We start from the raw sequence: 72,089 nt of genomic DNA on the forward strand, positions 1-72,089 counted from the left end.
TCACCAACCCCCAGAGTTCACTCAAACTCACGTCCATCGAGTCGATGATGCCATCCAGCCATCTCATCCGTTGTCGTCCCCTTCTCCTCCTGCCCCTAATCCCTCTCAGCATCAGAGTCTTTTCCAGTGAGTCAACTCTTCACATGAGGTGGCCAAAGTACTGGAGTTTCAGCTTTAGCATCAGTCTTTCCAATGAACACCCAGGACTGATCTCCTTTAGGGTGGACTGGTTGGATCTCCTTGCAGTCCAAGGGACTCTCAAGAGTCTTCTCCAACACCACAGTTCAAAAGCATCAATTCTTTGGCACTCAGCTTTCTTCACAGTCCAACTCTCACATCCATACATGACTACTTACTGATCCCAAAATCTATCTCTATCATATATCTCATTTACCTCTGTGTTTGTGTCTAGGTGTGGACAATACAATTGAGTTGGAACACATCCTGGAGAAGGAAATGGCAACCCACTCCAGTACTCTTGCCTGGAGAATTTTGTGGACAGAGGAGCCTGGTGAGCTATATATAGTCCATGGGATAGCAGTTGGACACGATTAAGCTACTAACTTGAACACATGGGGAGATTAGGGGCACCAACCCTCCAACACAGTGGAACTTACCAATTATATAATACTGTAGTATTTATTATTGGAAAAAAATCTGCATATGCACAGTTCAAACCCTTGTTATCCAAGGGTCAACTGTAGTTTTGTTTCATTTTGCTGTCTCATTCTTCCTGCTCTGCGTCCTTACTCTCTGATATCTGTAATTTGTGGAATAAATAGTGCATGAAGACAAACACCACTATGTCACATGGCTGAGTCACATGTGAAAAGTATGATTTAGTGGAAAAACTTATAAGTAAACATTTAGCAAAGTTTCTTCTTTTCTCATCATCTCATGGGGAAGCTGGGTTATTGCTGCATGTAGACTTATAACGTGTCCTAGGCAAGTTATCTTACCCACTGCCTGGTCTACTTTATAATCAGGCAAACCTGAGAACAAACTGGAAGAAAATGTTAAAATATCAAATCTTTAAAGTTAAGCAATATTAATTTTGAAGCCAAATTTTTAGAAGGAATATGATTAAGCCAACTACTGGCATTTATTGATAATGTGGAATTCTGGCATTAGAAAGGTCCTCTTTCCCAAAACAGAGCCACCAGCACCAGCTACTTATTACATACTGGCTCATCAGTAAAGAGTTATGTTTGTTTCTCCACAAATGTGCTTTACTATGTTATAGGTCGCTGTCATTTCTGATATTTCATTGGTTTCTTTTTTTTTTTTTAAAGCAACACAAATTTATTTATTTTTATTTTTTTATTTTTTCCAGCTACAATTTTATTTTATTTTTAAACTTTACAAAATTGTATTAGTTTTGCCAAATATCAAAATGAATCCACCACAGGTATACATGTGTTCCCCATCCTGAACCCTCCTCCCTCCTCCCTCCCCATACCATCCCTCTGGGTCATCCCAGTGCACTAGCCCCAAGCATCCAGTATCGTGCATCGAACCTGGACTGGCAACTCGTTTCATACATGACATTTCACATGTTTCAATGCCATTCTCCCAAATCTTCCCACCCTCTCCCTCTCCCACAGAGTCCATAAGCCTGTTCTATACATCAGTGTCTCTTTTGCTGTCTCGTATACAGGGTTATCGTTACCATCTTTCTAAATTCCATATATATGCGTTAGTATACTGTATTGGTATTTTTCTTTCTGGCTTACTTCACTCTGTATAATAGGCTCCAGTTTCATCCACCTCATTAGAACTGATTCAAATGTATTCTTTTTAAATGGCTGAGTAATACTCCATTGTGTATATGTACCACTGCTTTCTTATCCATTCATCTGCTGATGGACATCTAGGTTGCTTCCATGTCTTGGCTATTATAAACAGTGCTGTGATGAAAACTGGAGTACACGAATCTCTTTCCCTTCTGGTTTCCTGAGTGTGTATGCCCAGCAGTGGGATTGCTGGATCATAAGGCAGTTCTATTTCCAGTTTTTTAAGGAATCTCCACACTGTTCTCCATAGTGGCTGTACTAGTTTGCATCCCCACCAACAGTGTAAGAGAGTTCCCCTTTCTCCACACCCTCTCCAGCATTTATTACTTGTAGACTTTTGGATCGCAGCCATTCTGACTGGCGTGGAATGGTACCTCATTGTGGTTTTGATTTGCATTTCTCTGATAATGAGTGATGTTGAGCATCTTTTCATGTGTTTGTTAGCCCTCTGTATGTCTTCTTTGGAGAAATGTCTATTTAGTTCTTTGGCCCATTTTTTTGATTGGGTCATTTATTTTTCTGGGGTTGAACTGTAGGAGTTGCTTGTATATTTTTGAGATTAGTTGTTTGTCAGTTGCTTCATTTGCTATTATTTTCTCCCATTTTGAAGGCTGTCTTTTCACCTTTCTAATAGTTTCCTTTGATGTGCAGAAGCTTTTAAGGTTAATTAGGTCCCATTTGTTTATTTTTGTTTTTATTTCCAATATTCTGGGAGGTGGGTCATAGAGGATCCTGCTGTGATGTATGTCAGAGAGTGTTTTGCCTATGTTCTCCTCTAGGAGTTTTATAGTTTCTGGTCTTAGGTTGAGATATTTAATCCATTTTGAGTTTATTTTTGTGTATGGTGTTAGAAAGTGTTCTAGTTTCATTCTTTTACAAGTGGTTGACCAGCTATCCCAGCACCACTTGTTAAAGAGATTGTCTTTAATCCATTGTATATTCTTGCCTCCTTTGTCAAAGATAAGGTGTCCATATGTGTGTGGATTTATCTCTGGGCTTTCTATTTTGTTCCATTGATCTATATTTCTGTCTTTGTGCCAGTACCATACTGTCTTGATAACTGTGGCTTTGTAGTAGAGCCTGAAGTCAGGTAGGTTGATTCCTCCAGTTCCATTCTTCTTTCTCAAGATTGCTTTGGCTATTCGAGGTTTTTTGTATTTCCATACAAATTGTGAAATTATTTGTTCTAGCTCTGTGAAGAATACTGTTGGTAGCTTGATACGGATTGCATTGAATCTATAAATTGCTTTGGGTAGTATACTCATTTTCACTCTATTGATTCTCCCAATCCATGAACATGGTATATTTCTCCATCTATTAGTGTCCTCTTTGATTTCTTTCACCAGTGTTTTATAGTTTCTATAAAACTATAGTTTTCTATAAAACTAGGTCATTTGTTTCTTTAGGTAGATATATTCCTTAGTATTTTCTTCTTTCCGTTGCAATGGTGAATGGAATTGTTTCCTTAATTTCTCTTTCTGTTTTCTCATTATTAGTGTATAGGAATGCAAGGGATTTCTGTGTGTTGATTTTATATCCTGCAACTTTACTGTAGTCATTGATTAGTTCTAGTAATTTTCTGGTGGAGTCTTTAGGGTTTTCTATGTAGAGGATCATGTCATCTGCAAATAGTGAGAGTTTTACTTCTTTTCCAATTTGGATTCCTTTTATTTCTTTTTCTGCTCTGATTGCTGTGGCCAAAACTATGTTGAATAGTAATGGTGAAAGTGGGCACCCTTGTCTTGTTCCTGACTTTAGAGGAAATGCTTTCAATTTTTCACCATTGAGGATAATGTTTGCTGTGGGTTTGTCATATATAGCTTTTATTATGTTGAGGTATGTTCCTTCTATTCCTGCTTTCTGGAGAGTTTTTATCATAAATGGATGTTGAATTTTGTCAAAGGCTTTCTCTGCTTCTATTGAGATAATCATATGGTTTTTGTTTTTCAATTTGTTAATGCGGTGTATTACATTGATTGATTTGCGGATATTGAAGAATCCTTGCATCCCTGGGATAAAGCCCACTTGGTCATGGTGTATGATCTTTTTAATGTGTTGTTGGATTCTGATTGCTAGAATTTTGTTAAGGATTTTTGCATCTATGTTCATCAGTGATATTGGCCTGTAGTTTTCTTTTTTGGTGGCATCTTTGTCAGGTTTTGGTATTAGGGTGATGGTGGCCTCATAGAATGAGTTTGGAAGTTTACCTTCCTCTGCAATTTTCTGGAAGAGTTTGAGCAGGATAGGTGTTAGCTCTTCTCTAAATTTTTGGTAGAATTCAGCTGTGAAGCCATCTGGACCTGGGCTTTTGTTTGCTGGAAGGTTTTTGATTACAGTTTCAATTTCCGTGCTTGTGATGGGTCCGTTAAGATTTTCTATTTCTTCCTGGTCGAGTTTTAGAAAGTTGTACTTTTCTAAAAATTTGTCCATTTCTTCCACGTTATCCATTTTATTGGCATATAATTGTTGATAGTAGTCTCTTATGACCCTTTGTATTTCTGTGTTGTCTGTTGTGATCTCTCCATTTTCATTTCTAATTTTATTGATTTGATTTTTCTCCCTTTGTTTCTTGATGAGTCTGGCTAATGGTTTGTCAATTTTATTTATCCTTTCAAAGAACCAGCTTTTGGCTTTGTCGATTTTTGCTATGGTCTCTTTTGTTTCTTTTGCATTTATTTCTGCTCTAATTTTTAAGATTTCTTTCCTTCTACTAGCCCTGGGGTTCTTCATTTCTTCCTTTTCTAGTTGCTTTAGGTGTAGAGTTAGGTTATTTATTTGACTTTTTTCTTGTTTCTTGAGGTATCCCTGTATTGCTATGAACTTTCTCCTTAGGACTGCTTTTACTGTGCCCCACAGGTTTTGGGTTGTTGTGTTTTCATTTTCATTCATTTCTATGCAAATTTTGATTTCTTTTTTGATTTCTTCTGTGATTTGTTTGGTTTATTCTTGTATCCTTGAGCCAAAATTAAACTGTCTTATATGGCTTTATAAGTAGGTCTTGGCAGTATAAATCTTCTAGCTTTATTCTTCAAAACAGCCTTGGCTCATCTTGATCTTTTGTAAATCAATATACCTTTTAGAATTAACGTGTCAATTTTCCAAAAACTCCTACTTGAATTCAGATTGGGAGTACATGAATATATATATGAACTTAAAGACAAATGGCATATTTTACAATTCATGAATCTAATATTTATTAGATGCTTATTTTGTCATTACTTGTAAATTGTTCCTTGCCTAACTTTTTAATTTTGTTAATTATATAAAGTGACTTTCTAGTATTGAACCATTTTTGCATTCCTACAATAAAATCAGGTGGTCAGAATGAGAGCTAAAAAAATACCAATATTTGTGCAAAGTAGTATTTATATAAATCTTTATTGAGAATTTTGCATTATTTGATTAGTTGAAAATGACTAGTAATTGTGCTTCTGGTAATGTAATCTTGAAAAAGTTTTTCACATGTAAATAGATATGTACAAGTATATTGTACAATCTTAGAATATCAGTTTGTCAGTAAAAATAAAATCATTTGCAGAATGTTGTTATGACAGGATATCACTTATTCATTTTCATATCATACACAAACTAGTAAGATGATAAGTGAACTTTACCTCTGCCAGTATTTTTTATTTTATTTAAAATGTTTGAAGCAAAATGATAAAAATGCACATACTTGTTAATTCTGAAAACAGGATGAAAATCTTTATTATAGTATTTTTTACTTTTCTGGATTCTTAAAATATTTAAAAATATTTTTCTTTGCTCGGCTAGAAACTCTTCTGTGTGGTTTTTTTTTTTTTTTTTCCAGATATCTTAAAAGCAATGCATTGTGTTACTATCTCTTCTTAGATACCTGGTATATCTTCCTCATTATTTTGTTTAAAAAATTCTGGCTAGCATTATTCATGTGTAAATGCATGTCATTCCACAAATGTTTGCTTTATACATCCAGAGTAATATGGATGTGTTCCCTGATAAACAGATTTCCTTTTGTTTATCAGGGATCTATAAGCCAGCAGCAAGCATCCATTTAGACTGTCTCTGCACTGAACTTCCCAATCTACTAAATTCATAGGCCCAGAGGAAATCAGAGCCTGTGGGAGAAGACTCAAATATTTGGACACTTCTTCCATCTCAGAAAAAAATAAGATGGGAAGCTATCTCAATTTGTCAACCATAGATCCATTTGTCTCAAAGACTGATAATGTTTATTATCTCTCTGTTCACCTGACTTTCAGCAGCAACTACAGAATGACTTCTAGATTGTTAATGCTCTATGCTCCAGTTACCCAGTTTCATTTCTCTTAGTCCTGCTTATAATTAGAAGACCATTTGGCCTTTCTTTCACTTGAAAGTGAAAGAAAGAAAGTGAAGTCCCTCAGTCGTGTCCAACTCTTTGCCACCCCATGGACTGTAGCCTACCAGGCTCCTCTGTCCTTGGGATTTTCCAGGCAATAGTACTGGAGTGGATTGACATTTCCTTCTCCAGGGGATCTTCCCAACCCAGGGATCAAACCTGGGTTTCCCATATTGTAGACAGGCGCTTTACCGTCTGAGCCACCAGGGAAGTCATTCACTTACATGACCCTTACTATTATTAGAGTTCAAGATGGTAGACCTTGTTTTTTCATCTATGGAGGATGAATAAATCCATTTCTCAAAATCTAAAAAAAATGGCAAGGAGCTTGCATATTCTCTCACCAGCTGAGATAATCACTTTTGTTAAGCCCAAATATGAGTTACATATTGATAGTTTCAATTTTCTTCAAACATCTTGGGTTTATGGCAGATATTCCTCATAATTTTTGTTAAGAAATTGTGTCTATCTCTTTCAAAAAAAACCGGATTTAGTGTTAATTCTTTTGTATCCTTTTTAAGCATTTCAGTGAATTTTAAGAAAAAAAGTTAAGTGACTATGCACTTATCTTTCAAATTCAACTAACAGACTTTCTATTTTGATTTTGTTTTAGGTAACATTTGCCAACAGCCAAACAAATGGAAAAACAAAATCACTCTGTAGTGGCTGAATTTATTTTGCTGGGACTCACTGAGTCTCATGAGTTACAGATTTTCTTTTTCTTCTTTTTTTCCATTATTTACATAGCCATTTTATTAAGTAACCTCATTATTATCTTGGTAGTGAAATTGGACCCTCAATTACAGTCTCCAATGTACTTCCTACTGGTCAACCTGTCCTTTATTGATATATCTCTGGCTTCCTTTGCTACTCCTAAAATGATTGGTGACTTAATTAGTGAAAATAAGGCCATTTCTTATGAAGGATGCATGGCCCAGATTTTTTTCCTTCACCTTTTAGGTGGAAGTGAGATGATGTTGCTTGTAGCCATTGCAATTGATAGATTAATTGCCATATGCAAACCCCTTCATTACAAAAACATTATGAGCCACCGTATTTGCATCAGACTTGCACTTTTCTCCTGGACTACTGGGTTTGTGCATTCTGTTAGCCAAATAGTTTTTATAGTGACTTTACCATTCTGTGGTCCCAATGTTGTGGATAGTTTTTTTTGTGACCTGCCTCAGGTGATCAAACTGGCCTGCACTGACACCTATGTCTTAGACCTATTAGTCATCGCATTTAGTGGACTGCTTCTTTGTTCTGTTTCATATTTCTGTTCATTTCCTATAGCATCATCCTGATAACAGTCCATCATCACTCCTCCAGTGGATATTCCAAGGCCATGTCCACTCTTTCAGCCCACATCACCGTGGTGGTATTATTCTTTGGACCTTGCCTCTTTATCTATATATGGCCATTCAGCCATGTTTTCATAGATAAGATCTTCTCTGTGTTTTATACAATTTTCACTCCCTTTTTAAATCCAATCATTTACTCATTTAGGAATAAAGACATGAAGAAAGCAATAATAAAAATAAAGACCAAGAATGTGAGTTCCAGATCAGCCTTTTAACTTAAATATTACAATCATCAAAGGCATCATCATTGTTGTTGTCATTGTAATCATCATCCAGGGACACAGATATAAGATTTTACACTGAACATAAGTCATATTTTGGGAAATTATTACTTCTTCCTACACAAGGATACATGCAACAAAGCATTCTGAATTGTACATCCAAGCGCAAATCATTCCAACATATTTTCATCCATTTATGTTGTAATTTTAAATTTTTCTATAAATTCTTAGATTTTAAAATTATGTTGGTTGAGTTCTAACCATGTCTAAGGCACTTTGCATGCATTTACTCTTAACCTCACACAATGAAGATAGAGAATATTATTTATATTTATCACCAGAAAACTGCACATTATAAAATTTAACAAACTTGTCACAGTTAAGTACTAGACCTAGAATCAGATCCGACAAGTAACTACAAAATCCATGCTTTTATAACTAAAAATATTTTTATCTAAATTTTAATTAGTATTCATAGATTTTTGTTTCCTGTCCTCTCCTTTACATGTCATAGTTCCCAGTAATTAAATCTTCCCAACAAAAGGTTAAAATGATTTTCCTTTGATCTGAAAGTAAAAAGAAACCAACAATTTCTGTTTCCTTATGCCTCTAATTCAATGAAAAAAGTTTATTAAAACAACTAAGAAGGTTGACCCATTGAGCAAGGTGTACTAATACTACTGGTACACAGCAGGGTAGGAAAAATCATGTTTGAAACTCATGTGATTCTCTGTGGTGCCTCACAGTATTTGCATATCAAGTAGTAAAGGTATGAAAATTACACAACCTAATACAAATTAGAATTTGATTCACTCCACCAATGGAGATCTTGGATGAAGACAAAAGAAGAATGTGATTAGTAGTAAAAGAAGATAGCCATAAATAAATGTTATAATAGTTTAACATTAGTAGAAAGATGATTATAGAAACTAAGACTGTTTTCTTCCAAAATATTTATGGTCATTGTGTATGTATAGTATTTGTTGACAGATTTCAATTTTTTGTTGTTGTTCATTATCAAGGAGTTGTTGGAGGTTAACTTTAGAATTTTGTCTCTAAGATATGGGATATTCATGTGGGATTATGACTAAATTAGAGAAAATACCAATACCTCACTGAGATGAACATAGTAACCTACAGAATTTTGTCTTTCCATTTGGAGAAAAGAGGGTGAATGTCTTGATTTGTATAAATCTTTAGGCTAAGACAACTGTTGTTCCTTGGTAGTTTAAATAAAGATAGATTGAGAGTATTAAACATTTGAGAAGAGAGAAGGCATGTATCGAGAATCACAGAATTTTACCCTGACCAGTAACTTAGGGTGCATATTTAATCAAGAATAAAGGATATTATATAAGTAATGAGGAATCTGGAGGAATATTTTATTGGGTCAGAATTCATAGTTGAAACAAAAGAGAAGCTTGAATTAAGCAGTTATTTTATTTTATTTTATTTTTATTTTATTTTTTAACTTTACAATATTGTATTGGTTTTGCCATATATTGAAATGAATCTGCCACAGGTTTACATGTGTTCCCCATCTTGAACCCTCTTCCCTCCTCCCTCCCCATACCATCCCTCTGGGTAGTCCCAGTTATTTTAAAAAGTTATTCAAACCCATTGTTTTAAGCAGGGTACATGCATTTTAAGCTAACTGTTATCATTAAATTAGGTACAAAAAATGAGAATATCTATTTATGTCTTTTAATATTAAATGATAAGTAAGTTTTGTTATTATTTACTACACAGATTATTTTAGGTACTCAATTAATCTGTGTGTTGCCTGGTCATGACATATGACATTTAAAGTTTCTGGAGAAAATGTGAGTTAACCAAAGACAGAGGGGGATCAAAAGCAGTTCTCTTCAAGGTCATTTGCTTTGAATAAATTGTTATTCAACAAATAGCTATCTCTCTGTATAATAGCTTAGGTGTGCTAAAGTAAAGAAGGAGAGGGAATACTTAAAGATTATATTATCTTATTTTAGCTCAATTCATCCTCCACAACTTCATTAGGGCTTTAAAAATGTTTCTGTGAATAAACCTTGGATTGAAGATCATTCTTGTTTTTAAAATTCATGTAAATGATTATAAAATGACAGAACTGATAATTATACCCACAATATGAACTTTTTCTTAGCTAAATCACAAAGTATTAATAAAAGAACAATGGAATACAGAACTGACAGTAAACTGGCCAAAATATTTAAAGTTAAGAAAAATTATTTCACAACACGGATTTACTCCCATCTTTATTAACAATGAATGTGACAATATATATTTGTACCTTGATAAATTAGCTAGTCATCAAAATTAGTAAAACACTAAAAGCTAAATATATAAAACATAAAATAAACCTCTGCAATTTTATTTGCAATATTAATAGTCAATGATAACCAATGGAAGGCTTTAAATTTTAACTAAATGTAGTAAAAAGTGTTTCCATTTCTTACTAATACCAAAAGAACAAAAGCCATATTCCACAGAGAAATTACTTGTATTTTCTGCCATTCTATAAAAATGACTAAGATGAGCAGTATGACAATAAATAAAATATATTCCTTATCAGCAAATGCTATTGAAAAGCACACAGAATCTATTTCTAATTATCTGCAAATTAAGTGATAGAATAAATTATGTCTTCGGAGGAGTTTTGCCTTATATAAGAGTTGAAAGATTTTAACACTTGTACATACAAATTCTCATCAATAGTACTGACTCATAATAAAAGCTAGTCTATTACAAAAATCTACAGTAAGCCCTTGGTTGAATAGTGAATTTGACTGGAATTAAATAAGAACTTGCAGATAAGATACAGATATGTCAACCAATTTGAAAGTTACTCACGACATTGTTGGCAAGTTATTGAAATGGACTGTGAAGCCTGCTATGCAAAGTACATTAGGATGATCAATATGATAACTGTAAAAGCAAACTCTTTTAAAAGAATAATTTACTGTAAGATTTTACAGTAAAAAGGGCAATGACAATGAAAACATATTTTGCCATATATTCTCTGAAACTCTCATAGCAAGGTAAATAAATTTTAAAAAATATTAGTATTTTAATGACCATAAAACAATTAGCTGTAACATTAAGTATAATATGATGTTTGAAGTAATTTAATTTGAATTATTCTTAGTATATCTTTACAATTTTCTATTTCCTAAATATATTAATGTGCACATAATATGCACTTTTAGGAGTAAGCATGTAACATGTATAGATCAATTTTTCTATTAAAGATGTAATGGTCAGAAAAGTCTAGAGATTATTTATCTGAAATAATACCACAAAATTGTTAGAAGGAAGCTAAGACTGTAGCTTGGGAATAATGTGAGGAAAAGGAAGCGTCCATTAAATCAAAGCTGTCTGCACTTATTATATCACAAAAACCCAATACTCTCATGACTATTTTAATCATTCCAATGCTCAAGGAAAGCAAAGCATATTACAGGACCAGAAATTAAGAGTGAACATCTCTCTTGATCATGCTATCACAGCAGCCCCAACGTTTTAACTACTCCCACTGAAATTTGGATTCCCAGGGCTCCAAAAAAATCTGCCTCCAAAGTGGTTCACATCTTTATAAAAGATGCAGAAAACAGTATCCAGAACCACATGAAGGGCATCACAGAGAGTGAAAATTAGATTTCTAATTTCGAATAACGTCTTGAACACATATGTTTCTCATAATGCGCCTTTACAGCAAGTAAGTGAAAACATTATAGAGGGTTAATTCATTACAAATTTAGTACACTGAAGATGGCATTTTAATTAATTCTGTGTTGACTGGAAGGAAAATACTACAGTTTTCAAGACATGGAATTATATACTTATTTTACAATGGACTATAATCAACAATTTCCATGAAAATTTAAAAGGTATATGCTCTCAAAATGATATTGCAAATAAATTTGGTGGTATATGGTAAGTGATTAAGAATGATGAATAAAAGTAAGAAACATAAATTCCTGAGCATCCAGATAATTCATGCTATCACTGAAAATAGTGGAAAAGCTAGAAACTCATATTATTTTTTGCAGTATAGGAATAGATTTCTTTTAATAAATTTCAGGTATACCCAGGATATATAAATAAGAATATCATAATTACAGTTGGAAAAGAAGCTGGCAAGGGAGAATTAATGAACTAGATATTTAGGTATTTAGAACTAGATATTTAGAAAATCACCGTTTGAAACTTATGGTTATTCCATATATACATAGGGCATTTTAAAGAATAAAGACAAATAAGCCCTTACAGAATGTTCATCTTCAGGAGAATAAAGGAAAAAGTGAATACTTCAGGAATCTCATTATGAGTGTTCAAAATAGTAATAATAATCAAGAAAACTATTTAACAAAATAGAGAAGAGCAAGAAGAGCAAGCAAACAGATGTCATTCAAAACAATAAATTTAAATAGGAGACTTTAAGAAAAGTTTAAAGCTAGATTGTATGAGATTGCAGTGTGACAATAATTGTCTCCTGGTAAAATATATTTGAGGACAAGCAGCTGGACAGTACTCCCTATTTAAAAACACTAAATTAAAATATTAAAGATAATTTTAATTTAATAATAAAAGCAAAAATGCACAACAGTTTTATTAAATGTAATCACCTAATATAAAATCACCCATTTAATACACATTTTAATGATTATTATTCTATTCACATAGCTGTGCAAGGATCACCACAATCTTATTTTACACAATCTTATTTTAAATCATTTTCACCACTGCAAAAAGAAAACTCACGCCCATCTCCAATCGATCCCAAGCTGAAGGGCCACTAATATGCATTCTTTTTTCATAGATTTGCTTTTTCTAGACAGTTAATATAAATGAAGTTACAAAGCATATAGTCTTTTGTGTCCAGCTTCTATTATTAAGCATATTTTCAGTTTCATCTGTATTTTAAGATACATACGTATAGTTTTAGAAAAAGGTGAAATTAGTCAAGGTAGAAATTATGCTTAGTTTATTTAAATGTCTATAATGAACATGGAGAAAATATTTGAGTTAGTTTTGCTTGTAGTGTTTTTTGTTCAGCTGCTAAGTTGTGTCTGACTTTTGTGACCCTGTCGCACACAGCACACAGGTCTCCCGTGTCCTTCACTGTCTCCTGAAATTTGCTCAGATTCATGTCCGTTGATTTGGTGATGCTATTTAACCATCTCATCCTCTGCTATCCCCTTCTTTTTTGTTATATTAAGTAATTTATGTCTTATATACACATGAGCAAGAGTAGAAATATTTATTTTCAACAATTTACTAAAACAAGTCTTGACTCCTTCCTTTCCTAATAGAGATTTATATGGAAAAGTCTCAGGATTATATAGGATTTATATGAGTAACTCAGATTCAACACATGCCCTCTCTGTGCCCATTCTGTGTCCAGCCATGAGCTTATACATACACCATCTCACCTAATAATCACTATATTTAGTCCGGGTGGTCCTACCTCTAAGACTTGGGAAAATTTAATTAATTACGGGGGTCTTGATTTTTCATTTACTAAAGAGAATAAATAATTACAAAATTCCATCCTAACTCTAATATACTGTGATTTTGTCTTCAAATTCCTGCAAAGTGCATCATAAATTGATTAAAGGTAACTAAAACAAAATGTGCAATTATTTAAGAGGAAGACAATTTTCTTCATTGATAGGATTTTTGTCTAACCTATATGATAACTTATTTCTTTTCATTTGTATAGTCTTTTTACCTTCATAATATAGAAGCAGGTATACTAAGTGCTGCTGCTGCTAAGTCGCTTCAGTCGTGTCCAAATAAATATTTTGAGAAAGCTTGCTTAAAAATGAAAGAGAGGAATAAGAGACAGAAATGCAGGAAAAGTCATCAACACAGTAAATTCCAGCTTTCCCTCTGAAATAAAAGGCCAAAATAAATCTTTCTTAATCAATTATGTTTAACTAAATTAATTTCATTTGCAAGTTTTTCTGTTTTTACTTTATTGTGGGAAATAAAAGTCAAGGGTATTGGTTCCCAAATTATAGCTGGCATATTCATTATTTTCTAACAAACAGTTATCAAGCCATGTCACTTCCCCAAAGTGCATGCAGTTATTGCAATTTCTGTCACAAAAGTCTCAACAGCAATATTTCTGGTCACTCTCATGATAGTCATGTAACACGATCGTTAGAGAAGGCATGGTGTGGAGACTGTCCTCTGCATGCCCCTCCCGGCCCACAGTACACCATTTAGCATCCACTCTGTACACTCCTGGAGGTTGACCTACAGGAACTACATCACTTTTCACTTTTATTTCCCCTAGTTTGTAGACACTGACTATTTCTTAAAAATATCGGAGGTAAGATAACAATTGAGATAATTAAGGTTGGATAACAGTGATAAGATGTTTCGACAAGAGACCGAGCAGAGCTGAAAACAAGGATAGATTTACAGGTCATTGGAAAACAAACATTTCCTAAGCATCTTTAAAACTTAATTCAGTCACTTTTCCAAATACACCACTGTTTCTACTCACTGTTATCAATTCTTTTCTTCTTATAAATCTTCAGTCTTTATGCCTTGTCCTTTTTATTTACTGACCATGAGTACTTTTTTTTTTAATTTTTACTTTTTAAAATGGTTTGAAGATAAAAACAAACAAGCTTGAAGCTGTGTCTTAAAAGTGACACTTGGAATTGGTTGCCGATTTTAAAAAATCTTACAACATTTTTCACAAATCATGTGCTAAATTAAATATTTTCTTACATGTCTCATTGCTAATTTTTGATTGATAATTAATCTCTAGATGGTAAACTCCTGAGATACCAGGTTCTGATTCCTTTTGTATAAGAAAAAAAAATGCATTTAATTACATAGAAGGATTACAAATACTTGTTGAATCATATCTGTTATGTTCATATAAATGAAGCATATTAATTCAATCAATATTTAATAATTTGACCATAAACATACATTCCTTTATGTTTGGAGGGAATATGGTGTTTTGCTACAAGCCCAGATTCTGGTGTGAGTAAGTCATTTAAAATATCTATGCCAAGTTTCCTTTAATATAAAATTAGGATAATTATAATAATGGGATTGTTATGCTCATAACAGTAAAGCTTGTTAACATATGTGAAATACAACACAGCTTATCACGTAGTGATCATATAATTATAATTAATTTTGATCACCATACATCCTAAGAATGACATCTAAAAAGCTCAGCAAAGAAAATTTAGTGTGATATATTGCAACCAAAGCAATATCTATACATTAGGATTGAATCATTTCACTATTTACTTCTAAACCACAACATGCCATTTGCACACAACACACAAACTCTTCACTGAATAATGATGATAAAAGGATTTGAGAAAACAGCTCCAATTAAGATCTGAGATTTAAGACTATTCTCATATCACCAATAGTTACTCATCAAATAGAAATCAAAAAATATTGGTGTTTTTGTTGAAGTTCATTTGATAAGTCGTGTCTGACTCTGCGACCCCATGACAGTGCTAACTGTGGCTTTTTAAAAAAATTCTCTTTGTATATAAAGAACATCTGGAATCTTCCCGTGTTGAATAAATGGATCTGAAAAATGGATCTGTAGTGACTGAGTTTATTTTACAAGGATTTTCTGCAGCATGGGAACTTCAGATTGTCTTCTTTGTGACATTCTCCTTGATCTATGGGGCTACTGTGCTGGGAAATGCGCTCATTATGGTCACAGTGACATGCAGTTCCACCCTTCATTCTCCCATGTACTTCCTCCTTGGAAACCTCTCCTTTTTGGATATGTGTCTCTCCACGGTCACCACACCCAAGATGATCAGAGACTTGCTCACTGAACACAAGACCATCTCTATATGGGGATGCATGGCTCAGATGTTCTTTATGCACTTGTTTGGAGGTGTTGAGATGACTCTTCTGATAGCCATGGCTTTTGACAGATATGTGGCCGTATGTAAACCCCTGCACTACAGGAAAATCATGAACCACAGGTTGCTGAACAGGTTTGTTATACTTTCATGGACAATTGGTTTTACACACACCATGAGTCAGATGGTATTAACAGTAAACCTGCCTTTCTGTGGCCCCCACATCATAGACAATATATTCTGTGACCTTCCCCTTGTGATTAAGCTTGCATGTGTGGAAACATACACCCTGGAACTGTTTGTCATTGCTGACAGTGGGCTGCTGTCACTCATCTGTTTCCTCCTCCTGCTTGTCTCCTACACGGTCATCCTGGCCACTGTGCAACGAAGATCATCTGGAGGCCTCTCCAAAGCCCTGTCCACACTGTCTGCCCACATCACTGTGGTCAGTCTGTTCTTTGGGCCGTGTATCTTCATCTATGCCTGGCCTTTCAAGAGTTTTGCCAGCAATAAAGTCCTTGCTGTATTTTACACTGTTATCACACCCTTATTGAATCCTATTATATACACCTTGAGAAATCAGAAAATGCAAGAGGCCATGAAAAAATTAAGGTTCCAAAATGTTAGCTCCACATAGAACTTTTAGATTTTAGAATTGTATAAGTAATCCAGCTTTCAAATATAATGCAAATATAATTTGAATACATATGCAATACATGGGGTTACTTTATTTTAAAATCATAACTGATGCATAAAAATTAATGATAATATATTTTAAATTTATACAATGCTGTTATAACATATGATAATTAGCGATCTCAGCAAAATAGACATAAAAATCATTAAATACTTTATGATACAGGCAATATATATTTGTTAGTGAAGAAATAAATATAAAAACATGGTGATTACTGTTAAGATATTACTTTAATTGAAATGGGTTGTTAATGACAGTCATAATACTATCATTTATACTCATTTATAAATGACTGTCATTTATATAATGATTTGTATCATTTGTATCAATTTGTATAAATGACAGTCATTTATACTATTGTTAAATGAGACACCCTGAACAAATAATGATTGAAAGAATTTGAACCAATGAGAGAAAATGTAAGAATAAAAAATTATATTTGACAGGATCATAAATATAAAATGCTAGATTGAACATAAGATACCAAAGGGAAAAAACAATAGAAGGGCAATTTCAATAGAACTACATAGAGCAGCCTTGAATTCAAATGCTCTAAGAAATTCCATTTGTATGCACAGTTGACTTTCAAACCCAAGGAAATAAAAGTATTAGCACATTTTTAAAATTTTATGTAATATACCATGTAACTTGTTTTTTCCAAGTGCTTAAACTATGGTTCAATTGTCTTTTAAGCTTGCAATTTTTACTGCAATTGTAAGCAAATTAACATTTGCTTGTTACTGTTAAGGGGAAGGGGGCATTTCTTGCTGAATTCAGAATCCCAAACTTATTGATGGCTAATCTTAAGTATTCTTCCCCAATTCAAGAGACTAAATATTTCTTCTTATTCTAGGCAATAGTTTTGAAATTACTCCTAAAGAGCATATAGATTTTTTTCTGCATTCAGTGCATCCTCAAGTTCATCCAGAGTGATGCTGTTAAAACTCAATGCTCGGATTCTTTACAGCATGTTGGTAGCCTGTTTCTTTAAACTGTGCTGCTGCTAAGTCACTTCAGTCGTGTCTGAAGTGGTTGGCATTTCCTTCTCCAATGCATGAAAGTGAAAAGCGAAAGTGAAGTCGCTCAGTCGTGTCCGACTCTTTGCGACCCCATGGGCTGCAGCCCACCAGGCTCCTCCGTCCATGGGATTCTCCAAGCAAGAATACTGGAGTGGGTTGCCATTTCCTTCTCCAGGGGAATCTTCCTGACCCAGGGATAGAATCCATGTCTCCCACATTGCAGTCAGACGCTTTAACGTCTGAGCCACCAGGGAAGCCCCATTCATGCTTAGTAGTTCACAAATGTCAAAATAACCTATAACATATTATTGACCAGAATGCTCATAAAAAATTACCAGTGAAACAGTTTTATACTATACCTAAAATTGTCCCATAAAAATTATGATTATTTCTCTAAGATGGCTATAATCAAAAAGGTGACAAATAACAAGGATTGACAAGGATGTAGAATAATTGGAACCCTCATATACTGCTGATGGAATACAAAATGGTGTAAACATTTTGGAGAAAATTTTGGCAGTTCGTTAAAAATGTTAAATATAGAATTACCATGTGCACTAGTTACTTCATTCCAAATACATCCTCAAAAGAAATTAAGGCACGTGTACACTCCCAAAGTTATACTAAAATGATTGTAGCAGCTTTCATCATACTACTAAAAATGTTAAAACAACCCAAATGTTCATCAACTAGTGAATGGATAAATAAAACATGCTATATCCATACAATGGAGTATTATTTGGCAGTAAAAATGAATCAGGTACTGGCATATGCTACACTATGTATGAATCTTGAAAACATTTGGCTAAGTTAAAGAAATGAGTCACTAAAAACTACACCTTACATGAGTCCACTTGTATGAAATGTCCTTTATAGGCAAACCCTTAGAAGTAGAGTAGACTAATGGTTGCCTAGAGCCGGGAGTGAGAGGGAAGCAAGGATGTGGTCTTTTTAGACTAGTTTCTCTTCGATGTTTTCAAGACTCATTCACGTCACAGCTTACCTCACTACTTGATGCTAAAAGTGACTGAGTAACATGAGAGGAGGAATCCCTGGACCATTGCTCTCCAACAAACACACCAATTTAACAGCAATTTGTGGACAGATTTTCTTTGTGAGAACTCTGAAACCAATTGAAAATCTCTTTTACCCCTGGAGGATGAAAAACCAGACTCACCAAATCAGGCAAGGAGATTCAGGTCTTGCTAGTCTTGAAGCTCTGACAGGTCTGTCACAGTCTGGCTGTCTGGGGGAAGACAGAGGACGTTAGCTGGGCCAGTTATATAATTGATTCTCCATAACTCAGCACAGAATGAGTGGATAAAAAATTCCAGCTCTCAGCTTCCACCTGTAAAGGAAAAGAGTCAATTTATGAATCTAGCATCCCAACTTCACAGAGGATTCCCAAAGAACTAGTCCTTATCTCACCAGGCAGGAGATGTGATGGTTCTGATAGAGTCCAGATGCTGGGGGACAATTGAGATGGCAGTTTGGGCTTCTAGATGCCAAAGCTTCACCACATACCCTACCATGGTCTGTCCACAGAGTGAGAAAACAAAAATCACTGCCAAGAGGCATGCTTCCTCCGAGGAGGGAAACCATTGGCAGAGGTCTCCAGAACCTCTGTTCAGGTTTATTGGTGAGGGACCCCTCCTGTGTAAGGCCAATCTGTGAAGACTGGCAGAGGTGCCTGCATGGCATAATGTTTACAGACCAACACAGAGCATCAACAGAGAACCAGGCAAAGATGTTCTAAATAAAGAAGCAAGGTGAATCTCCAGAAACTGACACTAATGAAACAGAGTTCATGATTTAACTGACTGAGAATTAAAAATAACTGTCATTAAGATTCCCTTTGGAATGAAGAGAACAATGCACGAACACTCCCTTCAATAATAGTCTCATGGCTCCTGCCAGAACATGACAGTAAAATCTCACAATTACTTTAGTATACAGTCTCTTTCATTTTTATCAGGCCCAGCGTATCCCAGGCATTATGCTGGGCTTCTACTCTAGTTATTATGCGCAAGAGAAAGTTAGTCCAGGCCTATTCTGAAGGAGATCAGCCCTGGGATTTCTTTGGAAGGAATGATGCTAAAGCTGAAATTCCAATACTTTGGCCACCTCATGCAAAGAGTTGACTCATTGGAAAAGACTCTGATGCTGGGAGGGATTGGGGGCAGGAGGAGAAGCAGACGACAGAGGATGAGATGGCTGGATGGCATCACCGACTCGATGGATATGAGTCTGAATGAGCTCCAGGAGATGGTGATAGACAGGGAGGCCTAGCGTGCTACGATTCATGGGGTCGCAAAGAGTCAGACATGACTGAGCAACTGAACTGAACTGAACTGAACTAAAAAGATGACCTATTTCCTTGCAGAAGCGAGGCCTCTGAAGCTCCTTGAGCAGGAGAAAGTTCAAGCTCTTACTGATGTTCACGAGTCTGTAGAATCAAAGTCTGCCAGGGCATTTATCCAGATGTACTCACTCCATATTTCAGGGTTTTAAATTTTTCCCTACCAGTGCTCTGACCTTATCATGACACACATGCCTAGAGTGTTTGTACTTTTTTGGATCTGTGTAACTGTAGAAGATCCCCTAGAGAAGGGAATGGCAACACACTTCAGTATTCTTGCCTAGAGAATTCCATGGACGGAGGAGCCTGGCGGGCAACAGTCCATGGGGTTTCAAAGAGTCAGACACTACTGAGTAACTAACAGTTTCAGAGGTGAAAGATATTCTATAGGTATACTTGTGTAACTCTGTTAGATCTTCAGTATCTTGCTTGTCTGTGTCTACTTACTCAGGAGACAAGGAACTCTTTGAAAACTACCAAAGAGTTTTTAAATCCTTACACCTAACCTTTAACTTCTGTTAGTTAATGGCTTTCAATTTCTTTTTATTTCAAGGCATCAATACAACGTACAATAATCAAACAACTGCTCTCTTTGTAGGAATTTCTCTTCTCTTCCTTTCAAATAAAAGAATCATTCACCTGCAATAGCATTCCTTTCCAACAGATTGTATTCCTAGATCACCACACATGAAATATTTAGCCATCAGCCAACTACACTAAGCCAGGACCTGTGTCCCATCTACCACTTGTGTGAATGCATGATCACTCACTAAGTCTTAGCCAATTCTTTATGACCCCATGGACTGTAGCCTGCCAGGCTCTTCTGTCCATGTAAATTTTCAGGCAAGAATACTGGAGTGGGTTGCCATTTCCTCCTCCAGGGGATCATCCTGAGCCAGGAATTGAACACGTGTCTCCTGCATTGGCAGGTGGATTCTTCATCACTGAGCCACCTGGGAACCCTACTATTTGCAGTGGAATCTTATTGGCCACCAGGTGATGAGCCAGCTACAAATCCCCATTTTCATCTGTTTCTCAGACCACTCCCAGTACCAACTATGTTAATTTAGGTCTTCTGAGAAATAGATACCAAGATGAGGTTACATTCATAGTACATTGACACAGTGGAATAAAACTCGGTAATAAATTTAAAATTTTTAAACTTGTACATTAAACAGTCTGGATACATCTCTAAGACTGTTATTTTAGGGAGAAGATACTCAAAAGCATACACATTGTAAGATTTTATTTAAAAGAAATTCAACATTAGACAAGACTGATATTACACGAGATAAATGATAATAGTCCTTATCTCTGCTGGTGAATGTCTATTGCAAAGCGGTCAAAGGGAAATTTTTGGTATGAAAACAATATTTAGAAATTTGACAAGTGTGGTAGTTTCACAGATGCCTGCACAAGGAAAACAAAATTTCCAAACCATACATTTAAGATTCGTTCATTTTAACATCTACAAATTATTTATCATGGAGATAATAGAATTTAAAGATTGGATTTTAAAAAATAGCAAAAATATCAAAGAAAGTTATTGGGTATGGTATTCTTTCAGTAGTTAATAAGAGAAAATTTGAGGGTGCTTTATGGAAATAATATTAATTATAATAGAGCAATATCTTGATTTGTTTTCTTACCAAAACCCTTTTTCTCCTTCTCCTAGGATGCAGCTATAAGCTCTTAAAGCCGATGTCTAATTCATTTTCCAAGGTAAAAGTAGGCATGGCAGAGAGGAGCTCTAGTTTTACTGGTCCTAATAGATATTTTATTGTTTTTTTTTAATATTCTCTACTTTTTGGCATTTTTGTGTGCTATATTTATCTCTAATTTTGCCTTATATGTTAAAATTAAACTAGCAGTGCACTAAAATTAATAGCTTTTCAAGTTTTCTATTTTTTTTTTCAGAAAAATAGATGTAATTCACTAGTAAATTACTTATTTTCTTATTCTTTCATTTTCCCAAGCACTAAGAGCACCATAAATGACCATCTTTTATAAATTAAAACATAGTTTAGAACATTTGACTTTTATATTAAAAAAATTTAATATAAAAATTTAATATAAAAGTCAAATGTTCTAAACTATGTTTTAACTTATAAAAGATGGTCATTTATGGTGCTCTTAGTGCTTGGGAAAAGGAAAGAATAAGGCAATAAGTAATTTACTAGTGAATTACATCTATTTTTACAAATAGCTGTGAAAAGAAGAAAAGCGAAAAGCAAAGGAGAAAAGGAAAGATATAAACATCTGAATGCAGAGTTCCAAAGAATAGCAAGGAGAGATAAGAAAGCCTTCTTCAGTGATCAATGCAAGGAAATAGAGGAAAACAACAGAATGGGAAAGACTAGAGATCTCTTCAAGAAAATCAGATATACCAAAGGAACATTTCATGCAAAGATGAGCTTGATAAAGCACAGAAATGGTATGGACCTAACAGAAGCAGAAGATATTATTAAGAAGAGATGGCAAGAATACACAGAAGAACTGTACAAAAAAGATCTTCACGACCCAGATAATCACGATGGTGTGATCACTGACCTAGAGCCAGACATCCTGGAATGTGAAGTCAAGTGGGCCTTAGAAAGCATCACTATGCACAAAGCTAGTGGAGGTGATGGAATTCCAGTTGAGCTATTCCAAATCCTGAAAGATGATGCTGTGAAAGTGCTGCACTCAATATGCCAGCAAATTTGGAAAACTCAGCAGTGGCCACAGGACTGGAAAAGGTCAGTTTTCATTCCAATCCCAAACAAAGGCAATGCCAAAGAATGCTCAAACTACGGCACAATTGCACTCATCTCACACGCTAGTAAAGTAATGCTTAAAATTCTCCAAGCCATGCTTCAGCAATATGTGAACCGTGAACTTCCTGATGTTCAAGCTGGTTTTAGAAAAGGCAGAGGAACCGGAGATCAAATTGCCAACATCCGCTGGATCATAGAAAAAGCAAGAGAGTTCCAGAAAAACATCTATTTCTGCTTTATTGACTATGCCAAAGCCTTTGACTGTGTGGATCACAATAAACTGTGGAAAATTCTTCAAGAGATGGGAATACCAGACCACCTGATCTGCCTCTTGAGAAATTTGTATGCAGGTCAGGAAGCAACAGTTAGAACTGGACATGGAACAACAGACTAGTTCCAAATAGGAAAAGGAAGTACGTCAAGGCTGTATATTGTCACCCTGTTTATTTAACTTATATGCAGAGTACATCATGAGAAACGCTGGACTGGAAGAAACACAAGCTGGAATCAAGATTGCCAGGAGAAATATCAATAACCTCAGATATGCAGATGACACCACCCTTATGGCAGAAAGTGAAAAGGAACTCAAAAGCCTCTTGATAAAAGTGAAAGTGGAGAGTGAAAAAGTTGGCTTAAAGCTCAACATTCAGAAAATGAAGATCATGGCATCTGGTCCCACCACATCATGGGAAATAGATGGGGAAACAGTGGAAACAGTGTCAGACTTTATTTTTCTGGGCTCCAAAATCACTACAGATGGTGACTGCAGCCATGAAATTAAAAGACGCTTACTCCTTGGAAGGAAAGTTATGACCAACCTAGATAGCATATTCAAAAGCAGAGACATTACTTTGCCCACAAAGGTTCATCTAGTCAAGGCTATGGTTTTTCCTGTGGTCATGTATGGATGTGAGAGTTGGACTGTGAAGAAGGCTGAGCACCAAAGAATTGATGCTTTTGAACTGTGGTGTTGGAGAAGACTCTTGAGAGTCCCTTGGACTGCAAGGAGATCCAACCAGTCCATTCTGAAGGAGATCAGCCCTGGGATTCCTTTGGAAGGAATGATGCTAAAGCTGAAACTCCAGTACTTTGGCCACCTCATGCGAAGAGATGACTTATTGGAAAAGACTCTGATGCTGGGAGGGATTGAGGGCAGAGGAGAAGGGGACAACAGAGGATGAGATGGGTGGATGGCATCATGGACTTGATGGACGGGAGTCTGAGTGAACTCCAGGAGTTGGTGATGGACAGGGAGGCCTGGCGTGCTGCGATTTATGGGGTCTCAAAGAGTCGGACATGACTGAGTGACTGATCTGATCTGATCTGATCTGAGTATGTATATATGAACTTCTCAGTTCAAACTGAAGAAAATTAGTCATCAAAGACATGGGTTATTTTATATGATGAGAGAGAGCTTCAGTCTTTTTCTTTGACAAGGTAATTTGTCAAATTTTGGGGGAAAATCAAATCTTGGGTCACAATTTTATTATAAATATATGTAAGTGTTTAATAAGAAGTATCCCAGGGGTTCCATTTATTTTAAAGTATCAAGTTATTAATTGAGAACTTAGTTGGCAATCAAGATCCAATGATGAATGGTGGTATATAGGGTTCTTTTTTTATAGTGAATTATCTCCTTTGATGATCTGCTTATTTCTTCAATACAAGCCTTTGACCATCTGGATCACAACAAAACTGTGGAAAATTCTTAAAGAGATGAGAATACCAGATCACCTTACCTGTCTCCTGAGAAACTTGTATGCAGGACAAGAAGCAGTATTTCTAACCTTACATGGAACAACCGATTGGTTCAAAACTTGGAAGAGAATATGTGAAGGCTGTATACTGTCATCCTGCTTATTTAACTTCTATGCAGAACACATAATGTGAAATGCCAGGCTGGTTGACTCACAGGCTGGAATCAAGATTGCTGGGAAAAAGAACAACCTCAGATATGCAGATGATAGTCACTCTAATATCAGGAAGCAAAGAGGAACTAAACTTCTTGATGAGGATGAAAGAGAAGAGTGATAAAGCTGGCCTAAAATTCAACTTTCAAAAAACTAAGATCATGGCAACCAGTCCCATCACTTCATGGCAAATAGATGGGGAAACAATGGAAACAGTGAGAGACTTTATTTTATTGGGCTCCAATATCACTGTGGATGGTGACTGCAGCCACAAAATAAAAAGGCGCTTGCTCATTGAAAGAAAAGCTATGACAAACCCCGACAGTGTGTTATAAAGCAGAGACATCATTTTGCTGACAAAGGTCCGTGTGGTCAAAGCTGTGGTTTTTCCAGTAGTCATGTACAGATGTGAGAGGTGGACCATAAAGAAGGCTGAGTGCCAAAGAATTGATGCTTTTGAACTGTGGTGTTGGAGAAAACTCTTGAGAGTCCTTTGGACAGCAAGGAGATCCAACCCGTCAATCCGAAAGGAAATCAGTCTTGAATATTCACTGGAAGGACTGATGCTGAAGCTGAAACTCCAATACTTTGGCCACCTGAGGTGAAGAGCTGACTCATTGGAAAAGACCCTGATGCTGGGAAAGATTGAAGGCAGGAGGAGAAGAAGATGACCGAGAATGAGATGATTGGATGGCATAACCAACTTGATGGACATAAACAGGCTTCAGGAGTTGGTGATGGACAGAGAAGCCTGGAGTGCAGCAGTCCATGGGGTTGCAGAGAGTCAGACATGACTGAGCAATGGAACTAAATTGAACCAGTGTAATGCTACTACAGAGGAATATTTTCTTCAAAAATTTCAGCTAGGAATAAACAAGAACAAGCAAATAATTGCAGAGTAATGAAATATTTCTAAGTTTAAAATAACATAAATTTAGGAACTAAAATAGAAGAAAGAGAAATAAGTTTCTGGAATGCTAGGAAACAACGAGCAAGCCTGAATCATGGAAGACATGGCTGGAGCAGAAGCTTTGAAAAGGCAGGGTAGTGCAGCAGAAACAGGCATCAGAGAACAACCTGATGGCTGCTTTTTATTTTGTATTTCTGCCTTCAAGTCATCTAGTAAATATGCCACTGAGACACCAAACTTACCAAGTAGCTCTCCTATGTCCCCTGTCTCTCATTTAAATTTTCCTTTTTTTGGTTTCTTCTCTGTTATTTTCTAAGCTGCTTATTATCTTCTGCTTTTAATATCAGAAATTTATGCTTAAATGAAATACAGTTTTAAGTTACAAGTTGTGTTACAGTGTCAAGTACTCTGTGAATTTACTAAAATATTAAAAGCTCTTTGCAGCTATTCATGCCTTATTTGCTAACCTGGATATAAACAAGATTGACTGTATTACAGCTTGTAAGAATGAAAATCATTTATTTTTCAAAATATAAATAGCACTTGTAAGTACTTATGCACTCAGCATAGGAACTCCTAAATACATAAAGCAAATACTAACAGACATAAAAGAACACTACAATAATGGTCAGTCAGTCAGTTCAGTTGCTCAGTCATGTCCGACTCTTTGCGACTCCATGAATTGCAGCACACCAGGCCTCCCTGTCCATCACCAGCTCCTGGAATTCACTCAAACTCATGTTCATCGAGTCAGTGATGCCATCCAGCCATCTTATCCTCTGTCGTCCCCTTCACCTCCTGCCCCCCAATCCCTCCTAACATCAGAGTCTTTTCCAATGAGTCAACCCCTCTCATGAGGTGGCCAAAGTACTGGAGTTTCAGCTTTAGCATTATTCCCTCCAAAGAACACCCAGGACTGATCTTTAGAATGGTAGGGGGCCTTTAACACACAACTTATATCAATGGATATTATTCTAGACAGAAAATCGTAAAGAAATATTGGTCTTTAATGACAGATTAAAACAGAAGAACTTAAGAGACATTTATTGAACATTCCATCCAAAATCAACAGAATATATATTTTTTCAATTGCACATAGAACACTCTCTAGGGTAGATATCAAGTTAGGCAATAAAATAAGTCTCAATAAACATAAGAATGAAAATATATCAAACACCTTTTCCAATAATGCCATAATGAAATTACTGATAATTTTCTTTGAAATATTAATAGTCATATAATAATCAATGGAAGGCTTTAAATTTTTCACATTATATATTAAAAAGTGTTTTAAAATGTTTCTTATTAATAGCAAATGAACAAAGCCACATTTCACTGAGAAAATACTTGTTTTTCTGCTATTCTGTAAAAATGGGTAAAATGAGCAATATGACAATAAATAAAATGCATTCCTTATCAGCAAATACCATGGAAAGGTACACACAAACCTTTTCTAATGCTTGCAAATGCAGTGATAGAATAAATTAAGTCTTGTGGAAGGGAATTTTGCTCATTGTACGACTATGGGAGATTTTAGCATTTGTATATGAGAAATTCCCATCAATTACAATGATTCTTGCAAAAAAGCAATATCTGTGCAAAAACTCTATATTAAACCATGGGTTAAATGATGAATTTGACTAGAATTAAATAAAGATTTGGAGATAAGGAACAGAGATGTCAACCAATTCAAAAGTTATTCAGGGCATCCCTACTTATCGAAACAGACTTTGAAGCCTGTGTTGCAGAGTAGACCAGAAATATCAATATGATTACTTTAGTAAAAGCAACACCTTATAAAACAAGAATTTATTATATTTTATTTTAAAAAGGATAATGATTATGAAAGGGTTTCCTAGGTGGCACAGTGGTAAGAATCCCCCTGCCAATGCAAGAGATGCAGGTTTGATCCCTGGGTCCGGGAGATCCCTGAGTAGGAAATTGCACCCACTCCAGTATTCTTGCCTGGAAGATTCTATGGACAGAGAAGCTTGGCAGGGTACAGTCCATGGGGTCACAGAGTCAGACACAACTGAGCACACAGCACAGCAGCACACAGAAATGATTATGACACTATTTTGTGCCAAGTACAAATATTCTCTCAAAATCTCATAGAAAGATATCTGAATAATGAAAATAGCTTTATTTTAGTTAGCTTAAAGCAGAAATATCATTAATGAATATAATTTTAAATAATTTAACATAATTTATTTCACTTCTATCTTTTAAAATTTCTACTTCTGGAATATATAAACGTATACATAAGATGTGCTTTTATACAATATGTGTAGATCCATTTTTACATTAAGGTTTTGATGGACAGAAAGGTTTTTTGATTATTCATCTCAAAAATTACTGCAGAGTTCTTAGAAGGAATGTAAGAAAAGTTCTTGGGAGTAAAGTGAGGAAAATGAAGTCTGTGTTAAATCAAAGCTATCTACACTTACTATATCAGAATCCACCAACACGCTCATGCCTATTTTAATCATTCCAACTTCCCACCAGGGAAGCCCCTCATATTCAAGAGAATAAAGGAAAATTTGAATACTCCAGGAAATGACAGGAGAGTGACAGCATATTCCAGGATCAGAAATTAAGCGTGAACATTTTCCTGGTCACACTATGGCAGAAGCCTCAGTGTCTTAACTACTCCCACTGAAATTTGGATTCCCAGAGATCCAATAAATCTGCCTCCAAGGTGGTTCACATCTTTATAAAACAGGCCTAAAATAGTACACAGAATCATATGAAGGGACTCACAGAGAGTGAAAAGTAGATTTGTCATTAGGAATAAACTCCTGAAAATGCTGCTCCTAATACTGTGCCTTTAGAGCAGGTAAGAGAAAACTTTACAGAGAGCTAATGCATTACAAGGTTCATACACTGAAAATGGTATTTTAATTAATTCTGTGTTGGCTGAAAGGAAAAGGCTATGGATTTTAAGATATGAAATCACATACTTATTTCACAATGAACTATAACCAACAATTTTCATGAAAATTTAAAAGGTATATATTCTGAAAATGATATTGCAAAGTAAAATATGGCAATAGATTATGTGATTAGGAATCATGACTAAAATTAAGAAAAGTAAATCCTGAGTATCCAGATAATTCATACTATCATTGAAAATAATGGAAAACCTAGAAACTCATGACATTGACTGCAGAATAGGGATCAAGGTTCAAGTGTTGGCAGAAAATGTAAATATGCATATATAATGACAGTTGAAGCAGGAGTAGGAAAGGTAGAATTAGGTAGACACAAACTAGATATTTAGAAAATCTCAGTATAAAACATACCATTTTAATACAATGAGATTTTAAATAAATCTGAAAGAATGAGAAGTCCCTACAGGATGTTCATATTAAAGTGAAAAGTCGCTTCAGTAGTGTCCAGCTCTCTGCAACCCTATGTACTGCAGCCGGCCAGGCTCCTCTGTCTATGGGATTCTCCAGGCAAGAATACTGGAGTGGGTTGCCATTTCCTTCTCCAGGGGCTCATCTTGACTGAGGGATTGAACCAGGGTCTCCTGCATTGCAGGAAGATTTTTTACTGTCTGAGCCACAGGGAAACTCTTCATATTCAAGAGTGTAGTTCAGCTCAGTTCAGTCACTCAGTCGTGTTTGACTCTTTGCGACCCCATGAACTGCAGCACGCCATGCCTCCCTGTCCATCACCAACTCCCAGAGTCAACCCAAACCCATGTCCATTAAGTAAGTGATGCCATCCAACCATCTCATCCTCTATCATCCCCTTCTCCTGCCCTCAATATTTCCCAGCATCAGGGTCTTTTCCAATGAGTCAGCTTTTCACATCAGGTGGCCAAAGTATTGGAGTTTCAGCTTCAACATCAGTCCTTACAATGAACACCCAGGACTGATATCCTTTAGGATGGACTGGTTGGATCTTCTTGTAGTCCAAGGGACTCTCAAGAGTCTTCTGTAATATCACAGTTCAAAAGCATCAATTCTTCTGTGCTCAGTTGTCTTTATAGTCCAACTCTTACATCCATACATGACCACTGGAAAAACCATAGCCTTAACTAGATGGACCTTTGTTGGCAAAGTAATGTCTCTACTTTTTAATATGCTGTCTAGGTTGGTCATAACTTTCCTTCCAAGGAGTAACTGTCTTTTAATTTCATGGCTGCAATCACCATCTGCAGTGATTTTGGAGCCCAGAAAACTAAAGTCAGCCACTGTTTCCCCATCTACTTGCCATGAAGTGATGGGACCAGATACCATGATCTTAGTTTTCTGAATGTTGAGCTTTAAGCCAACTGTTTCACTCTCCTCTTTCACTTTCATCAAGAGGCTCTTTAGTTCTTCACTTTCTGCCATAAGGGTGGTGTCATCTGCATATATGAGGTTATTGATATTTCTCCTGGCAATCTTGATTCCAGCTAGTGCTTCTCCAGCCCAGCGTTTCTCATGATGTACTCTTCATGTAAGTTAAATAAGCAGGGTGACAATATATAGCCTTGACTTGCTACTTTTCCTATTTGGAACCAGTCTGCTCTTCCACGTCCAGTTCTAACTGTTGCTTCCTGACCTGCATACAGGTTTCTCAAGAGGCAGGTCAGGTGGTCTGGCATTCCCATCTCTTTCAGAATTTTCCACAGTTTACTGTGATCCACACAGTCAAAGGCTTTGGCATAGTCAATAAAGCAGAAATAGATGTTTTTCTGGAACTCTCTTGGTTTTTCAATGATCCAGCAGATGTTGGCAATTTGATCTCTGGTTCCTCTGCCTTTTCTAAAGCATCTTGAACATCTGGTAGTTCATGGTTCACGTATTGCTGAAGCCTGGCTTGGAGAATTTTGAGCATCACTTTACTAGCGTGTGAGATGAGTGCAATTGTGCGGTAGTTTGAGTATTCTTTGGCATTGCCTTTCTTTGGGATTGGAATGAAAACTGACCTTTTCCAGTCCTGTGGCCACTGCTGAGTTTTCCAGATTTGCTGGCATATTGAGTGCAGCACTTTCACAGTATCATCTTTCAGGATTTGAAATAGCTCCACTGGATTTCCATCACCTCCACTAGCATTGTTTGCAGTGATGCTTTCTAAGGCCCACTTGACTTCACATTCCAGGATGTCTGGCTCTAGGTCAGTGATCACACCATTGTGATTATCTGGGTCATGAAGATCTTTTTTTGTACAGTTCTTCTGTGTATTCTTGCCACCTCTTCTTAAGATCTTCTGCTTCCATTAGGTCCCTACTATTTCTATCCTTTATTGAGCCCATCTTTGAATAGGTGTTCCCTTGGTGTCTCTAATTTTCTTGAAGAGATCTCTAGTCTTTCCCATTCTATCGTTTTTCTCTATTTCTTTGCATTGATCGCTGAGGAAGGCTTTCTTGTCTCTCCTTGCTATTCTTTGGAACTCTGGATTGAAGGAAAATTTGAATATTCCAGGAAAATAATTATGAGTATTCAAAACAGTATGAAAAGTATGAAGATAACTATTTTTTTATATTTATTTATTTTTTTATTCAATTTTAATTTAAAAAAAATTATACATGTGTTCCCCATCCTGAACCCTCCTCCCTCCTCCCTCCCCATACCATCCCTCTGGGTCGTCCCAGTGCACCAGCCCCAAGCATCCAGCATCGTGCATTGAACCTGGACTGGCATCTCGTTTCATACATGACATTTCACATGTTTCAATGCCATTCTCCCAAATCTTCCCACCCTCTCCCTCTCCCACAGAGTCCATAAGCCTGTTCTATACATCAGTGTCTCTTTTGCTGTCTCGTATACAGGGTTATCATTACCATCTTTCTAAATTCCATATATATGTGTTAGTATACTGTATTGGTGTTTGTCCTTCTGGCTTACTTCACTCTGTATAATAGGCTCCAGTTTCATCCACCTCATTAGAACTGATTCAAATGTATTCTTTTTAATGGTTGAGTAATACTCCATTGTGTATATGTACCACTGCTTTCTTATCCATTCATCTGCTGATGGACATCTAGGTTGTTTCCATGTCCTGGCTATTATAAACAGTGCTGCGATGAACATTGGGGTACATGTGTCTCTTTCCCTTCTGGTTTCCTCAGTGTGTATGCCCAGCAGTGGGATTGCTGGATCATAAGGCAGTTCTATCTCCAGTTTTTTAAGGAATCTCCACACTGTTCTCCATAGTGGCTGTACTAGTTTGCATTCCCACCAACAGTGTAAGAGGGTTCCCTTTTCTCCACACCCTCTCCAGCATTTATTATTTGTAGACTTTTGGATCGCAGCCATTCTGACTGGTGTGAAATGGTATCTCATAGTGGTTTTGATTTGCATTTCTCTGATAATGAGTGATGTTGAGCATCTTTTCATGTGTTTGTTAGCCATCTGTATGTCTTCTTTGGAGAAGATAACTATTTAACAAGAACAGAGAAGAACAAGTTTCCAAATACTAAACTTAGTCAAAAATATAAATTCAAATATGGAATATTAATACATTTATAAGTAGATTCGATTGGACTGCAGTACATCATTAATTATCTCACGATAAAATATATTTCAGCATAAGCAGCTATACAGTACTAGAAAACTATAATGTACAAACACTAAATTTTAACACGAATAAAAGTTAAAAATGTATAATGGTTTACATTTTATTGAATATAATTCACATAGTATATACATTTACCCCTTTTAAGTACACATTTCAATGATTATTATTATACTCATATATTTGTGTACCTATCACCACAATCTGATTTTAAGTCATTATCATCATCAGTGCCCATTGGCACTCACATCCCATCTCAAGGGGACTACTGATATAATTTCTGTCTTTATGGATTTTTGTTTTTAAATATTTCATATAAACGAAATTATATAACATGTGGTCTTTTGTGTTAGGTCTCTTTTACTTAGTTTTTGAGGTTTGTCTAGGATAAGTGTGCATAGGTTTTAAAAAATGTAAAATCCATCAATACTGAAATTATGTTTGTTTTCTTAATATGTCTATAATAAAAGGGAAAGAAAAGATTTACTTGTTACATTAAGTACTGTGTATTGTATACACATGAGCAAGAGTGGAAATGTTCATATCTGATAACAATAAAATAAGCCTTGGCTTATTACTTTTCTAACAGGGATTTATATAAATTATCCTCAGGCTTTAATCTTGGATTTACATGAATAACTGACTGAATATATGCCTTCTCAGTGCTCATTCTCTGCCAAGCCAGGAGCTTATACATATACTATCTCATCTAATACCCACTACACATTCTTGGGAGTGGTCTTGCCGTTAGGACTTGGGGAGATTTACTTACTTACATAGATCTTGATTTTTCATTTACTAAATAAGATGTGGAGAAAAAATGATTAGAAAGTTCTATCCTGGTGCTAATGTATTATTTTTCTACCTTCAATTTTCTCCAAAGTGGATAATAAATCGAGTGAACACAATAAAATCTAATTGGCAATTAATCATTTAAGAGGAATAAAAGTTTCTTTACCAATACATTTTGTTGTCTAAGCTATGTAATAATTTCTTTCCTTTCACTTATATTCCTTTTGTATTCATAATATAAGAACAGGTCTATTAAGTGCAGAAATAAATATTTTGAGAAGCCTTGCTCAGGAAGAAGAATAAGAGACACAAGCGCTGGGAAAGTCATCAACTTAAATGAATGCCATCTTTCCCTCTGAAATACAGTAAAAGGCCAAAATAAGTCTTTTTAATCAATTTCTGCTTGATTGAATTAATTTCATATTCAGGTTTTTCTTTTGTTAATTGTATCATGGGTTGTAAAATTCCATGTACCAAAGGAACTATGTGAAAAATATAGTCCCTTTCTCATTAACAGGAGCATTTACAATAGAAACATCTTTATGTTTCGTTTCAGTTCAGTTCAGTTCAGTCGCTCAGTTGTGTCTGACTCTTTGCGAGCCCATGAATCATAGCACACCAGGCCTCCCTGTCCATCACCATCTCCTGGTGTTCACTCAGACTCACGTCCATTGAGTCAGTGATGCCATCAAGCCATCTCATCCTCTGTAGTCCCCTTCTCCTCCTGCCCCCAATCCCTCCCAGCATCAGAGTCTTTTCCAATGAGTCAACTCTTCGCATGAGGTGGCCAAAGTCCTGGAGTTTCAGCTTTAGCATCATTCCTTCCAAAGAAATCTCAGGGCTGATCTCCTTTAGAATGGACTGGTTGGATCTCCTTGCAGTCCAAGGGACTCTCAAAAGTCTTCTCCAACACCACAGTTCAAAAGCATCAATTCTTCAGCACTCAGCTTTCTTCACAGTCCAACTCTCACATCCATACATGACCACTGGAAAAACCATAGCCTTGACTAGATGGACCTTTGTTGGCAAAGTAATGTCTCTGCTTTTCAATATGCTGTCTAGATTGGTCGTAACTTTTCTTCCAAGGAGTAAGGGTCTTTAGTTTTAAAAAATAAGAAAATATAATTCTGGAAGTAAAAAAAATAAATCCATGTGGCAAATCAATGGTTCCCAAATTATAGTTGGTTTTCATTTTAATAGTTATCAAGCCTTGTCATTTCTCCACAGTGCATGTAATTATTGCTTTTACTGTCACAAAATTGTCAATAGTAATATTTCTGCTCATTTACATGTTATTCGTATAGCACAACTCTTCATAGAAGGCTGTGTGTTTCTGTCCTCTGTGTATTCCCCAGGTCCACAGTCAACATTTTAGTATCCAATCTGTATACTTCTGGAGGCTAACCTACAGGAACAACATTATTTTCATTGTATTTTCTCTAATTTGTAGGCACTAATCATTTCTTGAAAATATCTGAGATAAGAAAGAACTTCTGGAACTTTTTTTGAGTTGAGTAAATGGATCTGAAAAATGGATCTGTAGTGACGGAGTTTATTTTACAAGGATTTTCTGTGGCATGGAAACTTCAGATTGTCTTCTTCGTGACATTCTCCTTGATCTATGGGGCTACTGTGCTGGGAAACGTGCTCATTATGGTCACGGTGACATGCAGTTCCACCCTTCATTCTCCCATGTACTTCCTCCTTGGAAACCTCTCCTTTTTGGATATGTGTCTCTCCACAGTCACCACACCCAAGATGATCAGAGACTTGCTCACTGAACACAAGACCATCTCTATATGGGGATGCATGGCTCAGATGTTCTTTATGCACTTGTTTGGAGGTGCTGAGGCAACTCTTCTGGTAGCCATGGCTTTTGACAGATATGTGGCCGTATGTAAACCCCTGCACTACAGGAAAATCATGAACCACAGGTTGCTCAACTGGTCTGTTATACTTTCATGGACAATTGGTTTTACACACACCATGAGTCAGATGGTATTAACAGTAAACTTGCCTTTCTGTGGCCCCCACATCATAAACAATATATTCTGTGACCTTCCCCTTGTGATTAAGCTTGCATGTGTGGAAACATACACCCTGGAACTGTTTGTCATTGCTGACAGTGGGCTGCTGTCACTCATCTGTTTCCTCCTCCTGCTTGTCTCCTACACGGTCATCCTGGCCACTGTGCAACGAAGATCATCTGGAGGCCTCTCCAAAGCCCTGTCCACACTGTGTGCCCACATCACTGTGGTCAGTCTGTTCTTTGGGCCGTGTATCTTCATCTATGCCTGGCCTTTCAAGAGTTTTGCCAGCAATAAAGTCCTTGCTGTATTTTACACTGTTATCACACCCTTATTGAATCCTATTATTTACACCTTGAGAAATCAGAAAATGCAAGTGGCCATGAGAAAGTTACAGTTCCAAAATGTTAGCTCCACATAGAACTTTTAGATTTTAGAACTGTGTAATTAATCCAGCTTTCAAATATAAGGCTAACACAATTTGAATATATTATATGTAATACATGGTTTTACTTTCTTAACTGGTGCAGAAAAAATTAATGATAAAATGCTTTAAATTCACAGTTAATGCTGTTATAACACATAATGATAATTAATTATCTGCAGCAAAACAGACATATAATGTCATTAAATACTTTATGATATAGTCAATGTTTGTTTATTAGTGAAGAGATAAATACAGAAATATGTAGTGGTAGTATTAGAGATTGTTTTAACACAGATTGCTAATGATTGTCACTAACTTATACTACTATAAATGTGGCACCCTGATTAAATCATGATTTAAAGAATGTTAACAGCAAAGGCAAAAATTTAATTACAACCTCTTGAACCAATGAGATAAAGAATAAAAATAAATAAATTTTATAGTATAGTTAATATCAGATGACAGAGTGAATATAAGATACCAGAAAGGAAACAGAAATAATGGAAGGACAATTTCAATAGAACTACAAAGAGCAGCCTTGAAACCACATGCTCATAAGTGTGAAGAGTTGACTTTCAAATGTCAATTAAAAAAAAAGAAGTACACTGTTTGATTTTATGTTATATATCGTAATTTAAGAATAGTTGCCATAAGAATTATATTCAATTCTATTTCTACATAGTAAACAAAAATATCTCAATATTTTTAATTTCTAAATACCTACAATATAGCACATCTGATATTAAAGGAATTCTAACTAATTGAAAGGTAAAGTATACATTCAGTGGTAGATGGAATTATATGTCATTTGATAAAGTATTATGCAACATTTTTGTGTCTATCAGTATAACTTGCTCAAGCTCTTCAGTCCCTTGGTTGACAAAACATAGAATTGTCAAAATCATTTAAAATATTTTTTAAGTTAATGATTTAAAATAAATTTGAATTTAAAAAATAAATAGAAAAGAAATTTAAAAAAAATTACACCTGAACTCTAGTTTGAACTTTGAGTGGCATTCCAGGAAAATACACCACCATAGAACCATCACCTACTTTGAGAACATCTATAGAATACCACTGCCTAGAGCCTGCTAGTAACACTAAATTTGGGAGAGCACTGTGGACTAGACTTTGAGCCTGAACAGGGATGGCTCAGACTTCACTTGAATGAGAGCTCAGAGTCTAGGGGAAAAAAGAGAAAATCAGAGGAAAGCTTGCCCAGCAGAAGCAGACAGCAAGAAAAAAAAAAAAAGTCTCTCAAACTTGATTTTTAGTGGAGATGAAAATAAGTGCTTCCCTAACAAGGGTTTGGCTTGTCATCAAATTCTTTGTATGTCCTGAAACATCAAGGTGAGACTTTCTTTCAACTTGCAACTTCAAAGTGATAGGCTTGGGTATTTGGTAGAAAAAACACAAGTTCACTGAAAAAACAGTGATTTGAAACACCTGTTAAAATACAAAATTCAACTGAGTAAATTTGCAGATCTAATTGGCTTATTAAACAATTCTTGTCAGGTAGAAAAGCTCATCTGCCAGAAAGATACTATGAGTGAGATACACATGAAGCTTTGATAGTAAGGAGAGTGGGATAAGGAAAGGAAGTCATATGTAAGTAAAAAGAAGAAAGTTCATTGAAAAAAAGTAAAAGTTCAGGTGAAGTCTGAGCTTAGGCATTTTCCTTTGTCTTGAACTTGTTGCTGGACAAGAAGAAAGTATTCTTTCTTCCTCCTGGGAAAGTAGAGTGATTGCCCTTCCTTATTGGGAGAACTACATACATCTATTCCCTGAGGCTAGTGCCTGATTACTTCTTGTTTGGGGTAATTGAGGATAAATGGCAGGGCATGAGAGCTCCCTTTACAGGCCTTCCCAAATCCAATTTTAGTTAAGGTTTCCTTTTAATTTTCAGACAGGCTATACTTACTCTTGTATAAAGATTTTAAAAGAGAACTCACAATAAAAGATGCTTCTGTGGTGGCTCAGACATTAAAGAATCTGCCTGCAATGCAGGAGACCGAGGTTCAATCCTGAGGTTGGGAAGATCCCCTGGAGAAAGGAATGGCTACCAGTTCCAGTATTCTTACCTGGACAGAGGAGCCTGCCAGGCTACAGTATTCTTGCCTGAAGAATGCCATGGACAGAAGAGCATGACCAGATGACAGTCCATGGGATCACAAAAGAGCTGGACATGACTGAGAGACTTTCACACTTTCACAATAAAAAACCCAAGACAAGCAAACAAAAAGTTCAGCTTAATTGAGAATCTAGAGAAAAGGAAAAGACAATACACAGAATGGTAGAAGTTGATTATAAATCATATATCTGATTAGGGATATGTATCCAGAATAAAAGAATTTAGAAAATTCTAGAATCAAAAGACAACTCAATTAAAAATGGGCAAATAATCTAAATAAATGTTTCCATAAAAGATATACAAATGGCCAATAAGTATGTAAAAAGATGCTGAACATTACTAGTATCAAGAGGAAACCCAAATCAAATTCACAATAAGAAACCACATCACACCCACTGGGATGGCTATAATCCAATAGACAGACAATTCCAAGGGTCAACAAGGATGTAGAACAATTGGAACCCAAATACATAGCTGGTGAAACATAAAATGGTGCAACACTTTTAAAGAAAATTCTGGCAGTTTTTCAAAATGTTAAGCATAGGATTAATATATGACCTAGCAATTTTACTTCAAATATCAATGCAACATAAATGAAAACACATTTGCACACAACAAACTGTAGATGAATGATTACAACAACCTTAATCATTATAATAAAGAAGATGGTAACAATAACCCTGTGTACGAGACAGCAAAAGAGACACTGATGTATAGATGAGTCATATGGACTCTGTGGGAGAGGGAGAGGGTGGGGAGATTTGGGAGAATAGCATTGAAACATGTATAATATCATGTATGAAATGAGTAGCCAGTCCAGGTTCGATGCACGATACTGGATGCCTGGGGCTGGTGCACTGGGACGACCCAGAGGGAGGGTGTGGGGAGGGAGGAGGGAGGAGGGTTCAGGATGGGGAACACAGGTATACCTGTGGCGGATTCATTTTGATATTTGGCAAAACTAATACAATATTGTAAAGTTTAAAAATAAAATAAAATTTAAAAAAAAGTTAAAACATCGGCAAGTGTTCATCAACTGATGAATGGATAGAACAAAATGTGCTGTATCCACATTATAGAATATTACTTGGTGATTAAAAACCTCAGCTCTCAATTTCTCCCTGGGGAAGGAAAGAATCGATCCGTGCACCTAACACCCCAACTTTTCAGAGGCTTCTCAAAGAACTAGAATCTATCTTATCAATCACTACTGAAAACTGAGATCACTGAGAAATCTGTAATTATACAAAAAAACAATAAGAACAAAACCCCAAAACCACAACAAAAGACACTGCATTTCCAGAGAGATTTCCTCTCTCTTGACACTCTCTCCTCTCTGCCTCTCTCTCCTCCTTTTTTTGTATCTGCTTACATACCTTTGTAGCACGGGCATCTCTGTGGGCATGGTTTCTTTGTCTCTACATCTTTTCTTCTATTTTTTCCATTATGTCTTTCCATTTTTTCCCTCTTTTCTCCTGTCTTTTCCAACTACATTTCAATCTGTCTTTCTGGAAATTTATATTGTTATATTAATTTTACGCAAGCAAAATGACATATATTCAAAGTTATTTATTTGCAGCACAGATTATAATAGAAAAAATAAATAACATTATTTTCATCTCTTTACCTCTTTCTCCAACTTTTTATCTCCTACTGCATCTCTGGCTGAATTGGATATAAATTTGAATGAAAGTACACTTGATCATATATTGTATTCCTTTTGCAAAAGATGTTTGTTATTTTAATTTTAATGCCATAGATTTACTTCACTTCTTAAACAAAAAGTCAAGTTAATTTCTTACAATTAAGTATTTTTTCTTCCGTATAACATTAATTTAGAAACTAAAAAGTCTTCATTTTGCTACAGCTCAACACACATTCAAAAATGTGAATAACTATAAATACAAAAATCACAGTAGAATAATTCTTTTATTTGAGACAGCATATCCCTAGAGAGACTATTCTACAAGACATCATGAAGTTCTCTTATTTAAGGAGAATTATTCCTGAAAAACATTTTGAGCATAATATATTCTCTAACTCTTTTACACAAAGAAATGCAGGTAGTAACATTTATCATTGATTTATTTTCACTATTTAACTTCTGATTAAACAACTATGCATTTTCATCACTTGAATGAATTGTATAATAAGATCTAAAATAATCTCCCTAGACTTTCTACTTTCATTATGCTTAATAAACATATGTGCCATTCCATTATCACTGTCACTGATAAATTGTCAAATTCTAAATCCTGACAAGACCTGTGTGGCCCTAGCTGGTACATTTTTTGAACAATTAATCCTTAAAATATTCTCATCTTTTCCTCTAATTCTAGATGACATTCTAATATTCCCACTGGAAGTACTCTGCAGGCTTAAAGTAGCTATAATACCCCAAACACTCCTTATTACAATATAAGTTGTAGAACAGATTTATAATTCATCATGTTTCACCATTAGAATCTATATTTAAGGAAAAATTCTGGAATGATGAGTTAATCTCCTTTTCATCAGGAGGAAGATAATAGCCATTTGTTTGAGAGTAACACTGAACACCTGGTGAGGTGAAATTTTTGCTTAGTCTTCATATTTGAAAGAAATTGAAAGGAAGAAGAAAATAGAAAACAATTCACATTGTAACTGTCTGAGACATTTGCTGCCTGAAAATGCATGATAATAGGATAATGTTGCAGGAACAGAGAAAAGGTGAGATCTACATTTGTCTAATTAATGGATGTTATAGTTCAGTCTAAAAGATGTGAATTGGCTACTGATCATCTCATTTGACTCCGTGGAACAATAAAATGGGATATGTTATTTCTCCTTTTTAGATTAAAAAAAGATTTAAAAACACTAAATGACTTGCCCAAGCTTATACAGTTACCAAACCATAGAAATAGTCACTTATATTAAATAGAATATCTTCAAATAATATTCATGATACTATATAAAATCTTGGAGTATTAAAGGAAAATACAAATTTCTATGATCTAATTTAACTATTCCATTTAATTTATAAGATACTGTATTGGAGAAGATTTGTGCAATTGATTAAAATTTTACATAATCCTCAACTCTACTATCAATTAAATATTCTTATTCTTCTGCCTGATCCACATTTTTTAAAACTTGTAGTAATAGTAACAATACATTGTAATAAAATATAGAAATAATACATTATCAGAAACTACATTGTCATATTTGAACTTTCATCTTGGCAAGGGTGGTATTAAAGAGATTAATTTTAGAGCACAAAGTCATTTCATATATATCAGAATGAATTAAAAACAGACAAAACATGTGAGAGAATGTGTGATTCAGTGACCAATGTATGATTGAGACTGAGTAAATTTCAGAGGATAGTATTCAGGAGAAAAGGCCTAGCACTGAAGACCAAGTTAAGAATTTTCTATCTGTAGAAAATCCACTCTAAGTGAACATTTAGGAAGCACCTACCATGCTCCCTCTACCATGGAATGAGAAAAACAATCTACTATATCAGAATTAATGGAAAGACAGGCATGGAACACGATGAAATAGAATACATATAAAGAAGAAGGTGAAAAAGATTTAACACTGAAAGAATTTAGGCAAAAAGAGGGAAAAGAAAGAGAACGATAAGAAAGGAAGCAAGGAGGATGGGAAAGCAAGAGACAAAACAAGGAAGAGAAATTGCAAGAAAAAATAAAAGAATAAAATTGAAAATAAAAGAAGCTAAAGAAAATATAAATATAAAAAGAATGAGAAAATGAATGTATTAAGGTAGCATTAACAGGAAGAGAATGGGAAATTAAAAACAAACAAACAAACAAAAAACAAACAAGAACAGGAAATAAACGGGGAAAGATTAAAGAGTGAGATGCCAGGATGGTAATTAGGTCCCCAGAGGGGAGCTGATCTGATAGCAGCTGGAAACTAGGCATGCTCCATATTGCTTATGGATGGATGCTGCGGGTCTGCACTTTGAGAAAGAGGGAAAAGAGGTAGACAGCTCTACCCATGCATCTTCAGTGCCAGATGTGTTTTTGTACCAGTTGAAATAACAAGGAATATTAGAGATGATGAGAGCATTCGGATCTCTATCTTAGCCTACGCTGACAGTTACTTCTTTGCTTTATAGGATTAGGACAAAAGCTTGTCCCTCTAAGACCCATTGTTTGGGGCTTTTTTTTTTTTCAGAATTCATTTTTTTGTTGTTGTTTTTTACAGAGAAATAGTCATCCAAGGCACATCTGTCCTTTATGAAAAGCACAATTTGAGAATCACTGGAATAGAAGGTATGTACATGAAAACGGGAGAAGAGTAGTGAATTTAAAATATTAAGTGGTATAGATTTTCATTTGTTAACAACAAATAGGCAGTAGAGGTGGATGATAGAAAATAAAAGCAAAGGTAGAGTGGAAGAGCTTGTAACTCATAGTGATCCCTCTGTCCTGGAACTATTAACCCAAAGAAATAACCTTGGGCACCTGAAACGCACAAAACTTAAGAACAGATAGAGGTAGCTGTTGACTTACTTTCCTAAGAGCAGGTTTCTACAGGCAGAATGAGGAATAAATGTGGAGACAAATCAGTGTTTAAGTGGATAAAAGAAACAAAGAAGCTCCTAAACTAATATGAAGGTCACCAAAGATATTTTTTTCCTATTTCAATTTTCTTAGACTCACAATGTGTGAATATGTATTTTTATGCACAAATATGTGCCCATGAGATATGGTTTGGTTGGTTTAGTCCCTAAGTCATGTCTGACTTTTGCGACCCCACAGACTGTAGACTCCCAGGCTCCTCTATCCATAGGATTCTCCACGCAAGAATATGGAAGTGGGTTGCCATGCCCTCCTCCAGGGGATCTTCCCAACCCAGTAATCGAACCCAGGTCTCCTGCATTGCAGGCAGATTCTTTACCGATTGAGCTATGAGGGAAGCCCACCCATGAGTTGTAAACACCTTCTTTGTCACATTTGGCTGCTCCTTACAAATGTTACTAATCACACAGAACACATGTCCTGATGTTTCCTAATAAGTGTGCCTAAAATACTGCTGAATTGTCTGAATTTCCCATGAGTTCCCTATACAGACTTGTTAAGACTGATCTTCCTTTACTCTTTCCTTTTCTCTCTTCCTCTTTCTAGGGATGCTAGTAATAATTATCTCAAATTTCAATTAGAAATTTTTTCCAATGTTCATTGAAGCAGTGTTTATAATAGCCAGGACATGGAAGCAACCTAGATGTCCATCAGCAGATGAATGGATAAGAAAGCTGTGGTACATATACACAATGGAGTATTACTCAGCCATTAAAAAGAATGCATTTGAGTCAGTTCTAATGAGGTGGATGAAACTGGAGCCTATTATACAGAGTGAAGTAAGCCAGAAAGAAAAACACCAATACAGTATACTAACGCATATATATGGAATTTAGAAAGATGGTAACGATAACCCTGTATGCGAGACAATAAAAGAGACACAGATGTATAGAACAGTCTTTTGGACTCTGTGAGAGAGGGAGAGGGGGGGATGATTTGGGAGAATAGCACTGAAACATGTATAATATCATATAAGAAACGAATCGCCAGTCCAGGTTTGATGAAGGATACAGGGTGCTTGGGGCTGGTACACTGGGATGACCCAGAGGAATGGTATGGGGAGGGAGGTGGGAGGGGGGTTCAGGATGGGGAGCACGTGTATACCCGTGGCAGATTCATGTTGATGTATGGCAAAACCAATACAATATTGTAAAGTAATTAGCCTCCAATCAAAATAAATAAATTTAAATTAAAAAAAAAGAAATTTTTCCTCTCTACTCTTCTCTACCACATTAAATAGTAGTTAAAGAAATTTGAAGAAGGAAATGGCAACCCACTCCAATATTCTTGCTGGGAAAATCCCATGGACAGGGGAGCCTGGCAGGCTATAGTCCACAGGGTCACAAAAAGTCAGATACAACTAGAGTGATTGAGCACAGTGCAAATAATATTTATTGAGATACAAAAAATATCATAAAATTTACCATTTAGACCATATTATTCAGTGCTAAGTGTATTTAATGAGCTATGCAAGCATCAACATGATATAATTTTAGAACATTTTCGTCACTTCCCAAGAAATCTCATACTCATTAACAGCCACTCCAATCCCACTCCTATTCCTTGGCAATCACTCTTCTACTTTCTATATCTACAGATTTGCCTTGTCTTGACATTTTGTATAAATTGAATTATACAATATGTGGTCCTTTGTGACTAGCTCCTTTTATATAGCATAATGGTTTTGAGTTATATCCATGTTGTAACATATATCAGTACTCCATTCCTTTTTATTGCTAAATTGCATTCCACTGTATGCATAGCATTTTTGAAAGTCAACATTGTGTGTAATTAAAAATCAAGGGAAATATTGCTATATGTCACATTATAATATTTTGTTATAGTCAACAACCTTTCTTCTTTTACATCATTCAACAAATATACACAAATATCACATATATGAATATTTATTTATAGAATGTTTCTACGATTATAGTAATGTAACACTTAGAAAGCAATCACAAATACTTTTAAAAATTCAAAGCATGATTTATAATAATGTATGGAGAAGTTCCACAGTTTTTATGCATCCTAATGGATTATCTTGTTTATCCACTGAGATGAGCATATTCCATTTTGGAGACCACTATCTATATAGTAGTCTAAACCTCAATTCTGGATGTCATGAACAGAATTCTTCTTTAGATCAGATTGTAGCCCACAAGGACAAAGTATTTACATAAGCAAATAGTAATTATTTAAGTGCCCAAATGCAAGTTGATGGGGCACTAATTAGTAACTTTATCACCTGGAAAGTCCCATGGACAGAGGAGCCTGGTGGGCTACAGTCCATGGGGTTGCAAAGAATCAGACACAACTGAATACACACATACAATCTGTTTAAACTGAGGAACACATACCTTTTCTCCCCTATTTAATTAGAGTAAAAAAGAAAAGTCATTGCAAATTTAAGAATCTTAACTGAAATTGCTCTTTTTTTTTTTCTCATCTGTTAAATGATATATTAGACTACATGTTCTATATGGTCATTTCCAGATCTAGCTTTGATTTTATTAGTTGAGATAGTCACAATATTTTATATATTCTAATAAGCTTTACATTACAAGAAAATATTTGTGGGAATAGTATTTGGCTATCATCCTGAGATCTGAGGGAAAAGTAGACTGTGGATATATATTGTGAGCAAGTAAGACTGGACTAGTATTAATTAGGATTTAAGGACAGGGTGTGGAGCACATGCAGGATGGGGGACCAGTCAGAGGTGTAAGTAGGGGAATGTGTGCTTAGTTGCTCAGTCATGTCTGACTCTTTGTGACCCCGTGGATTGTAGCTCCTCTGTCCATGGAGTTATCCAGGCAAGAATGCTGGAGAGGGTTGAACTACCTCCTCCAGGGGATCTTTCTGATCCAGGGGTCAAACTTGCATCTCCAGTATTTCCTGCATTGGCAGGTGAATTTGTTACCACTGAGTCACCTGGGACGCCCCAACTAGGGGAATACTTCTAAGTTAGATGTAATGCAGTGTACTTGCTGAGATCCAGGTGACTAAATGGAGTAAGGTTGCACACGGGCACCAAAGCAAAACACTGTGATGGAACTAATAAGGCACAAATTCTGAAACAAGGCACATAGCTGCAAATCAGGAACTGGGAATTCTATAGGAACTGGAGGGAAGAAGCATCTGCAGAATATCTTTGCTCTGTGGAGATGAAGAAGGGGACCAAAACTCAGCAACTAATCTAACTAAGCCTTGGAGACAGTGCACCACTGACAACAACAAAAGCAACAGCAACCTGACAACCTTCATAATGACTAGTTTTGCTTTAATCAGGAATTTTCTAGGATATTTCAAGCAAAATAGCTTAGGAACACAATGCTTAAATAGGAATGCAAGTGTGGCCATAAGATCAGTGTCTTGGAAAATCAAGAAAATGAAAGGTAGAAAGTTTAACTGAAAACACAGGAGAGCTATGATGCGTAAATTGCATTCAGCTGGCAAAGTGCTGGATGTGGAAAATATTATTTTTACTTGGAGAAGAGCCAGGGGATAGATGAAAAGGTGGTTATAACAGATGGTATTCTGCTCTTTGTTATTCCACAGACTGAGAAATGATGGCTAGGGAGAACAGCACTGAGGTGACAGAATTCATCCTACTTGGTCTGACCCAGTCTCAAGATGTTCAGCTCCTGGTCTTCACACTAGTCTTAATTTTCTACCTCATCATCCTCCCTGGAAATTTCCTCATCATCCTCACCATCAGGTCAGACCCCAGTCTCACGGCCCCCCTCTACTTCTTCCTGGGCAACCTGGCCTTCCTGGATGCATCCTACTCCTTCATTGTGGCTCCCAGGATGCTGGTGGACTTCCTCTCTGAGAAGAAGGTGATCTCCTACAAAGGCTGCATCACTCAGCTCTTCTTCTTGCACTTCCTTGGGGCAGGGGAGATGTTCCTTCTTGTCGTGATGGCCTTTGACCGCTACATTGCCATCTGTCGTCCTTTGCACTATTCGACTGTCATGAACCCTAGAGCCTGCTATGCCTTGCTGTTGGCTCTGTGGCTTGGGGGATTTACTCATTCCATTGTTCAAGTGGCTCTTATTATCCACTTGCCCTTCTGTGGTCCAAACCGACTGGACAACTTCTTCTGCGACGTGCCACAGGTCATCAAGCTGGCCTGCGCTGACACCTTTGTGGTGGAGCTCCTGATGGTCTCCAACAGTGGCCTGCTCACCCTGCTGTGCTTTCTGGGCCTTCTGGCCTCCTATGCAGTCATCCTCTGCCGTGTAAAGGGGCACTCCTCTGCAGGGAAGAGCAAGGCTCTGTCCACATGCACCACACACATTATCATCGTGTTTCTCATGTTTGGACCTGCCATCTTCATCTACACCCGCCCCTTCAGAGCCTTCCCAGCTGACAAAGTGGTTTCTCTCTTTCACACCGTAATCTTTCCTTTGATGAACCCTGTGATTTATACCCTTCGCAATCAGGAAATAAAAGCTTCCATGAGGAAGTTGTTGAGTCATCACATGGTTTGCTGAATGCAATGGAAAGACTGGAAAACCAAGGAGGGGAGTAAATTCATTTGGAATTAAGTAAGTTATTTATTCATTAACGCAATGAATCAATCAATCATTTAGCACATAATGTATTTATTAAACACTTTCAGGTTTCAGGCATTATTCTAAGTAGATGAATGGGACAGGTAAGATTCCAGACCTGCTGGCACTATATTTGAGTGGATAAAGACAGGTTATACTATTAAACTGAAAAAAAGACACAATGTCTGAAAGAGATAATACTCTGAAGCTAATTAAAAATAATGTCATGTTAGAGTTTGACTGAGAGATGGTAGTTACTTTATTTTTGGTTGTTAAGCAAGATATTGAGTGGTATTTAGCTGATATCCAGATGATTTAAAAGAAACAACCATGCAATAACCATGGGGACTGAATATTCTAGTCAGAGAGGAGGACTAATACAAGGACACAAAGATCTTATAAGCTTGATACATTTGAAAATCATAAAGAAAAATAGACTAGCTGTAGCATAGTTAGTGTGAAAGTGGCAGAAATTGAAGCTAGAGAGATTGGTATAAGAAAATCACATATTTTAAGTGATAAAAAGATGCTCAATCTATTCAAATTGCAAAGAGAGGCCAAAAAAAATATTAAGTAAAAGAGTGACTAATGTTTCCTATTTGATTTAAAGCAGGATTCTCAAGATTCTATAAAGGGTTTTGCATAGTAAAATATCATTAAGTACAAAGTATTATGCTGTTACATAATTTTAATGGACACTTAAAGATGTAGTTATTTATTCCTAATTTGGTGGAGTGAAGTAAAGAAAGCTGTTATATCCTATGGAAAATGGTCATGAAAGAGTTTAACTTCATATTTCAAAGTTTTAGAAAGTTTTGTGGTTATTCATAATGGTTATTTTTTAAATCTTAGAAAGGAATTTGAGTTCACGAAAAAATCTTTTCACTTAACGCAATAATGATAGATATTTGGTATATCAGTCACTATTTGGTTACAGATAACTAAACTTTTCTGGTTATTTTTTAAATAAGGTAATATAAGGCATTAGGTGCTTACAAAATCATGGAAAATGCTGTAAAGGTATATTTTGGTATGGTACTCAGTGATAATCCCAAAACATTGCCAACCAATTGCTATATAAAACAAGTTACTGTCCTCATAGCAATTATAAAGCTGGGGGATATAGAAGCAGATTATCAACTATGTTGATACATGTAAAAATAAGTACACACTAAAAACTGACTTTATAAAAAATAGTAGCTATCTCATGGGACTTATATATATGACATGTATAAATGCAGGACAATAATGAAAAATGAAAGATCACTTATATTTAATGATATTAATATTGATATGGTTAGATTAAAATTTGTTTTCCTGCCAGATGTTTTGTATTACTCTATTTTTTCTGCTTTCTTTTGGTTTAATTGAAAAAGGCAAAAGAAATGAGGGCTTCCCTGGCAGCTCAGATGGTAAAGAATCTTCCTGCAATGTGGGAAAATGCGTTCGATCCCTGAGACTTCCATGGACAGAGGAGCCTGGGGCCTGGAGGGCTACTGTCCCTGGGGTTGCAAAGAGTCAGACTGAGTTACTACCACACACACACATACAAGGAAATGAATTCTCTCCTATAGCTTACAGAAAGAAATGCAACTCTGCCAACACAACTGCATCAGACTTCTGACCTAAAAATTGTAAGATAATAAATTATGGCTATTTTAAGGCACTAAGTTTGTGGTAGTTTTTATAGCGGCAGGAGTAAACCAGCACATCACATTTTAATTAAACAATAACATATTAGTATACTTTTCTTTTTCCGTCCTTTTACTTTTAATCTATGTACCTTTATTTTAATGATGTCTTCTTGTCTATAACATATATTTTATCCAATATGACAATCTCTGTGTTTAATTTGGTTATTAAGCCATTTGTTGGACTGTGAAGAAAGCAGAGCGCCGAAGAATTGATGCTTTTGAACTGTGGTGTTGGAGAAGACTCTTGAGAGTCCCTTGGACTGCAAGGAGATCCAACCAGTCCATCCTAAAGGAGATCAATCCTGGGTGGTTTTTTTTTTTTTTAATTTTATTTTATTTTTAAACTTTACATAATTGTATTAGTCTTGCCAAATATCGAAATGAATCTGCCACAGGGATACCTGTGTTCCCCATCCTGAACCTTCCTCCCTCCTCCCTCCCCATACCCTCCCTCTGGATCGTCCCAGTGCACCAGCCCCAAGCATCCAGTATTGTGCATCGAACCTGGACTGGGGACTCGTTTCATACATGATATTATACATGTTTCAATGCCATTCTCCCAAATCTCCCCACCCTCTCCCTATCCCACAGAGTCCATAAGACTGATCTATACATCAGTGTCTCTTTTGCTGTCTCATACACAGGGTTATTGTTACCATCTTTCTAAATTCCATATATATGCATTAGTATACTGTATTGGTGTTTTTCTTTCTGGCTTGCTTCACTCTGTATAATAGGTTCCAGTTTCATCCACCTCATTAGAACTGATTCAAATGTATTCTTTTTAATGGCTGAGTAATACTCCATTGTGTATATGTACTACAGCTTTCTTATCCATTCAGAATGGGAGAAAATAATAGCAAATGAAGCAACTGACAAACAACTAATCTCAAAAATATACAGGAAACTCCTACAGCTCAACTCCAGAAAAATAAAGGACCCAATCAAAAAATGGGCCAAAGAACTAAATAGACATTTCTCCAAAGAAGACATACAGAGGGCTAACAAACACATGAAAAGATGCTCAACATCACTCATTATCAGAGAAATGCAAATCAAAACCACAATGAGGTACCATTTCACGCCAGTCAGAATGGCTGTGATCCAAAAGTCTACAAGCAATAAATGCTGGAGAGGGTGTGGAGAAAAGGGAACTCTCTTACACTGTTGGTGGGAATGCAAACTAGTACAGCCACTATGGAAAACAGTATGGAGATTCCTTAAAAAACTGGACATAGAACTGCCTTATGATCCAGCAATCCCACTGCTGGGCATACACACTCAGGAAACCAGAATGGAAAGAGACATGTGTACCCCAATGTTCATCGCAGCACTGTTTATAATAGCCAGGACATGGAAGCAACTTAGATGTCCATCAGCAGATGAATGGATAAGAAAGCTGTGGTACATATACACTGGGTGTTCTTTGGAAAGAAAAATGCTAAAGCTGAAACTCCAGGACTTTGGCCGCCACCTACTGCGAAGAGTTGACTCATTGGAAAAGACTCTGATGCTGGGAGGGATTGGGGGCAGGAGGAGAGTTGGGCAATAGAGAATGAGATGGCTGGATGGCATCACCGACTCGATGGACATGAGTTCAGGTGAACTCTGGGAGTTGGTGTGGACAGGGAGGCCTGGCGTGCTGCAATTCATGGGGTCGCAAAGAGTCAGACACGACTGAGTGACTGGACTGAACTGAACTGAACTGAAGCCATTTACATATATCATGATTATAGGTACAATTTGGTTAAAACTGACAAAACATTCTATTTTATATTTGTTTCACCCATTTTTTCTGATTTTGTCCTTTCTGTTTTGGGGGAAATATTTAAGTATTTTCTATTATTAATTTATATTTATTCATGTTAATAATGTTGACTTACTTATCTTTTTCCTGTGGTTTTTAGTGGTTATTTAGGGTTATAAATATATACTGTACATATTTTCATTGTAAAATTTTGAAATTATGTATTTCTGTGTGCCATATAAGAAAGTTACAGCAGTATACTTCCATTTACCTCCTCGCAGCTTTTATATTTGTGTTGTATATTCAATGTCTATTATTTTCTTACTGAGCTAATACATTCAATAACACATTATTATTACTTTTGCTTTGCAAAATTATTTACTTTTTAAAGAGACATATAATAAAAATTATCTTCTATTCTCTCCATGTTTTAGTCCTATTGGTAATTTTAAGCGCACTAATCTTTTTTCTGCAATGTCATCTCTGTCATTAATACCATTCAATGCATTTTCATTTCACAAATAGAATAGTTCAATCCCATGTTTCAATTTGGACTTTTTTAATATCCTCCATGACTCAACCATTTATACTGTAGTACTACTGCTTCTCTTGATGACCAAGGTAAATTACTCTTTATAAGGCTGTGGCACCTTTCCTTGCCTTTGAGTCTTTGGGAAAGGAAAATGTAGTTACTGAGTAGCAGCAATAAGTTGAAGTTAAGAGAAATCTTAATGCATCTTCTGGTGAAAGCATGTCCCAGAGCTTCCAGAACTACAGAGTCTAAAGTTGTGGGGGGAAAATATACAAATTCTACAGATTCTTCCTATAGGGGAACTTAGGACAAAATGACTTATAATAATAACTGGTTAAGAGTGTATATTAGAGAATGCTATCCCAAAACAGCGGGATGCAATATAAAAATGGATGGTTCAAATATGATAACAAAAAAAAAAAAAAAATGGGATAGCAAATGATTATTCTAATGTTCTACCAGCCAGCACAGTACCTTCTCTGTTATGCAGTAAATGATAAGGTCAGTATATAATCTGCTTATTGGTCGACTCTTGAATCTCTTTTGCTGAAAACTAAGCTTAACATATCATAATAAAACTCTTCTTACATTGAACATTTCATGTGTCCTCAAGAGTAATGATGGTCAAAGGTTCTTATCATCCCAGTCATTGTGCCACTTGAGTAATCAAATTAATTCTGTTTAAAATATTTATTAACATTATTTAACTATAAATATTTACAGTGTTTCATGTTAGCATTAAAACAAACACTTTTCCAAATTAGACCTGAGAAAACATAGGGTTCAGTTCAGTTCAGTTGCTCAGTCATGTCCGACTCTTTGCAACCCCATGAACCTCAGCATGCCAGGCCTCCGTGTCCATCACCAACTCCCGGAGTTTACCCAAGCTCATGTCCATTCAATCAGTGATGCCATCCAACCATCTCATCCTCTGTCGCCTCTTTTCCTCCTGCCCTCAATCTTTCCCAGCATCAGGGTCTTTTCAAATGAGTCAGCTCTTCGCATCAGGTGGGCAAAGTATTGGAGTTTCAGCTTCAACATCAGTCCTTCCAATGAACACCCAGGACTGATCACATTTAGGATGGACTGGTTGGATCTCCTTGCTGTCCACGGGACTCTCAAGAGTTGTCTCCAACACCACAGTTCAAAAGCATCAATTCTTTGGCGTTCAGCTTTCTTCACAGTCCAACTCTCACATCCATACATGACCACTGGAAAAACCATAGCCTTGACTAGATGAACCTTTGTTGACAAAGTAATGTGTCTGCTTTTTAATATGCTGTCTACGTTGGTCATAACTTTCCTTCCAAGGAGTAAGCGTCTTTTAATTTCATGGCTACAATCACCATCTGCAGTGATTTTGGAGCCCAGAAAAATAAAGTCAGCCACTGTTTCCACTGTTTCCTCATCTATTTGCCATGAAATTATGGGACTGGATGCCAAGATCTTAGTTTTCTGAATGTTGAATTTTAAGCCAACTTCTTTCACTCTCCTCTTTCGCTTTCATCAAGAGGCTCTTTAGATCTTCCTCACTTTCTACCATAAAGGTGGTGTCATCTGCATATCTGAGGTTATTGATATTTCTCCCCACAATCTTGATTCCAGCTTGTGCTTCTTCCAGCCCAGGGTATCTCATGATGTACTCTGCATATAAGTTAAATGAGCAGGGTGACAATATACAGCCTTGACATACTCCTTTTCCTATTTGGAACCAGTCTGTTGTTCCATGTCCAGTTCTACCTGTTGCTTTCTGACCTGCACACAGGTTTCTCAAGAGGCAGATCAAGTGGTCTGGTATTCCCATCCCTTTCAGTATTTTCCACAGTTTATTGTGATCCACACAGTCAAAGGCTTTGGCATAGTCAATAAAGCAGACTAGATGTTTTTCTGGAACTCTCTTGCTTTTTCTATGATCCAGCGGATGTTGGCAATTTGATCTCTGGTTCCTCTGCCTTTTCTAAAACCAGCTTGAACATCTGGAAGTTCACGGTTCAAGTATTGCTGAAGCCTGGCATGGAGAATTTTGAGCATTACTTTACTAGCGTGTGAGATGACTGCAATTGTGCGATAGTTTGAACATTCTTTGGCATTGCCTTTCTTTAGGTTTAATGAAAACTGACTTTTTCCAGTCTTGTGGCCACTGCTGCGTTTTCCAAATTTGCTGGCATACTGAGTGCAGAACTTTCACAGCATCATCTTTCAGGATTTGAAATAGCTCAACTGGAATTCCATCACCTCCACTAGCTTTGTTCATAGTGCTTCCTAAGGCCCACTTGACTTCACATTCCAGGATGTCTGGCTCTAGGTGAGTGATCACACCATCGTGATTATCTGGGTCATGAAGATATCTTTTTCCAGCTTTTCTGTGTATTCTTGTCACCTCTTCTTAATGTCTTCTGCTTCTGTTAGGTCCATACCATTTCTGTCTTTTATCGAGCCTATCTTTGCATGATATGATCCCTTGGTATCTCTAATTTTCTTGAAGAAATCTCTAGTCTTTCCCATTCTATTGTTTTCCTGTATTTATTTGCATTGATTGCTAAGGAAGGCTTTCTTATCTCTCTTTGCTGTTCTTTGGAACTCTGCATTCGGATGCTTATATCTTTTCTTTTCTCCTTTGCTTTTCGCTTCTCTTCTTTTCACAGCTATTTGTAAGGCCTCCTCATACAGCCATTTTGCCTTTTTGTATTTCTTTTTCTTGGGGATGGTCTTGATCTCTGTCTCCTGTTCAATGTCACGAACCTCCATCCATAGTTCATCTGGCACTCTGTCTATTATATCTAGTCCCTTAAATCTATTTCTCAATTTTACTGTATAATCATAAGGGATTTGATTTAGGTCATACCTGAATGGTCTAGTGGTTTCCCCCACTTTCTTCAATTTAAGTCTGAATTTGGCAATAAGGAGTTCATGATCTGAGCCACAGATCTAAAGCTTCTGGTCTTGTTTTTGCTGACTCTATAGAGCTTCTCCATCTTTGGCTGAAAAAAATATAATCAGTCTGATTTTGGTGTTGGCCATCTGGCAATGTCCATGTGTAGATTCTTCCCTTGTGTTGTTGGAAGAGGGTGTTTGCTATGACTACTGTGTTCTCTTGGCAAAACTCTAATAGCCTTTGCCCTGCTTCACTCTGTACTCCAAGGGCAAATTTGCTTGTTACTCCAGGTGTTTCTTGACTTCCTACTTTTGCATTCCAGTCCCCTATAATGAAATGGATATCTTTGTGGGGTGTTAATTCTAGAAGGTCTTGTAAATCTTCATAGAACCGTTCAACTCCAGCTTCTTCAGCATTACTGGTCAGGGCATAGACTTGGATTATATAGGGTTAGCAAGAGGCAAAGAGCATAACTTTTTGGTGAGTCAGCCCTTATAGGGAATTTCAACCAAGTAGTCACATGATAATATTGCTTTATTTCATGCCATTTACCAATTCTAATTACAAGGGAGGCTGTACAATGTCTGTAAATGAATTCAGGTATCCATTACAAATGAAGAACAGGAGAAGGCCACACAGCAGGTAATAGCAGTCTCTGCTACATGTTCTACGATCATGGCTAAACTAGACACTAGTGAGGAGAATAGTCGAGTTGGGATTGACCTTGGTTACTGAGATGCAGCTTTTTATAGAGTTTGAGGCTTCATGGAGGTACATAGGCATCTAATCCCAAGAAAATGAGGTGTCATTATCAAGAAAAAAGAAAGTCATGGTTGGGAAGCTAACAAGTTTTGCCTATAGCAGTTATTGTCACTGTTACTCACTATTGCTAGAAAATTTTAGTTAACAAGATAAGTAATAGAAAAAATATTACTGTGTGGAGATCATTTTATCATTAACCTAATACAAAGAAGAAAAAGTAGTAGAAAAACTATTAGAAATGAGATGTCAGCAATGATACCATTTACCAGCTATATATGTAAAACAAAAACAGTAGCAGTAAGATCAATCATGTTAGGGGAAAACCCAATATTAAGTGTAGCACTCAAGTGCAAAATTAGATTTAACAAAAATATGTTACCAAAAATGTGTTGAAACAACAAATATGACAAAATTTTGCTGTGTCATGATAGTAAATATTTAAAGGGATGTATGAATTTCCTAGAATACTCAATTTTGTAATTCTCTTAATTTTTTCTACATTTTATAAGTTTAATATTGTGATATCAAAATGACTAGAACTTGTTTTAATTTAATTTTATTTTTTAATTTTATTTTATTTTTAAACTTTACATAATTGTATTAGTTTTGCCAAATATCAAAATGAATCCGCCACAGGCATACATGTGTTCCCCATCCTGAACCCTCCTCCTTCCTCCCTCCCCACACCATCCCTCTGGGTCGTCCCAGTGCACCAGCCCCAAGCATCCAGTATCGCGCATCGAACCTGGACTGGCAACTCGTTTCTTACATGATATTCTACATGTTTCAATGTCACTCTCCCAAATCTTCCCACCCTCTCCCTCTCCCACAGAGTCCATAAGACTGTTCTATACATCAGTGTCTCTTTTGCTGTCTCGTACACCAGGTTATTGTTACCATCTTTCTAAATTCCATATATATGCATTAGTATACTGTATTGGTGTTTTTCCTTCTGGCTTACTTCACTCTGTATAATAGGCTCCAGTTTCATCCACCTCATTAGAACTGATTCAAATGTATTCTTTTTAATGGCTGAGTAATACTCCATTGTGTATATGTACCACAGCTTGCTTATCCATTCATCTGCTGATGGACATCTAGGTTGCTTCCATGTCCTGGCTATTATAAACAGTGCTGCGATGAACATTGGGGTACACATGTCTCTTTCCCTTCTGGTTTCCTCAGTGTGTATGCCCAGCAGTGGGATTGCTGGATCTGCAAACTAGTACAGCCACTATGGAGAACAGTGTGGAGATTCCTTAAAAAACTGTTTTAATTTTAGAAAATAAATCAATTTAATTTAGAATAAAAATATATAAAAACATACAAGAACCCTTTGAATGAATAAAGCAATGAGAAAGGACATGCTCTTTCTGACACTAAAATATACCATCAAACATAAAGAGTAAAAATAAAGTGTGTAGGATGTCCTCAAAAGTTAACAGCCAAGACAAGGAAGAAAATGAGCAGACCTGAAAAAGAACCTGATCCATCTAAAAATGTGCTAGGTTATAAAAAAAAAAGCATAGCAAATTGTTAGTGAAGTAATTATTTCATTGGAATGATGGAAAATTTCCTCATATCATTTCTCAAAAACTTTCAACAGATTTGAGTTTAAATGTGCCATTTTAAACCTTATAAAATTTACAGTTAAAGTCACCTAGAACATATATATATTTGCCTAAATATAACATTTCTTAATGCTTTTTTTAGAAATTAAACTACAACAAAAGAAAAAAATATATACAAAAATCCCACAATTCACAACTAGTGACAACTTCAAAACCCCCTTGAAAATCTATTGTAGCCTTTAAAGAATTGTCTATTTGAGAACTGAAAAATGGTGTCTCAATTTCTGTAATGGCAAAAGTCTCTTTTAACAATCCAAGTTACTTTTTACTGCCAGTCTCTGAGGACTCTGAAACAATCAAGTGAGTTTTCTCCTTTATACCTCCTATTAAGGGATACATTTATATATTGAGCAGTTTGAAGTCCAGAGCAGAAAATAAAGTCACTGGATAATAACTGAGCATTCAGGATTTCATAGTGATGTTACTTCTAAAGTACAAGTGCAACTGGTAGGTTACATAATCCTGATGTGTTACTCTACCTATATATCACATCTATCAAGTTAGTTCATTTATGATATAAATGTGTATATAAATGATAAAATTCAAATGCCAAAATAATAACTGAGGTGAGGTTGAAGAGTGAAATTGCACTGGAAAAAAAAAAAACAACAACATATTTTTGTATAAGTGGAAAAAATATAAAAATCACTCTAATCATGTTTACTTGAAATTAAGGCAGCAATCCAGGCCAAAGAAATTGTTCTTAGAGAAAGGGGTATGTTTTCAAGATATTTTAATTGTTTGGCTACCCTGATCAGATTAAATGACTTTATTCTTTGAGCTACTACATAATATAGATGAATTTGAATATTTGTTTCTAGGGATGCAATTATTTTTAAAGGGAGATAGATAACAAAACTGTAAGGATAAAATGCCTGATTCATGGCTTGGACAATCATAGAGTTCCAACACATACAAAATATTGATGCTTTCATTACAGTTGTTCAGAATTATGGAGAGGAACATATGACAAACTATCCAGTGACAGCAGTCTGAAAATGGCCATATATTTAAACAAGCATAGTTTTTCCAGTGGTCATGTATGGATGTAGAGTTGGACTATAAAGAAAGCTGAGTGCCGAAGAATTGATGCTTTTGAACTGTGGTGTTGGAGAAGACTCTTGAGAGTCCTTGGACTGCAAGGAGATCCAACCAGTCCATCCTATAGAAGATCAGTCCTGGGTGTGCATTGGAAGGACTGATATTGAAGCTGAAACTCCAATAATTTGGCCACCTGATATGAAGAGCTGACTTATTTGAAAAGGCCCTGATGCTGGGAGAGTTTGAGTGCAGGAGGAGAAGTGGACGACAGAAGATGAGATGGCTGGATGGCATCACCGATTTGATGGACGTGAGTCTGAGTGAACTCCGGGAGTTGGTGATGGACAGGGAGGCCTGGCGTTCTGAGGTTCATGGGGTCGCAAAGAGTCAGACACGACTGAGCAAGTGAACTGAATTGAACTGAACGGAGTTTGTAAAAAAAAAAAAAAAAAAAGAAGAAGAATCACCCTGTCTAGGATGTGATGTTTGCCAAGTCAATGAGCACCTTCAAATCTACTTATTTGCATACTTCAGAAAAACACATAAGACACAGTGGCTATAGCTTAGATAAAATCATTGTCTTGCACTAAAAGTACAAAGCACAAAGAAGGAATGATGATTCACATATCAAAGATTTCCATTTTCTATCTGACTACCATATGAAAGAAAGAAGTTTCTATACTACTCTGAGTATGGTGTCAAACATAATGGTTAGAGTATGGCCACTTATTAAATGTGTGTCTTACTGATATTAATCTTACATACCTAAGTGCATATAATGTTCATTATGGTCACCTGGATATACTGTGTCTCTAAAAACTATACTGTTTGATTAACAGGTTGAAGGTACACAAATAATCAAATGTTTCCTATTTTATTCTCACATTTTGGCATTAGGTCTGACTCTAGGCTCTGAAGAAGGCAATAGAAGCACTAGACATGATCATTGAGCCTGTAATTAAACTTGAAAGAAAGGGCTAAAATGATAAACAGGGGAGGCAGTGAAAGAAGTGAATTTATGTAGATGAAATATTGATTTTTCCTTTTATATGTATTTTTAAAAATAATTTAGCTTAGCAGAGTCCACCTCAGTCAGTACCACAATATCTATGACTTCTGTCTCTCCTTGACAAAGTTAAAGCTTAAAGGAACCTTAAGGAAAATCAATGAGAGGAAACAGGTCCAAAGGTGAGAAGCAACTATCCAAAGATGCTATTCTGTTCAAACAGTTCATCATACTTTTAGTTTGTTTGTTCAGATGCACAAGGGTAAACCATTCAGTCACCCTGCTCCTTACATCTCTTTGAGTGAAAAGTTGAACAGGACTACCTTGGTTACATCACTAGCTCATGGTCTTAACAGTATTTTTGGTATTTCTACACACTCATTGTATTTATGAAAATATGTGAGTTAAAAAGCAAATATCAGATAAAAATGGTCATGGATTTTGCAACACTTGCCTGCTAATGCAGGAGATGCAATTGATATCCCTGGGTCAGAAAGATCCTCTGGAGGAAGGCAAAGCAACCCACCCCAGTATTCTTGCCTGGCAGGCTACCGTCCACAGGGTCGCAGAGAGTTGAACACAAACCAAGTGACAGCATGCAGCATGCAGGGTAAGAAAGCACAGATGGAATAAACTTATTTACATAGCCACATAGGGAAGATGTAGGAAAATAGGTGAAATGAGTATCTGCACTTTTGAGAGTTAATCTGGTGTTTCAGTTGTAAATGAATAGGGTTTGATCTCAGTAAACTATGGAGCTGTCTCAATACCTAACTTTCTATCAACAATACATGTCTTTAATCAATCTACTTCAGGAAGCATAATACACATAATGTGATTTGGGCAATAATTTTTTATTTATTTTATAGTGTTATTTACTATCTTCATAATGTTTATGGGATGAGTAGTCTAGTAGTGATGAATTCTCTTTCATTTCTGATTTTGCTAAATTGCATCTTCTCTTTTCTTCTTAGCCTATTTAGAGTATCATTGCTTTAATTCATTTTTTTTTAAACAACCAGGTCTTGGTTTCACTGGTTTCCTTTGTTATCTTTCTCTGAATTCCACATTTAATTTTTGCTAAAATTTTTGTTATTTTCTTCATGTTGCTTTAGGCTTGAATTGGTCTTCATAATATCTTTTTTAGTAAGGTAAACTTATTGCTGCATACTGAGGATATCATAATGTACTTCTTGAGATTCACAGAAGATAAAAATCTACCTCCAGGAGATTTTGAAAACTCTCTTTTGTCACTCTAATAGTATAAGTGTTTCTACACAGTGTGATCTGGAGCTGAACATGAAAGGAGACACGTTATCTGTGTCCAACTGAACTTGCCTTGCACTAACCATGAGAAAATTTGATTTAATTTGGTGCATAATCATCACATTTTTATGGTCTCGTGGTCGTATGAAATATCTCCAACTGCAAAATACCTACAAAGCAGTCGTAGTGCCAAACTGTCATTTCCCTGAATAAAAGGCAAAATGCTTAAGTAAATATTAAGTTCCCTGACCTGTTAATCCCTATTATACCCTGTTTGTTTTCCCTTTTCAGACAGCTTCTGCAGAAGGATGAATGGATCTTCTGAATAACAGATCAAGTGTTTCTGAGTTCGTTTTGGTGGGACTTTCTACTTCTCAAGAAACTCAAATACTCTTTTTCGCAATCTTCTTTCTTGTCTATGTCGCCATCATCGTAGGAAACCTCCTCATTGTCATCTCTGTGATAGTTGATAACCATCTTCACTCCCCCATGTATTTCTTTCTGGCAAATTTATCATTCTTTGATTTATGTCTTTCTTCTGCTGCAACTCCCAAAGTGATTTCAGACTTCCTTAGAAAACACAAGACCATCTCCTGGTGGGGCTGCATGACCCAGATGTTCTTTATGCACTTCTTTGGGGGTGGAGAGATGTCTCTTCTGATAGCTATGGCCGTTGACAGGTATGTCGCCATATGCAAACCCTTGCACTACAAGACCATCATGAGTCACAGGGTGCTCACTGGGTTTCTACTGCTCTCATGGGTGATTGGGCTTATCCATACTACAAGCCAGATGGTTTTTACGGTGGGTTTGCCTTTCTGTGGTCCCAATGTATTGGACAGCTTTTTTTGCGACCTCCCCCTGGTCATCAAGCTTGCCTGCACTGAAACTTACATCCTAGAGCTCTTGGTGATTGTGAACAGTGGGCTCTTGTCCCTGCTCTGCTTCATTCTCTTGCTCATATCCTATGTTGTCATGCTGGTCACCATCTGGAAGCACTCCTCCAGTGCATCCTCTAAGGCTCTGTCTACACTCTCTGCTCACATAACTGTAGTCACTCTGTTCTTTGGCCCTGCCATCTTCATCTATGCTTTCCCATTTAACGGTTACTCTGTAGATAAATTTCTTTCTATGTTTTACTCTATCATCACTCCTCTCCTTAATCCAATTATTTATACTCTGAGGAATCAGGAAATGAAGGCAGCCATTAAGAGACTAAGCAAACATCATATTGGTGCTGGGCTCACCCACTAAATATTGTCTGTAACAAACAATTGTTTTATGTTCTCTGCTATTTGTCTGCGTGTGTGTGTGTCTGTGTGTAAGTCGCTTCAGTCATGTTAGACTTTTTGCTACTCCATGGACTGTAGCCCAACAGGCTCCACTGTCCATGGGATTTTCCAGGCAAGAATACAGGAGAGGGTTACCATTTCCTCCTCCAGGGCTATTTGTGGGTAGTGAGTCTTAGGTATTTATAAAAATATCATAAGTAAGTATTTAAATAATATAAATTTTCTTATGTATAAAATCCATGACTAAAATTATTCTTATAAAAATATTTTAGTGAACCAATATATAAAAATATGAAATTTTAATGAAAGCACATTATATGATGTTTAGTGTGACTTTTAGTTTTCATGTTGTATGTAGTAATTTACCAGGTATTAATCTACCAATCGGAGAAGGCAATGGAACCCCACTCTAGTACTCTTGCTTGGAAAATCCCATGGATGGAGGAGCCTCGTGGGCTGCAGTCCATGGGGTCGCTAAGAGTCAGACACTACTGAGCGACTTCACTTTCACTTTTCACTTTCATGCATTGGAGAAGGAAATGGCAACCCACTCCAGTGTTCTTGCCTGGAGAATCCCAGGGACAGAAGAGCCTGTAGGCTGCCATCTCTGGGGTCGCACAGAGTCGGACATGACTGAAGTGACTTAGCAACAATCTACCAATATATGTCAACCATATAGAAGCTTCACAGAGGAGTTATGATTTGAATGACAATTTGAAAAATAATTTTTCACTGTATAGCTTCAATAAGCTAATCGTCTTTAGAATGTGTCATGTAGGTAGAAAATAATATTTCAAAAATTTCTTTGGCAACCCGAATAGTTTTCTCAGCACTATACGACCTGAAATATTGAAGATCAAAATCACAAACTGCTCATTGTATCTTGCTATACCAGATAGCTTGAATACTAATATTCTTTTAACTAAATTCAGATATTTATGACTGATTTTTTTTAAACATTAAAAGTTTTTAACCTCTGAAAGATTTACACAAAGGACATAGGAAAATCTGAAAATTTTAGAGTGATGACCACTCAACTCCACTAATTAATCATTAATTAATTGCCATTCATCTATAAAGAGCTTTCAATATGGTGAAAAGAGCCTTCTCTTCCTTCTCCTTTCTCTCTGCCTTTGTCTCTCTTCTTGTACTTTCTGCTATTTCTCCCTACCTTATTTCCTTCACAGCTTTCATGTCTCCCCCATCTTTTCTTCTCTCAAAGAGCCTTTATATGGTAAAGAAGATTTTTGCCTATGATACAACTGCTCTTTGGTCTATGAATTTCCTTATAAAAATAAATTAAAAATTAAATTTCAGTGCGCTGACATTTACCGGTTATATAGACAGAATAACATTTCATATGACTATATTTTTGTTAAGGAAAAAGATTACTTTATAGAAACAAAAGTTACAAAATATGTAACATTTCATTTAATAAAAATTTTTCATTGTTCATATAATCAAGATGATAAAACTTTGTTGTAAGCTATAAAAGAAGACAGATTTAAAGGTACATAAATTCTTTTGGGATGAAAATGCTCAATTTTGTAAAGCGGTTAATTCTCCTATGTTTATCATGAGTTTCTAATATTGCATTGATTGATTCCACTGGGACTTGTTTCAACTTCAGAAAATAATTCTATTTTATAAAAAATACAGAATATCTAAGAAAATTCTGAATGACTAAAGCATCAACATGTCCTTCCTGATATTAAAATGCACTGTAAAATGCAATGAGTAAAATGAAAACTTGTGGTAACAATATGAGAGAGAATAGGTAGATCAGTGGAACATGATAGACCCGCATAAATACAGTCAGCTTATTTTACAAGTGAGAGAATACAAGATAGACTTTCAACAAATGGACATTCACATACAAAAAAAAAAATCTAAACATAAACTTTACACTCGTCACAAAAATTAACTCAAAATAGATCACAGAATTCAACAGAAAATGTAAAATTATAAAATTCATAGAAGACAACATAGGAGGAAATCTAGATGACTTTGGGGTAGGCAATGACTTCTCAGATATATCACAAAAGGCACAGTCTCTGACAGAATTGGTAAGCTGGATTGATTAAAATAAAAAAAAAATGCTACTCTCTGAATGACAATGTCAAGAGAATGAAACCACTAGCCACAGATGAAGAACAGATTTGTGAAGTACATATCCGAAAGGGACCACTATCCAAAATATAAAAAGAACTCTTAAAACTCAAAATAAGAAAATAAACAATCCTATTTTGAAAATGGGCAAAGACCTTAACTAACACCTCACCAAAGAAGTCATACATCATGTATCATCAGGACCATGCAAATTAAATAGTAATAAAACACTACTACACAGTTATGAGAATGGTCAAATTCCAGAATACCGATGACACCAAGTGCTGGCAAAGATGTGGAAACACAAGAATTCTCATTCACTGCTGGTGCGAATGCTAATGGTACAGCCACCTCAAAAGACAATTGGTGGTTTCTTACAAAACTAAGCATATTTTTACAGTATACTTCAGCAGTTGTGTTCCTTTGTATTTACTCAAATGCACTGAAAACTATCCAGAAAAAAAATGCACACAGATGTTCAGAGCAGTTTTCTTTATAAGCACCCAAACTTGAAATCAACCAAGATGTTCTTCATTAGGCTTACGGTTAAATAAACTATGATATATCTAGACAATGGAATTTTATTCAGTGCTAAATATAAACGAGCTATGAAGCCATGAAAAAGCTTGGAGAAAAATGCATATTGCTAAATGAAAGGCCAATCGAAAAAGTTTACATATTGTATAAGTCTAATCATATGACATTCTGGAAAAGGAAAAACTATGGAGACAGGAAAAAGGTCTCTAGTTGTCAGTGAATGGGGGGTGGGGAGAAGGAAGACTAGATGGAACAGAGGGGATTTTATGGCAATGAAACTAATCCATATGATTCTATAATGATGTCTATATATCATTATAGATTTGTCCCAATCCATCCAATGTACAATCAAGAGTTAACTATAGTGTGAAGTATGGATTTTGAGTGACAGTTATATGTCAGCATAGGTTCATCATTTGTAACAAATGCACCATAGTGCAAGATGTTGATAATAGGGGAGGTTATGGATGTGTGAAGGAAAATAGCATGTGTATGGAAAATACCATTTTCTCAATATTGCCGTGAACCTAAACCTGTTCTAAAAAATAAAGTTTATTTTTAAAAAAGGAGAAAAATAGGTAAACTTGAAGCAGATTTGTCTACACATATCTTTAAATGGAAAAGGAAATATAAAATTAAGTGGAATGAACTTATTTAATTACAATGATATAAATAATTATCTCACATCCTTTATCAATAAATTCCAAGAGATTAAAGTTAAAACATGGGAAAAGTTCACTTTTAATAAAATTTAGAATTAAAATTATCTAGACTGAATATTCATATTTTGCCTGAATAGATCATAAATGTTTACTGTAGAAAAGAAACTACAGCTAAGACAAAACATCATGCAAAAAAACACAATTCACAGCTAGTGATATCTTTCAATACTCTCTTGATTATTTGTTGATATCTTTAAAGTATTGTCAATTTGAGAGGTGAAAAATGATTTCTCATGTTCTGCAGTGGCAAAGTGTCTTTGAACAATCCCAATTACTTCTTATGGCCAGTCTCTGAGGACTCTGAAACAACCAAATGAGGTATATGCTTTATGTCACCCATCAAGGGATACTTTTATATACTGTTGTCTTTTGAAGTTCAGAGAGGAAAGTCTTTGGATGATGAAGATAAGCATTCAGGATTTCATATTGACTTTACTTCTGAAGTCCAACAGGTAAGTCACATAATCCTGACATGTTTCTCTGCCTATATACCACACCTATCACAAATTTTATTTACGATGTAAGTGTGTCCGTCCATACTGATGAATTCAAATGCCAAAATAATAACTGAAAGAAGGGAGGGAAAGGAGACCTTAAACTGGAAAAAATTTGATTTTTATAAAAATGGAAAAAAGATACAAAAGTCACTCTAATGATGTTTACAGGGAATCAAGATAATAATACAGCAATCCAGGCTACATAATTTATCTGTACAGAAAAAGGATCTAGGCAAGCTTAAATTCTTTGGTTATACTTATCAGGCTGGTTAAATTCCTGTTTGAATTATTTCATAATGTAGAGAAAATTGTATATTTGTTTCTAGGGATGCAATTATTAAAAGAGAGTTAAGAAAACTGCAAGGATAAAATGTCTGATTCATGGCTTGAAAAAAATCATAGAAAGTCACCACTTCCAAAATATTGATGCTATTATTACACTTGTCAGAAATTTTAGAGAGGAATATACAACTATCTTCTGATAACAGTCTGAAAATAGCCATATATTTAAACAAATATTAATTGTTAAAAAAAAGCTGAGAGAAATCACCTTGTCTGAGATCTTATCTTTGTCCAGTTCATTGTACCTATAAATCTATTTGCTTATTTGCAAACTTTAGAAAAACAAAGCCATCCAAGACTGTAGCTTGGATAAGATAACATCATTGTCTTGTGTTAAGAGTACAAAGCACAAAGAAGAATATAGATTTTCATTTTCAATTCCATTATTATGTGAAAAGAAGAAGTTTTATGCTACTCTGAGTGATGCTGTCAAGCATAATGGTTAGAGTATGGGCCACTTATGATCAAATGTGTGTCTTAATGTACGTAAACTTACATACATAAGTGTATATAATTAAATGCTCCTTACGGTTAACTACAAATACTGTACTTCTAACATTTAAACGGTGTGATGGAAAGGCTAAGGGTACATGGATTATCAAATATGCCCTATTTTGTCTTCTCATTTTGGCCTTAGGTTTGGCTCTAGGCTCTGAAGAAGGCCAGAAAAGCACTGAAGATGGTCAACAAGCCTGGAATAGATTTGAAAAATAGACCTAAAATCAGATAAGCAGGGGAGGCGCTGAAATAAGTAACTTTATGTAGACTGAGCACTGACCTCTGCCCCTTCCGTGTAAGTGTGTACTTGAAATTTTTTTAATTTAGTGTAGCTGAGTTAACTTCAGTCAGTAACACAATATCATGAGTCTATCTATCCTTGACAAGATTAAATGTCAATTAAATGAAACTTAAGGTAGATTACTATGAGGAACGTAGGTCCAAAGAGGATAAGAAATTAACCTGAAAATACTACTCTGCTCAAACAATACATCATTAACTTTTTTGAGTTTAGAATCACAATGATAAAGTATTCCCCTTACTCCTTACATCTCTTTAAGACAGACAAGTTGAACATGAGTACCATGGAATCTTCACTAGTTTATAGTCTTAATGATTTTGGTATTTCTATAGACTCACTATATGTGAAAATATATGAATTGAAAAGAAGTATCAGATAAAATGATCATTTGATTCAATTATGCAACAATTGGCTGAGAATGCACAAATAAGATACAGTTACTTGTCTGACCACATAGACCAAAGAGTTAGGCAAATATGTGAGATGAACATCTGATATTTTGAGAGTCAATCCAAGTCATTCAAATCTAAAATCTCAGTAATTTTGTTAACTACTATATAGCTGTCTCAAAATTCAACTTTCTATCATAATATAATCACAGTCATACTCATCATTAGTCCTCTTCAGGAAATATAATGCACATCATGCAATTTCAGCAGTATCTTTTTAATATGGTACACATTTTTATTACATAGTGTATGCAAGCTCAGTCACTCTGTCGTGTCTGACTCTGTGTGACCCCATAGATTATAGCCTGTCAGACTCCTCTGTCAGTGGAATTTTCTAGGCAAGAATGCTGGAGTGGCTTTCCCTTTTCTACTTCAGGGGATCTTTCCAACCCATGGATCAAACCTGCATCTCCTGAACTGGCAGGCAGATTCTTTCCCACTTTCCATGGAGTGCCACCATGGAAGCTCCAATGTAGGATGTAACAAAATATGTCAGTAAATATATTATATGAAACCCACAAAAGAAAAAATCTATTCCCCTAATGCTTTTGAAAACTCGAATAAAGTAAGTGGTTATACAGAGTGTAGTCTGGAGCTGAACACGAAGGAAGACAAGTTTGCTCAATGTCTAGCTGATCTTGCCTTGCACTAACCCAGAGAAAAATGTAATCTAGTTGATTTCATAACCACCACACGTTTATGGTCTTGTGGTTCTGTAAGATATCTCCAGTTGCAACATATATACAAAGCAGTCATGTTATAAAAAGGGTTATTTTCCTGAATAAGAAATAGGATGATTAAGACTAGATTCCCTGACCTGCTAGTCCCTATCACATACTGTTTGCTTTCCTTTTCAGAAAGCTTCTGCAGAAGGATGAATGGATCTTCTGAATAACAGATCAAGTGTTTCTGAGTTCGTTTTGGTGGGACTTTCTACTTCTCAAGAAACTCAAATACTCTTTTTCGCAATCTTCTTTCTTGTCTATGTCGCCATCATCGTAGGAAACCTCCTCATTGTCATCTCTGTGATAGTTGATAACCATCTTCACTCCCCCATGTATTTCTTTCTGGCAAATTTATCATTCTTTGATTTATGTCTTTCTTCTGCTGCAACTCCCAAAGTGATTTCAGACTTCCTTAGAAAACACAAGACCATCTCCTGGTGGGGCTGCATGACCCAGATGTTCTTTATGCACTTCTTTGGGGGTGGAGAGATGTCTCTTCTGATAGCTATGGCCGTTGACAGGTATGTCGCCATATGCAAACCCTTGCACTACAAGACCATCATGAGTCACAGGGTGCTCACTGGGTTTCTACTGCTCTCATGGGTGATCGGGCTTATCCATACTACAAGCCAGATGGTTTTTACGGTGGGTTTGCCTTTCTGTGGTCCCAATGTATTGGACAGCTTTTTTTGCGACCTCCCCCTGGTCATCAAGCTTGCCTGCACTGATACTTACATCCTAGAGCTCTTGGTGATCGTGAACAGTGGGCTCTTGTCCCTGATCTGCTTCATTCTCTTGCTCATATCCTATGTTGTCATGCTGGTCACCATCTGGAAGCACTCCTCCAGTGCATCCTCTAAGGCTCTGTCTACACTCTCTGCTCACATAACTGTAGTCACTCTCTTCTTTGGCCCTGCTATCTTCATTTATGCTTTTTCATTTAATAGTTACTCTGTAGATAAATTTCTTTCTGTGTTTTACTCTATCATCACTCCTCTCCTTAATCCAATTATTTATACTCTGAGGAATCAGGAGATGAAGGCAGCCATTAAGAGACTGAGCAACCATCATATTGGTTCCTGGCTCACCCCCTAAATATTATCTGTTGTATATGATCGTTTTTTGTTCTCTGCAATTTGGGGGTTGTTATTGTTACTGTTTAGTTGCTCAGTGTTGTCCGACTCCTGCAACCCCATGAACGGTATCCCAAAAGGCTCCACTGTCCATACAGTGGGTTACCAAATCCTCCTCCAGGAGATCTTCTTTATCCAGGGATTTAACCCCTGTTTTCTAGACTGGCAGGTAGATTCTTATGGCTGAGACACCAGGGAAGACCATTTAAATATTTCTTCAAATAATTGAAATCAAATGTTAAATAATATTAAATTTCTACCTTACAAAATGTGAGGAATATTAAGGTATCTTTTTATTTTACTGGAAAATATTCTTAGCACAAATGTAATACATAAATAAGCTTGCATTCATTACCTCCTTGTCTTAGAATTCAAGGGAACCCTTATGAATGTTTAAAATATATAATACACATACATGGTTATCACACAACACTGCTCTCTGCCTTGCAGAGAATAATAAGGAGGCATCCATATTAGGTGTGGTGATGTTAGAAGATCATGTTAAGAAATCTTCACAGAAATGCATTAAGAAAGCTAAAGAATAGATATTTGAGTGGGAAAAGAGCATTCCAGGCAGAAGGGCCAGTTTATATGGATATTGTAAATTGAGAAAGTCATTTTAGGTACCAAAGACAGACATTTATGAGGGAGGTTGATGAATAAAAGGAAGAAAGACCTGTGCAGAGATTATATATAGAAAGGTAGAGACTAGAGTATTCAGGCCTCGTGAATCCTAGTTTTTAGCAATATAAAGCAATTAAAGAGTTTTGCGAATGGGAGGTTTGAGAATAGATTCAACATACTTCTAAAGTGTCATGAAGGCTTATCTTCTTAAGTGGAGAATAAATTGTAATAGAAATGAACTCAGAGAAAATAGTGGGCTATTTCAGGTTACAAATCTGAATTTATTAATGATTCAGTGAGTTTATGGAAACATTGCAGAGAGTCCTTCTAAAGACTTATTGGAAACCTAAATTATGCAAACATCTTCAGGACCACCTCTTTTGATGTATTTTGTTAACATATTGCAAAACAAGGAACCTGGAATAAGGCATATTTTCTCTCCTTATTTTCATCTCATTTGTTTTTTCCCCTGTGTTAGGTTGTATCTGCCTGTAGGGAAAGAGCAAATTAGCCAAGATGGCATGGTCAGGCTCTCTCACCCTACAGCCTCGTGCTCTTGCCCCACATTTTGCAGATAATGATTATGTAACAGCTCTGATCACTTGGAGCACTGCACATTCACATCACCAGGTGCTGCTTGCCTGTGGGCTACTTTGTGTGATACAGATATATGAACTCCACCTAGAGAGCAGTGGCATTACTGCTGCATCACGGCTGTGTCCACTGGGTAAGCCACGACAGGAGAGAAGATAGCGTGTCTGCTGCTACCACGGCCACATCAGCCAGGAGAGAATACAGTTATGGCCGCTTGCCAGCCAAGACAGAGGCTGTGCTGTGGTTTTCTTCCAGCTTCCCCACTTGCACCTTGTCTATCATGGGTTCAAGGAACAGAGCACACAGTATGAATAGCGAGACAATTGGCATCATGAACAGGATAAGAAGCAAGACACTGCCCAGTTTTAGTTTGATCTTAGACATTGTGTACCTAATATTTCAGTTTATTCTGAAAAATTATATGTGTACCATCCTTAACCACTGGTATGGGTAATCTCATCTGGATATCAATATTATGCTCATATTATCCTTCTAATTTCTATTTTTAAGAATGATCTGCTCTCTTGCAAACATCCCCTCAAATGTCATGCTATGTTGAGGTATATATCTCCTTAGCTGAAATATTTTTTTAATGGCAAATCTAATTGCTAGCAATTGCCTGGAGAACTACATTGAAAAAAATTCTGAGGTTCCGTTAGAAAGAATAAGAAATTTATTAGCAATATCTACTATGGGCTTTGGAAATGAATCATATTTATCATATATTTACAACCCTCACTTTCTTGTAACCTTTTCAAGAGGATTGTAATTGAGGAGACATGGCAGAATTACATATAAGAATAAAGACAGAAAAATTCCTCAAATAGGTGAAATCCTCTGCAGTCATTTACTGCTACTCAGATAGTCCCTAGAATTTTACCTGCTTAATTATGTTTTACCATAAAAGTTTTACTGTAGTAACCTCCATAATATTCTTTTAATACATATATGAAACGAGTCGCCAGTCCAGGTTCGATGCACGATACTGGATGCTTGGGGCTGGAGCACTGGGACGACCCAGAGGGATGGTATGGGGAGGGAGGAGGGAGGAGGGTTCAGGATGGGGAACACATGTATACCTGTGGCAGATTCATTTTGATATATGGCAAAACCAATACAATATTGTAAACTTAAATAAAATAAAATTAAAAAAAAAAAAGTCATTTGAAGACCAAAAAAAAAAAATACTGTTGATCTATCATGAAGTTAAACATAATTGTAAAAGACTACATGAAATTCCAAATCTGTTAAACTTCACAAACTAATCACTTCTGCTGCTGCTGCTGCTAAGTTGCTTTAGTCAAGTTCAACTCTGTGTGACCCCAGAGATGACAGCCCACCAGGCTCCCCCGTCCCTGGGATTCCCCAAGCAAGAACACTGGAGAGGGTTGCTATTTCCTTCTCCAATGCATGAAAGTGAAAAGTGAAAATGAAGTCGTTCAGTCGTGTCTGACTCTTAGCGACCCCTTCTGCCGCCTACCAGGCTCCTCCGTCCATGGGATTTTCCAGGCAAGAGTACTGGAGTGGGGTGCCATCCCTTTTCCAATCACTTCTTTTTTTTTTTTTTAATTTTATTTTATTTAACTTTACAATATTGTATTGGTTTTGCCATATATTAACAAAATGAATCTGCCACAGGTATACATGTGTTAAATCATTTATTGATTACCCTGGTGAAGGCCAGGGGTTTCCCTGGTGGCTCAGACAGTAGGGGTTCTGCCTACAATGCAGAAGACCCGGGTTCAGTCCCTGGGTCTGGAAGATCCTCTGGAGAAGGAAATGCAACCCACTCCAGTACTCTTGCCTGGAAAATCCCATGGATGGAGGAGACTAGTAGGGTATGGCCCATGGGGTGGCAGAGTCTGACATGACTAAGCGTCTTCACTTCACTTCACCGGTGAAGGCCTCCTCTGCTGTTCTAGCTTATGAGTGTGTGTGCTTCTTTCTCTTTCTCTCTCTCTTATTCCCTTAGAGAGTAAAAGGAAAGTTTTCTCTGTGCTAAGAACTAGTTTATGGTCTATGAATTTCCTTATATGCCTTGCTCTATGTGGATCTATTTATTTCAATTCTAATTGAATAAATGCATTCAATTATCAAATTATAAATATTCAGACTGGTAAAGTCAAATGAATAGAATTACAGTTTTCTCAAGTCCATCATCTATGGTAGATCTATTTTCATAAATTTGCTTACCCTCTACCAACCAAAACACTTAAGTTAATGCTTTTTTCTGGAAAGCACTTATTAGGGAGACTCCACACAACTCATACACTTGGTGAATTCATAATCAACTTAAATAATGAGAGACTAAGTCCTTGCTCTGAACTCTAGAGACAACTAACTAGCACCTTTACTCTGATAATTCCCTCTGGGCGTTAATCACTAGTCTACACCTTATGTATGTGTTTTGTGTCCTTTTTTTTTTTTTTTTTTTGACCGCAAATGATTGTCATGTATATCCACAGAGGCAAAAAGATAAATATATATTCAGAATCTCACTGTGTCTATGTATCTTTGAAGAGGCCATTCCTCAGCTAGAACTGGTAGGTTTAAATAGCAGTGCTAATAACAGAGAAACTATATACTTTAATAAAGGAGGAGACTTTGTATATGAAACCTAGAAATTAATGAAAACCAGATTATTCTGATCATGAAGGCAATGGTAAAATACAACTTAGGCCAGATAGCATCTGGACAAATTTACCCAGTTTTAATAAGAAGAAAGCCAGTCTGTGATGGATAAATACCACTGACATCCTGATCTAAGCGGTCAGTTTTATAATTTGACTTTGTATTTTGAGAACATAAATTTGAGTCTGTTTATTGTTTAACCACTATTGGATAAAAAGACAAAATAATTTAGAATATTGGAAAAGGCCATGGCACCCCACTCCAGCACTCTTGCCTGGAAAATCCCATGGACGGAGGAGCCTGGTAGGCTGCAGCCCATGGGGTCGCTAGGAGTCGGACACAACTGAGCGACTTCACTTTCACTTTTCACTTTCATGCATTGGAGAAGGAAATGGCAATCCACTCCAGTGTTCTTGGCTGGAGAATCCCAGGGACAGGGGAGCCTGGTGGGCTGCCGTCTCTGGGGTCGCACAGAGTCGGACATGACTGAAGCGACTTAGCAGCAGCAACAGCAAAATAACAAAAAATTGGTTTCATCTTTGGCTATATTTAACATCTTTGACAAGTCCGAAATGTAGTCTAATAAAAATTGCATATCAAGAAAATGCAAAACATTGACTTATTTTATTTTATGTTCATTTAATTTTTTCATGTTTTTACTGTCCTACATTGGATATTTACTTCAGCTGAGAAAACTTATGGAATTCTAAATTAAATGTGATTAATTTAAATCAATATTTAAAAGATTTCCCCTCAAGTCTATATTTATTTTTCTGAAGTAACAAACCTTCTATTCAAAAT

General features: G+C 36.1%; 5 protein-coding genes and 1 pseudogene across 5 annotated transcripts; all 6 read left to right on the forward strand.

The window, feature by feature from the left end:
* OR4K57P (olfactory receptor family 4 subfamily K member 57, pseudogene) lies at positions 6,792-7,729 on the forward strand (annotated as a pseudogene).
* Positions 15,302-16,231, forward strand: OR4L1 (olfactory receptor family 4 subfamily L member 1). Its single transcript, NM_001390476.1, has one exon. It carries the CDS (start codon positions 15,302-15,304, stop codon positions 16,229-16,231), a length of 930 nt encoding a protein of 309 aa, NP_001377405.1.
* Positions 16,232-34,065: 17,834 nt separating this feature from the next.
* OR4L18 (olfactory receptor family 4 subfamily L member 18) lies at positions 34,066-34,995 on the forward strand. Its single transcript, NM_001389897.1, has one exon. The coding sequence runs from the start codon at positions 34,066-34,068 to the stop codon at positions 34,993-34,995; it is 930 nt and encodes a 309-aa protein (NP_001376826.1).
* Positions 34,996-45,290: 10,295 nt separating this feature from the next.
* On the forward strand, positions 45,291-46,220 carry OR4N5 (olfactory receptor family 4 subfamily N member 5). The gene has a single exon (NM_001389756.1). It carries the CDS (start codon positions 45,291-45,293, stop codon positions 46,218-46,220), a length of 930 nt encoding a protein of 309 aa, NP_001376685.1.
* A 12,926-nt stretch (positions 46,221-59,146) lies between these two features.
* OR4L19 (olfactory receptor family 4 subfamily L member 19) lies at positions 59,147-60,088 on the forward strand. The gene has a single exon (NM_001390541.1). The coding sequence runs from the start codon at positions 59,147-59,149 to the stop codon at positions 60,086-60,088; it is 942 nt and encodes a 313-aa protein (NP_001377470.1).
* Positions 60,089-66,459: 6,371 nt separating this feature from the next.
* Positions 66,460-67,401, forward strand: OR4L17 (olfactory receptor family 4 subfamily L member 17). Its single transcript, NM_001390543.1, has one exon. The coding sequence runs from the start codon at positions 66,460-66,462 to the stop codon at positions 67,399-67,401; it is 942 nt and encodes a 313-aa protein (NP_001377472.1).
* Positions 67,402-72,089: the final 4,688 nt, after the last annotated feature.

This window comes from Bos taurus, chromosome 10 (genome assembly GCF_002263795.3).
Source record: "Bos taurus isolate L1 Dominette 01449 registration number 42190680 breed Hereford chromosome 10, ARS-UCD2.0, whole genome shotgun sequence".
NCBI lineage: Eukaryota > Metazoa > Chordata > Mammalia > Artiodactyla > Bovidae > Bos > Bos taurus.

What these genes read in the sequence shown, in the direction of transcription:
- OR4L17 (NM_001390543.1), top strand. Translation starts at nt 66,460, where the DNA reads ATGGATCTTCTGAATAACAGATCAAGTGTTTCTGAGTTCGTTTTGGTG.
- OR4N5 (NM_001389756.1), top strand. Translation starts at nt 45,291, where the DNA reads ATGATGGCTAGGGAGAACAGCACTGAGGTGACAGAATTCATCCTACTT.
- OR4L18 (NM_001389897.1), top strand. Translation starts at nt 34,066, where the DNA reads ATGGATCTGAAAAATGGATCTGTAGTGACGGAGTTTATTTTACAAGGA.
- OR4L19 (NM_001390541.1), top strand. Translation starts at nt 59,147, where the DNA reads ATGGATCTTCTGAATAACAGATCAAGTGTTTCTGAGTTCGTTTTGGTG.
- OR4L1 (NM_001390476.1), top strand. Translation starts at nt 15,302, where the DNA reads ATGGATCTGAAAAATGGATCTGTAGTGACTGAGTTTATTTTACAAGGA.